A 72,089-nucleotide genomic window follows, 5' to 3' on the forward strand; every position below is an offset into this window, starting at 1 on the left:
GGATGTTCATCACAGTAGTACAAAAGTGAAAAATTAACACTATCAGAAATGCCCAGTGTTGATTGGTTAGATACATTAAATAACACTGCTATCATATAGCTTTGAAAATATTATATTGTAGAATAAAATTTTGACATGGTAATATAGTCATGCTGATGCTTACAGCTTACACTTCTACAGAGCTTTGCTCATGCTAGGAACTCTTAGAAATATTTAACAGATGTTAACTCATTTAATTTTCATAAAAGCTCTATGATGGGTATTACTATTATGTTCATTTTACAGATGGAAAACTGAGGCATATATATATATATATATATATATATATATATATATATATATATATATAATGACCGCGTTCACAAAACTATGAAGTAGAGGAGTTTGGTAGTCCAGTTCCAGATTTTGTATACTTGTATTTTAAGTATATAAGAGAGCATTTCAAAATAATAGTGAACAACATAATTCTAAATTTGTAAAGCAATTACATGGATACCCATTTTGTATATGTAGTGTATTTAGAAAAAAAAATGAGTTAATATGACCCAACATTTTAAGAGAGTTTATGAATTATTTTTATTTGTTTTTGGAATTTTTCTTGCTTACCAAATTCCCTATGGACCACTTATACTCTCTAGGAAAGTACCACTTTGAAATACTGAAACAGGAATGTGAATCTTGGTGTCTTAGTCTGCTCAGGCTACTATAACAAAATACCATAAAATGGGCAGCTGTTACATCAAACTCTTGTTTCTCAACGTTTTGGAGGCTGGGAAGGCCAAGATAAAGGTATCAGAAGATTCAGTGTCTGTTGAGAACTCTCTTCCTGGTCTGCAGTTGGTGCCTTCTTACAATATCTTCACATGGCAAAGAGATAGCTCTCATGCTTCTTTCTCTTTTTATAAGAACATTAATCCCATCATAAAGGCCCCAAACTCTTGATCAAATCTAACCCCTATTACATCTTACCACCAAATATCACCACATTGATGATTAGAGCTTCTTCAACATGTGAATGTTATGGGAATACAAACATTCATTTGGTAACACCTGGCATACAAAATAATATTCTAATAGAATAATGCTTGGTACATTGTAAACCAGTAAGTAACAGTTCATGCTAATGGAAAGCATCAGCAAATTGTTACGGACAACTGATTACATTTAGTGTAGTCTATGTATTTTTAAAATGTGTGGGGGAGAAGGAATGAAGGGCATTTTGTGAGAATTGCCAAATAATGGCATCCCTTACGTATAAAAATGGTATAATACAGATACAAAGAATTTAATGGTGAAAACATTTTTAAAAAGATTTTTGAGATGATTTGAAGTAACTTTAATTATTGGTTTAAAAACAAAAATTCATAGCAGCAATGCCCACAATAGCCAAAGTGTGGAAAGAGCCTCAGTGTTCACCAAAAGATGAATGGATAAAGAAGATATGGTCTATGTATACAAAGGAATATTACTCAGTCATTAGAAAAGACAAATACCCACCATTTGCTTCAACATGGATGGAACTGGAGGGTATTATGCTGAGTGAAGCAAGCCAATCGGAGAAGGAAAAACATTATATGGTCTCATTCATTTGGGGGATATAAAAAATAGTCAAAGGGAATAAAGGGGAAAGGAGAGAAAATGAGTGGGAAATATCAGAGAGGGTGACAGAACATGAGAGACTCCTAACTCTGGGAAACGAACAAGGGGTAGTGGAAGGGGAGGTGGGCAGGGGGTTGGAGTGACTGGGTGAGGGGCACTGAGGAGGGCACTTGACGGGATGAGCACTGGGTGTTATGCTATATGTTGTCAAATTGAACTGCAATAAAATAAACAAACAGATTAGGATATTAATAAAAACTGAATAAACTAAACTTTAGAATGAATTTTTGTCACTGTACATATTTACTTCAGAACTGGTGATTTTCATTTCAATATGCCACTTGCATTTTCACTTCTCCTTTAAAGTATGTTAAATGCTACATTTAATCATTTCTGTATTTGAGAAAAGTAGTACCCTTACCCTAAAATAAAATCAACAAAATAAAATTTGACAAGGATAATTAGAAAGTTCCATATCTTGTTTTAAAATGCCATCTGCTAATGTTGTTATAGAGGGAATTTTAAGCTACAAGGAATTGTATAAGTCCCATCCAAATTGGAAACACTGACTGTAATTATAAATAAGAAGAAATAATTCTAGTACTAATATTGAGAATGGTAATAATAATAATCGAAAGCCAGAACAAATATTATTATTAAATCAATTATCAATCCTAATTAATTCTATTATTAATATTAAGCAAGCAATCATTATGCCTTATGTTAAGATTTTTATATGCCTTTTCATTAAATCCTCACAACAACATTATAAGGAAGACACCATTATTTTTGCTTTTTAAGTAAAAAAAAAAAGGCTTCCATATTTAAATTCTCTGAAGTCTCATGGCTAGAAAATGATGGAATTAGGATTATATACTAAGTCTGCTTATTTCTAGAGAGTTGTGATTCTTCCTCACCCCAGATTCTTCCTACAATTTCCTAGTAGCAATTTGGAAAGGAGATAAACAAGTGAAAAGAAATTGACCCAAGTAACTCAAATAAATAATTTTGGGGGGCTCTAGGGAAATACTAAAAGTTAGTGTTCTACCAACACTGTAGCAGATACAATGAACTCTTATGTTCAGTAGCATGTCATTAATGTAGTTTTGTCTCTAGAGTTTCTGATTCTTCACTTGTAATTACTATTTTTTCTTTTTTTAAAAAAAGATTTTATCTACTTATTCATGAGAGACAAAGGGAGAGACAGAAGCATAGGCAGTGGGAGGAGCAGGCTCCTTGCAAGGACCCTGATGTGGGACTCGACTCTAGGACCCTGGGATCATGACCTGAGCCAAAGGCAGACGTCCAACCGCTAACCACCCAGGTGCCCCATAATTACAATTTTTCTTATTCCATAATTTTATTGTGCTATTTTTACTAAAGTGCTTCCTAGTGTTAATGCATTTGAAAATGCTACCATAAAATTTTATATAATCTTGGTACTCTGAAAAGAACATATTGATCGACTGGTCACTTATAATTAATTCAGTAAGTAATTCACCTGAGTATGTGTGCCTCTTATCAAATATCAGTTTCCTCTGCTCTTTAATTGCTTTTGAAAACTTATTTTGATTCTCCAAATGAAAAGGATCAACTTGTATAGCAAACAAGGCTCACACATCATCCTTTATGACTCTAACACAGCATTTATACATCACATGTTAAGTTTCTATTTTATGATGGGTTTATGAATAGATATTTTCTATCCGTGTTATGAACAATTGACATTTCTGAGATAACAATCAGTAAGAAAAAATTATATCCATTCTATGGACCTGAATGACACTAAATAGGACACATGATCTTGCTTGCTTGCTGACAGTTCCAACAATAACAGCTATTTGAGGACAGCTGTTCAGGGTTCTATGTGCAGATTTTGACCGTGGACAGAACACACCTAACTGTCCCATCGGGAGACTAAATAACTGAGCTAACTGGACACAAACTGAAAATAATTTTCAATTCCTTTTAAGGATAATATGCTTATATATGGTTCTTTATTTTATTTTTAGTTTTTTGTAATTTTTAAAAAATATTTTATTTTAAGTAATCTCTACAGCCAACATAGGCTTGAACTCATGACCCTGAGATCGAGTCACACACTTCAAGGACTGAGCCAACCAGGCGCCCCTATATATCCCTTTAAACCTTGCTGTTTATCTTTAATGTGAGACATGTATCCAAATACTTTCTCACATTCATAAATTACATCTCTTTTTTCATATTTTTTTAAATTGTTTTAAAATTTTTATTTATTTATGATAGTCACAGGGAGAGAGAGAGAGAGAGAGAGAGAGAGAGAGAGAGAGAGGCAGAGACATAGGCAGAGGGAGAAGCAGGCTCCATGCACCGGGAGCCCGACGTGGGATTCGATCCCGGGTCTCCAGGATCGTGCCGTGGGCCAAAGGCAGGCGCTAAACCGCTGCGCCACTCAGGGATCCCTCTTTTTTCATATTTTTAATTCATATTACATTCAAATTTAATTCAACATAAAAATAGTGACAATGAACACTGTATTTCTAATTTAATTATTGTTCTACGTTAAGGTAATTCAAGCTGAAGTTACATATTTCAAATGTTAAAATTTTGAATAACAAAAAAATAAATTCTGGAACCTTTCAGTTCCACAGACAATAAAAACTCTCTGACTTTTGTTTTTGAAAATCTCCTTTAAACAAAGGCTAACCTGGGATCCCTGGGTGGCACAGTGGTTTAACACCTGCCTTTGGCCTGGGGCGTGATCTGGAAGTCCTGGGATCGAGTCCCACGTCAGGCTCCCTGCATGGAGCCTGCTTCTCCCTCTGCCTGTGTCTCTGCCTCTCTCTCTCTCTCTCTCTCTGTGTGTGTGTGTCTCATGAATAAATAAATAAAACCTTTAAAAAAAAAACAGAAAAAAAAACAAAGGCTAACCTAGGGTCTAAAATAGTTAGCTTTCCTGACAGTCTCAAATGGCTTGCTGAGACTTTTTTTTATTATTATTTTTACATTTTTTCTCAAATTTTTATTTAAATTCCTGTTAGTTGGAATGCCTGGGTGGCTCAGCGGTTGAGCCTCTGCCTTTGGCTCACAGCGTGATCCCAGAGCCCCTGGATCGAGTCCGACTTTGGGCTCCCTGCATGGAGTCTACTTCTCCCTCTGCCGATGTCTCCGCCTCTCTCTCTGTCTGTGTCTCTCATGAATAAATAAATAAAATCTTTAAAAAATAAATTCCTGTTAGTTAACATACAATGTAACATTAGTTTCAGGAGTACATTCTAGTGATTCATCACTTACATACAACACCCAGTGCTTATCACAGCAAGTGCCCTCCTTAATACCTATCACCTATCTAGTCCACCCCAACTCCACTACCTCCTTTCCAGCAACTCTGTTTATTCTCTATAGTTTAGAGTGTGTTTTCTGGTTTGCCTTCCTTCTTCCCTCCATGTTCATTTGTTTTGTTTTTTAAAGTCCATATATGATTGAATTCACATGCTATTTGTCTTTCTCCAACTGACTTATTTGCTTAGCGTAATACTCTCTACCTCCATCCATGTTGTTGCAAATGGCAATATTTCATCATGATTCATATATATATATGTATGTAAGATATATAATTATTAAATAAATTTTATATATGTCATCTTTATCCATCAGTCAATGGACATTTGGGCTCATTCCATAGTTGGACAATTGTTGATAATGCTGCTATAAACATTGGGGTATACGTATCCCTTGTAATTAGTATTTTTGTATCCATTGAGTAAATATGCAGTAATGCAATTGCTGGATCACAAGGTAGTTGTATTTTTAACTTTTTGAGGAACCTCCATACTGTTTTCAAGAGTGGCTGCACCAGTGTGCATTCGTACCAACATTGCAAGAGGGTTCCCCTTTTCTCCATTCTCACCAACACCTGTTGTTTCTCGTGTTAATTTTAGCCATTCTAACAGGTGTGAGGTGATATCCCAGTGTAGTTTTAATTTGTATTTCCCTGATGATGAATGATGTTGAGCATGATTTCATGCGCTCTTTGCCATCCATATGTCTTTTTTTGAAAAATGTCTATTCATCTCTTCTGCACATTTTTAAACTGTATTATTTGATTTTGAGTTTGATAAATTCTTTATAGATTTTGGATATTAATCATTTATCAAATATGTAATTTGCATGTATCTTCTCCCATTCCATAGGTTGCCTTTTACTTCCATTGATTGTTTTCTTCCCTGTGCAGATCTTTTTTATCTTGATGAAGTCCCAACTGTTCATTTTTGCTTGTTTCCCTTGCCTCAGGAAATATATTAGCAATTTGTCATGACCAATGTTACAGAGGTTGCTGCCTACATTCTCCTCTAGGATTTTGATGGTTTCCTGTCCCACATTTAGGTATTTCATCCATTTGTAATTTATTTTTCTGTATGGTATAAGAAAGTCATCCAGTCTCATTCTTCTGAATGTTGCTGTCCTTTTATCCCAGCACCATTTGTGGAAAAGACTGTCTTTTTTTTCCATTGGATATCCTTTCCAGCTTTTTTGAAAATTAGTCAACCACACAATGTGACCATTTCTGGGTTTTCTATTATTTTCTATTGATCTATATGTCTATACCATATGTCTTGAACAGGATCATTTAATCCATTTACATTCAGAGTAATTATTGATATATATGAGTTCAGTGCCATTGTATTACACATTAAGCTGTTGTTTCTGGAGATTTTCTCTGTTCCCTTTTACTCTTTGTCACTTTTGATCTTTGTTTTCTCACTCAAAGATTTCCTTTTAATATTCTTGCAGGGGTAGTATAGTGGTCACAAACTCCTTTTGTTTTTCTTTGTCTGGGAAACTCTATTTTTCCTTCTATTCTGAATGATGTTTGCTGAGATTAAATAAACATCTCTCAGTCCAAGCCCCACTTTGAATCAGTCTGTGACCCTAGCAAGAAAATTCACCTCTCTGAGTTGCTATTTTATCATCTGTGAAATGGGGATAATAGTGATTTGGCACATGGAATTACTGTGAAGGATTACTGCAAAGCACTTGAAAAAATATGAAGTGTTATAAAGTTATTGTTAACTGTAATAATCATACTACATGTGGATATACTATGCAAAAGTTATATGTTCAGAAGTGCTATAAGTATATTGTTTAGAAGTCTAGTGAAAATTTGTGTTGGAGGCCTTTAACAGAACTAAGCTAACATTTTAGCCACAGGTGTGCATCAATAGCAATAACCATGCATTAAATGAAAGGGTTTCTTTAAAAATGGTAAAAATACAAAAAATAAAAATAGTAAAAATACAAGGGATGCTTGTGTGGCTCAACTGCTTAAACATCGAACTCTTGATCCCACCTCAGGCCTTAATCCTAGGGTAGTGAGTTCAAACCCCTTGTTGGGCTCCATACTGGGCATGGAGCCTACTAAAAAAATGGTAAAAATGTCAGATTGGGTCAAATGAGGGACAGAAACCTAAATTTTGCCACTGTGAATCAATGGACTCAATGTTTTCAAAAGGCTTTAAAAATAATACCAATTGCTACCAATGTACAGTCCGTGCATCACTGTGTCATGTACTGATTCTAGAACAAGAACAAAAATGGTCAGTGAAAAATGGAAGAATCCAAGATACTATCAATATTTCTGCCTTCTTTAACTCATAATTAATAGGTAAATTTTATCGTTAAATCAGGGTTAATAACTTTGCCACTATTTATTTTTTGGGCTAGATAATCCTTTGCTGTTGAGGACTGTCCTGTGCATTGTAGGCTGTTTAGCAATAATCCTTGGACTCTCTCCACTAGATATTATTATCACCTTTCACCTTTATTATCATAAACAAAAATGTCTCCAGACATTGCCAAGTGTCCTATGGGGATGGAGTAAGGGATCACTTTTAGTTGAGAACTACTGTCTTAAATCAATGATATTTAACCAGAATATCTTGGGAGATATTAAATAAATAATGTTTTTATATTGTTCAAGGGAATGAGACTGGGCCATAATAAGGAAGCATTGCTTAAATGGTAAACAAAATTCTGACCTGTCATTAGGTCTTTACTTCTGTGCCTCTCCCTTTTCTTTTGCAATATCTGTAGTGTGTCTTCTTCTCCTTTTCTTGTTTCCCAAATAAACCAAACTGCTGGAAGTTCTGTGAGTGCCTGAGTAACTGAGTTTTTGGATGGTGTCGATCACAGCACCATTCCCAAAGCAATATCCCTTCAAACTACATACTTTATTCTTATGGACATAACACAACTGATAACCTACTTCCTTTAATTATCAACAAGACAACCCTTCCTTTTTGTCCCTCAAAGTTTCAGAAAGGCTAAAAAAAATTTATTGAAACCATGTCACATGTCTCCTGTAGTTGGCTCTGAGTCTTGTAGCTCCCTGGGGAGACTTTGTAGGAGCGTATCATATAAGAAAAGATAATTTTTTAGACAGATGCATAGATCATGTCATATTGGCTGTTTCATTTTCAGTCTTAGCATGGTTGTAATCATGAAGCACTAGTGAATCAATTGAAGGGAAAGAATTTCATTGTCAACTGTAGTCTTTTTCTACTTTACTATTATAAGATTAGATTTCATAATGCTGAAATAAGCAAACAAAAAAGTGGAGTGGATCCATTTGTTTTTGTAAATTGAAATCAAAATGCCAATGTGCTTCAAGCACCATTGGGTTAATAATAAAAAGGTAGCAAGTATTGTTCTCCCTGTCACTAAATAAGGCCAAGGACCAGTTGACATTATCACTATATATGTTTCTGGTTTATTTTTCACAATTGTACTGAGAAAAAAGTCACATAACCATAAAACTCACTCTTTTAAATTATATAATTTAGGGATGCCTGGTTGGCTCAGCAGTTTGGCGCCTGCCTTTGGCCCAGGGCATGATCTTGGAGTTCCGGGTTGAAGTCCCACATCAGGCTCCCTGCATGGAGCCTGCTTCCCCCTCTGCCTACATCAGCCTCTTTCTCTCTCTGTGTCTCTGCCTCTTTCTCTCTCTGTGTCTCTCATGAATAAATAAATAAAATCTTAAAAATATACACATAATTTACCAGTTTTGGGGATATTCACAAATTTGTATGGCAATCATTATTATCTAATTCCAGATTATCATCAGTCCAAAATTAAACTTCACCTTTAAAGCAGTTATTTCAAATGTCCCTATCTTCTCTCTTAGAAACTAATATACTTTTATATTTATAAATTTGCCTATTCATGACGATTCATATTAATGGAATCATACAATACACATATATTGTCCTCTCATGCAGTGAGGTTCTACTATGTGCAACTATCAAACTGTTTTTCCGTAGTGGCTGTATAATTTTACATTCCCATTAGCAACATATGAAAGTTCCATTTTCCACACATCACCCAACAATTGTTATTTTGTTTCTCTTTTTTATTATAGCCATGCTAATAGGTATAAAGTGGTATCTCATTATGATTTTTTGAAAGATTTTATTTATTTATTCATGAGAGGCACAGAGAGAGAGAGAGACAGAGAGGCAGAGACACAGGAAGAGGGAGAAGCAGGCTTCATGCAGGGAGCCTGACGTGGAACTCGATCCTGGATCTCCAGGATCACACCCCGGGCTGAAGGCGGTGCTAAACCGCTGAGACACCAGGGCTGCCCTCATCATGATTTTGGTTCACATTGCCTAATATCTAAGGATACTGAGCATCTTTTCATGTACTTAATGGTCATTTCCATAGCTTCCTCATAGAAATACTTATTTAAATTTTTCACCTATTTTTAAATAGGGGTATAAGTCTTTTTACTATTAAGTTAAAAAAAATCCTTTATATATTCCAAGAGAACCTGGGTGGTGCAGTCAGTTAAGTGTCCGACTCTTAGTTTTGACTCAGGTCATGATCTCAGGATCATGAGATTGAGTCCCACATCAGGCTCTGTACTCAGTGCAGAGTCTGCTTAAGATTCTCTCTCCCTCTTCCTCTGCCCTTCCCACTCGTGCTCTCTTTCTATTTCAATCTCTATAATAAATAATTATGTATTTTTTAAAAAGTTATTTATATATTCTGTATAAATGCACTTATCAGATTATTGATTTGGAAATATCTTTTCCATTATGTGTGTTGCTTTTTCACTTCCTTGATAGTGTCCTTTGGAGTACTTTTTTTTTAAATTTTTGATGACATCCAATTAATTTTATTGTGTGTTGCTTGTGGTTTTGGTGTTATATTTAAAACAAAAACATTTTCTTATCCAATGCCACAAATACTTACTCTTATGTTTTCTTATAATAGTTTTATAATTTGATTTCCTACATTTAGATCTTTGATCCATTTTGAGTTAATTTTTGAATATGGTAGGAGTTAAGTTCCAACCTCATTATTTTGCAAATGACTATCTAGTTGTTTCAGCATCATTAGCTAAAAAGACTATTATTTTTATTTGATTATCTTGGTCAAAATATCATTAATCATAAATTACTGTCATAAATATAAGAACTTACTTGGAGACTCTCAGTTTTGTTCCATCGATCTATGCATCTATCATTATGCCAGTACCACACTATCTTGATTTCTCTAGCTTTATAGTGTAATAAATGAGGAAAGGTGAATCTTCCACCTTCATTCTTTTACAAGATAGTTTTGTATAATTGTAAACTTTTGAATTTTAATATGAATTTAAAGATCTTCTTGTTACTTTCTTTCCTTTTTTAAAAGATTTTATTTATTTACTTATTCATGAGAAATAGAGAGAGGCAGAGACATAGGCAGAGAGAGGAATAAGGTGGGCTCCCTGCAAGGAACTTGATGGGGACTCAATCCCAGGGCCCCAGGATCATGCCCTGAGCTTATGGCAGACATCCAACCACTAAGCCACCCAGGCATCCCTGCTTGTTACTGTCTAATAAAAATCTACTTGATATTTTGTTAGGAATTTTATTTAATCTATACATCAATATGGTAAGTATTGCCATCTTGATAATTTTGAATCTTCTGATCTATGAGCATAGACAATTTCTCCATTTCTTAGTTCTTTCATTTATTTTAGCAATGTTTGGTAATTATCTTTGTAAAAGTCTCATACTCCTGCTAGCATTTCACCTAAGTGTTTTAATTTTTGATAATGTTGTCAATGGAATTGTTTATTAATTTCACTTTAGATTGTTAAATTAAATTATAACAAATACAGCTGAATTTTTATATTGATCTTATATCCTGTGATTTCTTGAATTTGCTTACTACTTAGTGGCTTTTTTCAGTCTTTAAGGTTTTTACATACAGGAATATGCTGTGTTATTTTTATAAAAGGAAATCTTGCATTTCTCTATCAAAAGATGAAGAGAAAGCTGGAACTCTGTATTTCACAAAATATTGGAGAAGCCTATTACTTTTTGGAAGTGAAGTATGTTCTTAAATGTTTTGTACATAAAAGTTATATTTATATATATTTTAAAATTAAGTTAATACTGACTAATCCTCTCATATTACCTGTCTCTCCCTTTAATTTCTCTTGTGATTACTATGTAAATTTAGAGCCAGATAACTTTTTTAAATTTAAATTTTAGTTAACATACAGTGCAATATTGGTTTCTGGAGTAGAATTCAGTGATTCATCACTTACATACAACATGCCTTGCTCATCACAAATGCCCTTTTTAATACCCATCATCCATTTAGCCCATCCCTGCCTCACCTCCCTCCATCAACTCTATTTGTTCTCTAGTATTAAGTGTCATATGACTTGTTCCCCTCTCTCCCTTTTCCTTTCTCCCTACCCCATATGTTCTTCTGTTTTCTTTTTGAATTTCACATATGAGTGAGATCATATGGTATTTGTCTTTCTCGGATTTACTTCAGTTAGCATAATGTACTTTAGCTCTATCCATGTCATTGCAAATGGTAAAATTTTGTTTATTGATGGCTGAGTAATATTCCATTATATGTATATGTAATATTCCATTATATATTTAATATATAATATATATACACATATGTGTAAACACATATACACATATCCATATATCCATATATTTATATCTTCTTTATCCATTCATAAGCTGATGGATACCACTTGGGCTGTTCCCCCAATTTGGCTATTATTGGTAATGCTGCTATAAGCTTCAGAGTGCATATACCCCTTCAAATCTGTATTTTTCTCTCTGCATTTTTCTCTCCTTTGGGTAAATACCTACTAGTGTGATTGCTGGAAAATGGGGTAGTTTTATTTTTAAATTTTTGAGAACCTTCCATACTGTTTTCCAGAGTGGCTGCTCCAGTATGCATTCCTAATGCAAAAGGGTTCTCCTTTATCCCCATCCTTGCCAACACCTGTTGAATTTTGTATTGCTAATTTTAGCCATTCTGACTGGTGTGATGTGGTATCTCATCATGGTTTTGTATTGCAGTTCCCTGATGAATGATGTTGAGACTATTTTCATGTGTCTGTTAGCCATCTGGGTATCTTCTTTAAAAAAGTGTCTGATCATGTCTTCCACCCATTTCTTAACTGGATTATTTGCTTTGGGGGTGCTGAGTTTAATAAATTCTTTATACATTTTGGATACTAATCCTTTATCAGATATGTCATTTGCAAATATTATCTTTTATTCTGTAGGTTTTCTTTTAGTTTTGCTGTTTCCTTCACTGTGCAGAAGCTTTTCATTTTGATGAAGTCCCAATAGTTTATTTTTGCTTTTATTTCCCTTGTCTACAGTGACGTGTCTAGTAAGAAGTTGCTATGGCCACATTCAAAGAGGTTGCTGCCTGTGTTCTTCTCTAGGATTTTCATAATTTCTTATCTCACATTTGGTGTTTCATGCATTTGGAATTTATTTTTGTATATGGTGTAAGAAAATGGCAGTTTCATTCTACTGCATGTCGATGTCCAGTTTTCTCAACACCATCTGTTGAAGAGATAGTCTTTTTTCCATTGGATATTCTTTCCTACTTTGTCAAAGATTAGTTGACCATATAGTTGTGTGTCCAATTCTGGGTTCTATATTCTGTGGGTCTTTCACATATTACCTTTTTGTTATTTTTTTTTATTTATGATAGGCACACAGTGAGAGAGAGAGAGGCAGAGACACAGGCAGAGGGAGAAGCAGGCAGAGGGAGAAGCAGGCTCCATGCACCGGGAGCCTGATGCGGGACTCGATCCCGGGTCTCCAGGATTGCGCCCTGGGCCAAAGGCAGGCGCTAAACCACTGCGCCACCCAGGGATCCCCACATATTACCTTTTTGATGTTGAGGTATGTTCTGTCTATGTTGAAGGTTTTTGTCAAGAAAGGATGCTTTATTTTGTCAAATGCTTTTTATGCATCTATTTTAGAGTCCAGTAACTTGAGATCATTTTTTGGTTCTATTATATAATAGTTATGCATCTTTAATAAAATATTTTTTAAGATCTTATTTATTTATTTGTGAGAGACAGAGAGAAAGAGGCAGAGACATAGGCAGGGGGAGAAGCAGGCTCCCTGCAGGGAGACTGATGTGGGACTCCATCCCCACACCCAGGATCACACCCTGAGCCAAAGGCAGACACTCAACCACTGACCTACCCAGGTGTCCCATTAATAAAATATTTATATGATTTTTGGACTTCAAGATGTGTCTGAGCTTGAGCTCCAATAACAAAATAACAGTCTAAATGGCTTAAAAACATTTATTTTTCATAGTGCTATAGGCTGGGAAATCGAAGATTAAGTGTATTGTGAGAACCTGTTTCCTAGGTTGTAAACAACCACCTTTTCTTTGTGTGCTCATATACTCTGTCTTCAGTGACTGTGCATGGAGAGGAATATGTCCTTGTTTTCTTCCTTATGTATGGATACTAATCCCATGTGAAGGTTATACCCTCATGATCTCATCTAATCTTAATTACCTCCTATAGGTGCCACCTGCAAGTATCCTCATATTGGGGATTAGGGCTTCAACATGAATGGGGATAGTAGCGCACAACACGAACGTTCAGTTCATAACTGTATCCTTGTCTATAAAATGGGACTAATACCATATCACATAGAGTTATTGTGAGAATAAGATTAATCATATATTAAAGTTCTTTAATTTTCAAGCATTATAGAAAACTTGGTTGTTATTCTTTAAATTGATAGCAAAAGGAACAGTCAACAAAACTAAAAGACAACCTACAGAATGGGAGAAGATATTTGCAAATGACCTATCAGATAATGGGCTAGTATCCAAGATCTATAAAAAACCCATTAAACTCAACAGCAAAGAAACAAACAATCCAATCATGAAATGGGCAAAAGACATGAACAAAACTTTCACAGAGGAAGACATAGACATGGCCAACATGCACATGAGAAAATGCTCTGCATCACTGGCCATCAGGGAAATACAAATCAAAACCACAATGAGATATACCACCTCACACCAATGAGAATGGTGAGAATTAACAAGACAGGAAACAACAAATGTTGGAAAGGCTGTGGAGAAAGGGGAACCCTCTTGCACTGTGGGTGGGAATGTAAACTGGTGAAGCCACTCTGGAAAACTGTGTGGAGGTTCCTCAAAGAGTTAAGAATAGATCTGCCCTATGACCCAGCAATTGCACTGCTGGGGATTTACCCCAAAGATACAGATTCAGTGAAACACCGGAACACCTGCACCCCAATGTTTATAGCAGCAATGTCCACAATAGCCAAACTGTGGAAGGAGCCTCGGTGTCCATCGAAAGATGAATGGGTAAAGAAGATGTGGCATATGTATACAATGGGATATTATTCCGCCATTAGAAACGATGAATACCCACCATTTGCTTCAACGTGGATGTAACTGGAGGGTATTATGCGGAGTGAAATAAGTCAATCAGAGAAGGACAAACAGTGTATGTTCTCATTACTTTGGGGAATATTAATAATAATGAAAGGGAATATAAGGGAAGGGAGAAGAAATGTGTGGGAAATATCAGAAAGGGAGACAGAACCTGAAGTCTCCTAACTCTGGGAAACAAACTAGGGGTGGTGGAAGGGGAGGAGGGCGGGGGGGTTAGGGTGAATGGGTGATGGGCACTGAGGGGGGCACTTGACAGGATGAGTACTGGGTGTTATTCTATATGTTGGTAAATTGAACACCAATAAATGAATTTATTATAAAAAAATAAAAATAAACTGCAATAGATTTCTGTGCACTTTATCATCCTGTGACTTTGTCGAATTCTTGTATCAGTTCCAGCAATTTTTTTGCGAAGTCTTTCAGATTTTCTATAGAGAGTATCATGTCATATGAGAATAGTGAAAGTTTTACCTCTTCCTTGACAATTTGTATGCTTTTTATTTCTTTTTAGTTTCTGATTTCTGATGCTAGGCCTTCCGGTACTCTCTTAAATAACGACGGTGAGAGTGTATGTCCCTGTCTTGCTCCTGACCTGAGAAGGAAAGCTCTTGGTTTTTCCCCATTGAGAATGATATTAGCAGTGGACCTTTCATATATGGTCTTTACAATGTTGAGGAATGTTCCCTCTATCTCTAGTTTATTGAGGGTTTTTATCAAGAATGGATTTTGTACTCTGTCAAATGCTTTCTTAGCATCTATTGGGAGTATCATATGCTTCTTATCTTTTCTTTTATTAAAGTGATGTATTATGTTAATTGATTTGTGAATATTGAACCACCCATACAGCCCAAGAATAAATACCACCTAATCTTGGTGAATCATTCTTTTAATGTCCTGTTGTATTTGATTTGCTAGTATTGCTAGTATCTTGTTGAGAATTTTTGCATACATGTTCATCAGGGATATTGGCCTGTAATTCTCCTTTATAGTGGGGTATTTCTTTTGTTTTGGAATCAAGGTAATCCTTGCTTTGTATAATGTGTTTTGAAGTTTTCCTTCCATTTCTATTTTTTTGGAAGAGTTTGAGAAGAATAGGCATTAACTCATCTTTAAATATCTGGTAGAATTCCCTTGGGAATCCATCTGGCCCTGGGCTTTTTTTTTTTTTTTTTTTGAGATTTTTGATTACTGATTCAATTTATTTGCTGGTTGTGGATATGTTCAAGTTTTCTATTTCTTCTGATTTCAATTTTGGTAGCTTGTATGTTTCTCGGAATTTATGCATTTCTTTCAGATTGCCCAATTTGTTAACATATATTTTCCATAATATTCTCTATAATTGTTTATATTTCTGCAGACTTGAATGTGATCTCTCCTCTTTCATTTGTGATTTTATGTGGCTGTCTTCTCTTTTCTTTTTGATAAGCCTGGCTAAGGGTTTATCAATTTTGTTAATTCTTTCAAATAACCAGCTCTTAGTTTCATTGATCTGTTCTACTGGGGTTTTCTGCTGTTATTGTTTCTATATCATTTACCTCTGCTCTAATATTTATTATGTCCCTTCTTCTGCTGGCTTTAGGCTTATTTGATGTTCCTTTTCTAGCTCCTTTAGGTGTAAAGTGTATTTTAGGCTTTTCTTGTTTTTTAGAGCTAGACATGAGCTAGTATGTGTTTCCCTCCTGTAACCACTTTTTCTGCATCCCAAAGTTTATGGACTGTTGTGTTTTCATTTTTATTTGCTTCCATGTATTTTAAAATTTCTTTCTTAATTTCCTGGTTAGCCCATTCATTGTTTAATAAGACATTCTTTAACCTCCATGAATTTGTGATCATTCCAAATTTTTTCTTGTGGTTGATTTCAAGTTTCATAGTGTTGTGGTCTGAAAATATGCATGATATGATCTCAATCTTTTTGTACTTCTTGAGACCTATTTTGTGATCTTGTGTTTGCACCTTGTTCAGCATTTGGTGAGTTTTAACTAAGTGTGTTTTGGTCTGCTTGTTAAAAGGGGCTAGATCCTCTTTCCTCTAGAGCTTAAGCATTGCAGCACTCTATGGATAGTAGACTTGGTTGGTGTGGGGACTTTGCGCTGGTCTTCTAGGGGAGGGGCCTGCTGCTGCTCTGACCCTCAAGTACACTTGTTTTAGTTCAGAATTATCTACAGAACGCATTGTGGTGGACTCTGTGTAAGTAGGCTCAAGCCTACACTGTGGGGCACTCTGCTGCTTTATGAAGTCAGCTCTGGCTGATGGGTGAAGGGGAATGGTGTCAGCTGGCTCTCTTATCTCCAGAGAGGGGAGATTATTCCTGCCACAGATCAGGAATCCCTCACAGAAGAGCATAAAATCTCTCCTCATTTGTCCGTGGCATCCCTCAGATCTTTTCCTTCACCCTATCTGTGCCTGAGCTATCTTCCTCCTGACTGAAGGAGTGTTCCTGTGTTTTATCTCAGGTGCACTGACTGGGCTTCAAAACTCCAAATTTTAGGGACCAGGTACAGCAAGGGCCCATACAGATCCTCAGGTGGATGGTTTCATAGCACTATGGCTGGTGCCAGTTTGTCACAGAAGAGTAGTTGCTGGAATGCACAGGGGCTTGGAGTTTATGGTAAAGTACAGCAAAAAGCCAGAGTCCAGGTTAGCTGCCATCAGCAGATAGCTTTGCACACATGCTAATGAATGAGGCAGCTCAATGGTGCCTGATGGCTCTTTTTTCCCTTGAGAGGCAATGCCACTTCTCCCAATGCACTCCAAGAAGAAGAACTGCCTCTCCCAGGTGATTCTGCAAACCACTCTGTCCATTCCTGGGCCTCTGCCCTCCTTTCCCACAGGAGCACCTCTTTACCTACCAGGCTCCACCTGAATTGCACTGCTTGTAAAAACTTGCAATAATTGGCCTCTCTCATTTTCCCCATCAATGATTTTGGGAAAGTGTTTGTCTTGTTCATATGCCCTGTCTCTGTTCTCTTTCTCAAACTCTCTCTCTCTCCCTTCTCTCCTTTCTTCCTGATCAAGACTCCCTTCCCTCTACAGCACCAGGATTCTTTTCTCCCCCAGATCATGTCTTTGCATCTCCTGCCTCCCATAATGTGGCCACTTTTCTCCCCCCAGTTGTATAGTTTGTTTTTCAATCTTCAGATCAATTTCCTGGGTTTTCAAAATGATTTGACATTTATCTAGCTGAGTTCAAAGAATGAGGACAGCATAGGGTCCTTCTACTACTTTACCATCCCAACTCCTTTCCCGAATTTTTCTTAGTGATGTGTAGTTTTCATATGTTCTGTGTATGCACATTTGTTGCTTATATTTTCCCCTACATTGGCTTTCTTTTTCACTCTGCCAATGATGCCTTTTGATGAAGGGAAATTGTTATTTTAACATAATTAACATTATCAGTTTATCCTTTCGTGGTTATTTTTTGTCTTGTTTGAGAGATTTTATAGAGTATTATGAAGGTATAAAGCTATATTATCTTCTAGAACTTTTATTGGTTAGTCTTTCATATTTAGATCTAAAATTCATCTGGAATTCATTTTTGTGTATAATATGAAGTAGTTTTTTTTCCTTTTTACATATCATATTTTTATTTAAAATGCCTTTATTTTACTCTCAATTGTTTTTAAGGTAGTTAAGGGAGAAAAAATAATTCATATTATGTATTTATCATCTGCAATGTTGCCTTATCTCCTACTCTGTATTCTTCTTTAAACATCTGAATGACATTGTTTCTTTTCAGCTTGAAAAACTTCCTCTAGGATTTATTCTAACATAAGTTTGTAGGCACCAAATTATCTCATATTTATTGATAAAATGTCCTATTTCATCCTTATTTACAACAGATATTTTTAATGAATATAGAATTCATAAGAATAATTATAATATAAAAACAATATAAGAAGTAAAAAAATAATTGATACCCAAAAGAAAATAAGAATAGAGTAATAAAGAGAAAAGGAAACAGATGAGACAAATAAACAAATAGAAAAAAAATGGTAGACCTAAAGTCACTATGTCAGCTATTACATCAAAGAAAAATGGATCAAACACACTAATTAAGGCAGATATCTTTAGATTGAATTAAAAAACAAGACCTAACTATGTTGCTAAAAGACAAGTACCCTAGATATAAAAACAAGATGGATTAAAAGTAGAAATAAAGAGAGACAGAAAAGAGTATTACTGGATATAAATAGAAATATTTATACTGATGGAAAAAAGGTCAACTCAACAGGAGTACATAAACATACTAAATGTGTTTTCTGCCCTCAAAGATCTTTAAAACACATTAAACATAAATCAACAAAATTAAGGGAAAAAATTAAATCTATAATCATAATAGTAGGTTATATCATCTTCCCTTCTCAGTTATTGATAGAACGAGTAAGTAAAACTTAACAAATGTGTAGAAGACTTTAATAACACTGACAAATTGACTTAATTGATATGTATAGAAATCTGGAAAACTCACAAATTTGGAAATTAAACAACATGCTTCTAAACAACCAATGAGACAAAGAAGAAATCAAAATGGAAATTAAAAAAAAAATCTTAAAACAAGCAAAAATTGAAAGACAGCATACCAACACTTATTTGATACAGCAAATGCAGTTCTAAGAGGGATATTTATAAAAAATCTACATGAAGAAAAAGTCATGAATAAGCTAATTTTACACCTCAAGGTAGTGGAAGAAGAACAAACCGCAAAATTAGCAGAAGGAAAGAAATACGTAATATCAATCAGAAAAAATGAAGTAGAAACTGTAAATCAATTGAAAATATTGATGAAACTAAGACCTTGCTTTTTAAAAATAAGCAAAATTGCCAAAATTTTAGCTATATTAACTCAGAGAAAAGAGAGTATCCAATAACATTGGGACACCTGCACCCCAATGTTTATAGAAGCAATGTCCACAATAGCCAAACTGTGGAAGGAGCCTTGATATCCATTAACAGATGAATGGATAAAGAAGACGTGGTCTATATATACAATGGAATATTACTCAGCCATCAGAAATGACGAATACCCACCATTTGCTTCAACATAGATGGAACTGGAGGGTATTATGCTGAGGAAGTAAGTCAATCAGAAGGACAAACATTATATGTTTCATTCATATGGGGAATATAAAAATAGTGAAAGGGATTTAAGGGAAAAGTAGAGAAACTGAGTGGAAAATATCAGAGAGGGTGACAGAACATGAGAGACTCCTAACGCTGGGAAACAAACAAGGGATGGTGGAAGGGGAGTTGGGAAGGGGGGAGAGGGTGACTGGGTGACAGGCACTGAGTGGGGCACTTGATGAGCACTGGGTGTTATGCTATATGTTGGCAAATTGAACTCCAATAAAAAAATACACACACACACACACACACACACACACACACACAAGAAAGGATGTATACCACCATTTGCTTCAACGTGGATGGAACTTGAGGTATTATCCTGAATGAAGTAAGTCAATTAGAGAAAGACAATCATCATATGGTTTCACTCATACAGGGAATATAAGAAATAGTGAAAGGGATTATAAGGGAAAGGAGGGGAAATGAGTGGGAAAAATTAGAGAGGGTGACAAAACATGAGAGACTCCTAACTCTGGGAAATGAAGAAAAGGTAGTGGAAGGGAAGGCGGGTGGGGGGATGGGGTAACTGAGTGATGGGCACTGAGGAGGGCACTTGATAGGATGAATACTGGGTGTTATACTATATGTTGGCAAATCGAACTTCAATTAATTTTTTTTAAATAAATAAAAGAGGAAACACTATCCTGACATCACAGAAATACAAAGGATAACTAATAACTATTATGGACAATTGATACATCAACAAACTGTGTAACCTAGAAGAAAGGCATAATTCTTAGAAACGTATAAGCTATCAAGGCTGAATTATGAAGAAACACAAAGTTTAAGTAGGCCAAAGCTGAGTAAGGAGATTGGATCAGTAACCAAAGACTTCTCTTAAATACAGAGAAGTCCAGAATCTGATGGCTCGCTGATGAATTCTATCAAACATTTAAAAGGAATAATGTTAACCATTCTAACAGACTTCCAGAAAATTGAGGAAGGAACACTCCCAAACTCATTTTACAAGGCCAGCATTACCCTGATACCAAGGAGAGATAAAAACACTACAAAATAAAAATGAAAATTACAGACCAATGCCCCCTGACGAATATAGATGCAAATATTCTCAGTAAAATGAAAATCAACAGCAAATGAAAATCAACAGCACATTAAAAAGATAATTCACCACAATCAAGTAGGATTTATCCCAAAAAATGCAAGTATGGTTCAACATGTACCAATTGATAGTTGTGATATACCGCATTAATAGAATGAAAGATACAAAGCATGATCACATTAATAGGTGCAGGAAAAGCATTTGACAAAATACAATATCCTTTTATGATTAAAATGTTCTACAAATTGAGTATAGAAGGGACATACCTCAAAACAATAAGGCCATATACAACAACCCACAGCCAAATGTCATATGCAACGGTGAAAGATGAAAGTTTTTTCTCTAAGATTAGTAACAAGACTTGGGTGCCTATTCTCACCAATCTTACTTAATATAGTGTTAGATATCATAACGAGAGCAATTAGGAAAGACAAAGAAATAAAGGTCACATAAACTGAAAGGAAAGAAGTAAAATTGTCTTTTTATGCAGATGTTATTACCTTTTATGTAGAAAATCCTAAAATTCCTTCAGTAAACTGCCAGAACTAATAAAAAAATTAAGTGAATTTGCAGGATGCAAAATTAACACTAAAAAAAGTTATGTTCCTATACACTAATTGGGGGGGGAGGTGTTTTTTAAAAGATTTATTTATTTATTTCAGTCAGAGAGAGACAGTATGGGGGGAGGGACAGAGGATGACAGAGAGAGAAACTCAAGCAGACTCTCCACTGAGTGTGGAGCTCAATGTGGGGCCTGATCTCACAACACTGAAATCAGACATGACCTGAAACGAAGAGTGAGACACTTAACCAAGTGTACCAACCAGGTGCTGCTGGGAAAAAAAAATCTGATTCAAATAACATCAAAAATTTAAAATAATGACAAATTTAACTAAGAAGGTGAAAGATCTTACACTAGAAACTGCAAAATTTCAATGAAAAAATTTGAAGACAAACAAATGGAAAGATATCCTGTGTTCATGAATTAGAAGAATTAGTATTGTCAAAATGTCCATATTACCCAAAATTGTTTATAGATTCAATGCAATACCTCTCAAAATTCCAATAACATTTTTCTTATATATAGAAAAATGGACCCTAAAATTTATAAGAATCCAAAAAAGACCCAAATGCCAAATCAATGTCAAGAAAGATAAGCAAAGCTATAGGGGTCACTTTTCACTTATTTATCTTATTTTATTTTATTTATTTTATTTGATTAGTTTTTTAATTTTTCATTTGTTAAACTATTTTAAAAAGCAATTGTAATCAACACATTATGTTATCAACATTTTAAAAAAAGACACATAGACTAATGAACAGAATAAAGCACCCAGTAGTAAACCTCTCATCATCTATTATCAAGTAATATTTGATAAAGGATCCACAAATACAGAATGGGGCAAGGATAGTCTCTTCAATAAATGGTGTTGGGAAAACCGAATAACCACAAGGAAAAGACTGAATTTAAACCTCTATCTTACATAACTCACAGAAATGAAATGGATTAAAGACTTATATTTGGATGGGGCAGGGCACGATGGCAGAAGACTAGGGTCCCCAAGTCACCTGTACCCACCAACTTACCTAGATAACTTTCAAATCATCCTGAAAACCTTTGAATTCAGCCTGAGAATTAAAGAAAGAACAGCTAGAACACTACAGAGAGAAGAGTTTGCGCTTCTAACAAGGTAGGAAGATGGAAAAAAAAAGTAAATAAAAAATAATCCAATGGGGGAGCGCCGCCCCCCCCCCCTCGTGAGGAGCCAGGCTAAGGTCAGGCAGCAAGAGCCTCCAGGACAGGAAAGCCCAGCCCCAGCGAAACAGGAACTTTAACTTCTACCTGGGCAGAAAGGCACTTGCAGGGAACTCGGGCAGGATCCCAGGAGGGGCAATGGAGCCTCCAGGTTCTCGGGGTCACTAAGAGAGGAAGTGCTCCCCGGGGGAGAGCCACACACCATGCACCGAGCGCCATAAACAGCTGGAGTGCACACCATGCAGGGCCTCAGGGTAAGCTCAGGCAGCAGCGCTGGGCAGAGGGGGCTGTGCGGCCCATGAGTGTGATTTCAGGGGCAGAGGCCCCGGATCCCAGGGCGATGTAGGACACAGCCCAGGATCCTGTGCTACTCTTGGGACAGGCGGAGCCCAGGAGGGCCAGGACAGTGAGGATGCTCCTGCTGCCGGGTGCCCCTGAGCTGTGCAGGTCAGTACTCCCCGACCCCGGGAGCTTCCAGCCAGTGCAGACTGAGACTACAGTAGTTGCTGTGGGAGCTAACTCCAGGGCTAGAGAGCTGGCCGCTGCCAGTGTGATTGTTACTCCAGGTGCCACCCTGTGCCTGGGAGGGTCTGGGATGCCAGAGAACAGAGGCCTCACGGAGTAAACAGCTCCCACTAACCCATGCACCTGGCAGGGGACAGGCAAGCTTCCCGAGATGCACACACCTTAAGAATCAGCACAGTAGGCCCCTCCCCCAGAAGAATAGCTGGAAAGACAAGGGAAGAGGAAGTTATGGACCAAGCAACTCTGGAAAGCTCCAGGGGAAGTCGAGGGATTTACAATATATAGAACCAGAGGATACACCTCCATGTTTTTTTTGTTTTTGTTTTTGTTTTTTTATTTGTTGTTGATATTTTTTCTTCTTTTTTTTTGATTGTTTCTTTGATTGTTGTTTTTACCTTTTTTTCTTTTTTTTGTCTTCCTTTTTCCAGTACATGTTTTTAGCCACTCTGCACTGAGCAAAATGACTAGAAAGATGAACTCACCACAAAAGAAAGAATCAGAAACAGTGTTCTCTGCCACAGAGTTACAGAATTTGGATTACAATTTGATGTCAGAAAGCCAATTCAGAAGCACAATTATAACGCTAATGGTGGCTCTGGAACAAAGCATATAGGATTCAAGAGACTTCATGACTGCAGAATTTAGATCAGGTCGAAATTAAAAATCAATTAAATGAGGTGCAATCCAAACTGGAGGTCCAAACGATGAGGGTTAATGAGGTAGAAGAATGAGTCAATGACATAGAAAACAAGTTGATGGCAAGGAAGGAAGCTGAGGAAAAAAGAGAAAAACAATTAAAAGATCATGAGGAAAGGTTAAAGGAAATAAATGACAGCCTCAGATGGAAAAATATACACTTAATTGGGGTTCCAGAGGGTAACGAAAGGGACAGAATACCGGAAAGTGTATTTGAAAAAATCATAGCTGAGAACTTCCCTAACTTGGGGAGGGAAACAAACAGGCATCAAGATACAGGAGATAGAGATCCCCCTAATCAATAAAAACCACTCAACACCCCAACATTTAAAAGTGAAACCTGCAAATTCCAAAGGTAAAGAGAAAATGGGTAAAGCAGCAAGAGACAAGAGATCCCTAACTTATGGGGAGAAGTATTAGATTAACAGCAGAACTCTCTACAGAGACCTGGTAGGCCAGAAAGGACTGGCAGGATATATTCAAGGTCCTAAATGAGAAGAACATGCAGCCAAGAACACTCTACCCAGCAAAGCTCTCATTCAGAATAGAAGGAGAGATGAAGAGCTAACAAGATAGGCAGAAACTGAAAGAATATGTGACCACCAAACTGGCTCTACAAGAAATATTAAGGGGGACCCAGTAAAAGAAAGAGGAAATAAAAAAAAATCTACAAAACAGGGACTGAATAGGTATTATGATGACACAAAATTCCTATCTTTCAATAGTAACTCTGAATGTGAAAGGGCTTAATGATCCCATCAAAAACCCCAGGGTTTCAGACTGGATAAAAAAGCAAGACCCATCTATTTGCTGTCTACAGGAGACTCATTTTAGACCTAAAGACACCTATAGCCTGAAAATGAAAGTTTGGAGAACACTTTACCATTCAAGTGGTCCTCCAAAGAAACCCAGGGTAGCAATCCTCATAGCACACAAACTCAAGTTTATCCCAAAGACTGTAGTAAGAGATGAAGAGGGACACTATATCATACATAAGGGATCTATCCAACAAGAGGACCTAACAGTCATGAATATGTGTGTCCCTAATGTGGGAGCTACGAAGTAAATCAATCAAAAAGAACCAAAGTTAAGACATACTTAGATAATAATACACTTACACTGGGAGACTTAGACACGGCATTTTCTGCAAATGACAGATCATCTAAGCACAACATCTCCAAAGAAACAAGACCTTTAAATGATACACTGGATCAGATGGATTTCACAGATATTTACAGATTTTACACCCAAACGCAACTGAATACACAGCTCCTCAAGTGCATGTGGAGCTTTCTCCATAATGGACCACATACTGGGTCACAACCCAGGTTTTAACCGATAACAAAAGATTGGGAATGCCCCCTGCATATTTTCAGACCATAATGTCTTGAAACTAGAACTAAGTCACAAGAAGAAACTTGGAAGAACTTCAAACACGTGGAGTTTAAAGACCATCCTGCTAAAAGATGAAAGGGTCTACCAGGAAATTAGAAAAGAATCAAAAAGATTCATGAAAATTAATGAGAATGAAGATACAACCATTCAAAACTGTTGGGATACAGCAAAAGCTGTCCTGAGAGGGAAATACATCACAATACAAACACCCCTCAAAAAACTGGAAAAACTCAAATACAGAAGCTAACTTCACACCTAAAGCAACTGGAGAAAGACAGCAAATAAGACCTACACCACACCAAGCAGAAGAGAGTTAACAAAGATTCAAGCAGAACTCAGTTAATTAGACACCAGAAAAACTGTAGAACAGATCAACATAACCAGGAGTTGGTTCTTTGAAAGAATTATTAAGATAGATACACCATTAGCCAGCCTTATTAAAAGCAAAAAAAAAAGACTCAAATTCATAAAGTCATGAATAAAAAAGGAGAGATCACCACTAATACCAAGGAAATACAAACGATTTAAAAACCATATTATGAGCACCTATACGCAAATAAATTAGGCAATCTAGAAGAAATGGACACATTCCTGGAAAACCACAAACTACCAAAACTCGAACAGGAAGAAATAACCTAAACAGGTCAATAACCAGAGAGGAAATTGAAGTGTTCATCAAAAATCTCCCAAGACACAGAAGTCCAGGGCCAGATGGCTTCCCAGGGGAATTCTATCAAACGTTTAAAGAAGAAACCATACCTATTCTACTAAAACTGTTCCAAAAGATTGAAAGGGACTAAATACTTCCAAACTCATTCTATGAGGCCAGCATCACCTTAATTCTAAAACCAGACAAATACTCCACCAAAAAGGAGAACTATAGACCAATATCCCTGATGAACATAGATGCAAAATTTCTCAAGAAGATACTAGCCAATAGGGTCCAATAGAACTTCAAGAAGATTATTCTCCATGACCAAGTGGGATTTATCCCCAGGATGCAAGGTTGGTTCAACACTCGTGAAACAATCAAAATGATAGTCACATCAACAAGAGAAAAAACAGGAACCATATGATCTTCTCAATAGATGCAGAGAAAGCATTTGACAAAACACAGCATCTGTTCCTGATCAAAACTCTTCAGAGTGTTAGGATAGAGGGAATATTCCTCAGCATCTTAAAAGCCATCTATGAAAAGACCACAGCAAATATCATTCTCAATGGGGAAACACTGGGAGCCTTTCCCCTAAGATCAGGAACAAGACAGGGATAGCCTCTCTCACCACTGCTACTCAACATAGTACTAGAAGACCTAGCCTCAGCAATCAGGCAACAAAAAGAAATAAAAGGCATTCAAATGGCAAAGAAGAAGTCAAACTCTCCCTCTTCCTAGATGACATGATTCTGTATGTAGAAAACCCAAAAGCCTCCACCCCAAAATTGCTGGAACTCATACAGCAATTCGGCAGTGTGGCAGGATCCAAAATCAATGCCCCGAAATCAGTAGCATTTCTATACACGAACAATGAGGCTGAAGAAAGAGAAATTAAAGAGTCAATCCCATTTACAATTGCACAGAAAAACATAAGATACTGAGGAATAAACCTAACCAAAGAGGTAAAGTACGTATACCTTAAAAACTACAGAACACTTCTCAAAGAAATTGAGGAATACACAAAGTGGTGGAAAGACATTCCATCATCATCATGGGTTGGCATAATTAATATCATGAAAATGTCAATGTTACCCAGGAAATTTACTCATTTCATGCAAATCCTATCAAAATACTGTGGACTTTCATCAGAGAATTGGATCAAATCATCTTGAGATTTGTGTGGAATCAGAAAAGACCCCGAATAGCCAGGGGAATATTAAAAATAAAACCATACCCAATGCACCACAACGCCAGATTTCAGGTTGTACTACAAAGCTGTTATCATCAAAACAGGGCGGTCCTGGCCCAAAAAACAGACCATAGATCAATGGAGCAGAATAGAGAAGCCAGAAATGGGCCCTCAACTCTCTGGTCAACTAATATTTGACAAAGCAGGAAAGACTATCCACTGGAAAAAAGACAGTCTCTTCAATAAATGGTGATGGGAAAGTTGGACAGCCACATGCAGAAGAATGAAACTAGATCATTCTCTTACACCAGACACAAAGATAAACTCAAAATAGATGAAAGATCTAAATGTGAGACAAGATTCCATCAAAATCCTAGAGGAGAACACAGGCAACACCCTTTTTGAACTTGGCCACAGCAACTTCTTGCAAGATACGTCTATGAAGGCAAGGGAAACAAAAGCAAACATGAATTATTGTGACTTCATCAAGAGAAAAAGCTTCTGCACAGCAAAGGAAACAGTCAACAAAGCTAAAAGACAACCTACAGAATGGGAGAAGATATTTGCAAATGACCTATCAGATAAAGGGCTAGTATCCAAGATCTATAAGCAACGTATTAAAATCAACAGCAAAAAAAACAAAGAATCTTATTACAAAATGGGAAAAAGACATCAACAGTAATTTCACACAGGAAGACATAGGCACAGCCAACAAGCATATGAGAAAATGGTCTGCATCACTTGCCATCAGGGAAATACAAATGAAAACCACCCTACACCGAATGGTGAAAATTAACAAGGCAGGAAACAACAATTGTTGGAGAGAATGTGGAGAAAGGGGAGCCCTCTTGCACTGTTGATGGGAATGTGAACTGGTACAGCATCTCTAGAAAATTGTGTGGAGGTTCCTCAAAGAGTTAAAAATAGAACTGCCCTACGACCCAGCAATTGCACTGCTGGGGATTTACCCCCAAGATACAGATGCAGTGAAACGGCAGGACACCTGCACCCCAATGTTTATAGCAGCAGTGTCCACAATAGCCAAACTGTGGAAGGAGCCTCGGTGTCTATCGAAAGATGAATGGATAAAGAAGATGTGGTCTATATATACAATGGGATATCACTCAGCCATTAGAAATGACAAATACCCACCATTTGCTTTGATGTGGATGGAACTGGAGGGTATTATGCTTAGTTAAGTAACTCAATCAGAGAAGGACAAACATTATATGGTCTCATTCATTTGGGGAATATAAAAAATAGTGAAAGGGAATAAAGGGGAAAGGAGAGAAAATGAGTGGGAAATATCAGTGAGGGTGACAGAACATGAGAGACACCTAACTCTGGGATATGAACAAGGGGTAATGGAAGGGGAAGTGGGCGGGGGTTGTGGTGACTGGTGATGGGCACTGAGGGAGGCACTTGATGGGATGAGCACTGGGTGATATGCTATATGTTGGCATATTGAACTCCAATAAAAAATAATTTAAAAAAGACATATTTAAGATGTGAGTCCTTAAAACCCGTAGAAGAAAACACTGAGGAAGATCTCTCTGACAGTGGTCTTGGCAGTCATTTTCTGGATATGACACCAACAGCACATGTAATAAAAACAAAGTAAATAAATGAGACTAGGTTATACTAAAATGCTTTGTCACAGGAGAAGAAACAATAAACAAAATGAAAAGGCAACCAAAGGGATGGCAGAAGATATTTGCAAATTATATATTTGATAAGGAGTTAATATCCAAAATATATAAATAATTCATAGAGCTTGATAGCATGAAAACAAACATATTAGAAGATAAAGCAGAGAGGGGTGCCTAGGTGATTCAGTTGGCTAAGGGTCAAACTCTTGGTTTCAGCTCAAGTCATGATCTCAGGTTAGTGGGATTGAGCCTTGTGTCTGGCTCCATGTTTAGCATGGAGTCTGCTTATCCCTCTCCCCTTGCCTCTCTCCTTACTCATACTCTCTCTTTCCCAAATGAATAAAATCCTTTAAAAAAAAAAAAAGATAACCAGAGGAACTTAACAGATATCTTTTTTCCCAAGAATACATACAAATGGATAATAGTTCCATAACAGTTGCTCAGTATCACTAATCATCAGGTGAGTGTAAATCAAAACCACAATGAAATATCACATCACACTTGTCAGAATAGTTATTATCAAAAAGACAAGAAATATAAAGTATTGATGATGCTATGGATATAAGGGAATCCTTCTGCACCGTTGATTAAAATGGAAAGTAATACAGCTAATATGAATGCTATATGTAGCTTGCTCAAATAATTAAAAGAAAAGAGAAAGGTCCCAAATAAATAAATCACAAAGGAGAGAGGAGAAGTAACAACCAATACGACAGAAATACAAACAATTATAAGGGATTATGAAAAATATATGGCAACAAATTGGATGACATGAAAGAAATGAATAAGTTCCTAGAAAGATATAAATTACCAAAACTTAAGCAGGAAGAAAGAAAAAAAATTGAACAGATTGATAACTAGCAAATAAATCGAATTAGAAAAAAAAAAAAAAAAAACAAGAAATGAATGTCCACAGTCAGATGGCTTCACAGGCAAATTTTTCCAAACATTTAAAAAAGTTAATACCTATTCTTCTCAAAATACTACAAAAAATAGAAAATGAAGGAAAAATTCCAAATCCATTCTATGAGGCCAGCATTACCCTGATACTGAAACCAGATAAAGAATTCACTAAAAAAGATAAATACAGGGATCCCTGGATGGGTCAGTGGTTTAGTGCCTGCCTTTGGCCCAGGGCGTGATCCTAGAGTCCTGGGATTGAGTCCCACGTCAGGCTTCTGCATGGAGCCTGCTTCTCCCTCTGCCTGTGCCTCTGCCTCTGTGTGTGTGTGTGTGTCTCATGAATAAATAAATAAGATCTTAAAAAAAAGATAAATACAGGCCAATATCCCTGTTGAACATGGATGAAAAAATTCTTAACAAACTACTAGCAAACTGAATCCAACAATGTAAAAAATCATTCACTACAACCAAGTGGGATTTATTCCTGGGCTGCAAGAGTGGTTCAATATTGGCAAATCAATCAATATGATACACCACATTAATAAAGAAAGGTTAAGAACCATATAATCCTTTCAATAGATGCAGAAAAAAGAATTTGACAAAGTAAAATATTCATGCATGATAAAAAATCCTCAACAAAATAGACTTCAAAGGAACATACCTCAACATTATAAGGGCCATATAAGAAAAACCCACAGCTCATCAAGACAGTGTGGTACTGGCACAAAAACAGACACATAGATCAATGGAACAGAATAGAGAACCCAGAAGTGGACCCTGAACTTTATGGTCAACTAATATTCGATAAAGGAGGAAAGACTATCCATTGGAAGAAAGACAGTCTCTTCAACAAATGGTGCTCGGAAAATTGGACATCCACATGGAGAAGAATGAAACTGGACCACTCTCTTTCACCATACACAAAGATAAACTCAAAATTGATGAAAGATCTAAACGTGAGACAAGATTCCATCAAAATCCTAGAGGAGAACACAGGCAACACCCTTTTTGAACTCAGCCACAGTAACTTCTTGCAAGATACATCCACAAAGGCAAAAGAAACAAAAGCACAAATGAACTATTGGGACTTCATCAAGATAAGAAGCTTTTAGCAGCAATGGCCACAATAGCCAAACGATAAAGTGCATTGATCTAATAAACATTGTATTTAGTGAAAATGACCCAATATAAAAGAATACCTAAAGTATTTATTTTTTACATAAGATAATATAATTTATGGTTATATATATCAATCATGGTTTGCCTCAGGTTTGGCTGGGGCTGGAGGGAGAGACTTACAGTACAGAGCATGAGGGAAGTTTCTCTGGTTATGAGAATGTTCTATATTTTGTTTTGGGTGATTATAGTAGTGTATTCAGTAGGCAAAATTTGCCAAAAGTTGCAGTAAACATATTTGCATTTTTATGGTTCATATTACAATAAAATATATTTATTAGAAAAGAGATTTCATAGTGCTCCAGGAGACACTTCTGCAAGAAAATGTCTTTAGATTGGGGACAAAATGGCGGAGGAGTAGGGTCCTCAAGTCACTTGGCCCCAGCAAATACCTAGATAACTTTCAAACCAACTTGAACACCTATGAATATGACCTGAGATTTAAAGAGAGAACAGCTGGAATACTATAGAGAAGGGTTTTTGCTTCTAACAAGGTAGGAAAGTGGAAAAAAAAATTAAAAATAATTCAGTGGGGGAGGGGCCCCGCAAGGAGCCCAGGACAGGAAAGCCCAGCCCTGGAGAAGCGGTAACTTTAAGAATCTGCACTGGATTCTTCCCAGACAGAAAAGTGCTTAGCAGGGAAATCGGGCAGAATCGCGGGAGGGGCAGTGGAGCCTCCATTCTCCCAGAGTCACTAATAGAGGAAGTGTGCCTGGAGGAAAGCATGCCACAGACTGTGGGCCAATCTCAGTAAAGGGCTGGAGCACGCGCCCAGCGGGGCCTCTGGAGAAGCTGGTCAGTCAGGATGGAGAGGTCTGTGCTCTGCTGCCTCCAGGAACTGCGGCCCCAGGAGCGTGATTCCAGCAGCCCAGGACCTGGATCCCAGGGCACTGGGCGGACAAAGCAGGCAATCCTGCACTCCCCCCGGGACAGGTGGAGGCGGGGAGGGCACAGGACAGCAAGGACTCTCCTGCCACCAGGCGCCCCCGAGCTATGCAGATCAGTGCACCCGCGCTGCCCTGGGAGCCCATAGGCCAGTGTGGACTGGGAGACTGCGGTAGTTACTGTGGGGAGCTGACTCCAGAGCTGGAGATCTGGCAGTCGCCATTATTGTTGTTCCTCCTGGTGTCACCTTAGGCCTGGGAGGGGGGCCCACCAGGGAACAAAGGCCTCACAGGATAAACAGCTCCCACTGGGCCCAGCACCCAGTGTGGGGGTGGGCATCTCACCCAGGTGCACATACCTGAGACTCAGCATAGCAGGCCCCTCCCCCAGAAGACCATCTGGAAGGACAGGGGAAGAGCAAGTTATTGACAAAGCAGTGCTGGAAAGCTCCAGGGACTTACGGTATCTAGAACTAATGGTATCCTCTCTTTTTTTTTTCCTTTTCCTATTACAACTTGTTTTAATATAAGACTATAAATTTCTAATTTTCTATGTCTTTTCTCACCTTAACTACAATATTTTACCACCTCTTCATTTTTAAGTTTCTTCCTTTTTGATTTCATATTTCTACATTAGAGGTCTTAGATATATTTTCAACTTCTAGATTCTCTTCAAGATACTCAATTTTGGGAGATATACAAGATATGTTTTTTGTTTTGTTTTGTTTTCTGCTTTTTGTTTTCTCTGCCTCATTTTGTTCTACAATGGTGGAAGTTAATACCTTCTAAAACATGACCAGTATGCACCCAGAACCAAGTGGTATACAGTGCTGATTCATTCTGTGAGATTATATTCACTCTTCATTCCCATTCTGCCCCCCTCTTTTATTCCATTTATGTTTTGGTGGTCAATGGTGGGGTTCTCTACAAGTATTTCTGGTTTATATAAATTTGTGACTCAGCATCTTCTTACATATAGAACTTAATATACCCAGAACCAAGAGGATCACCTTCAAGGACCCCTCAGGTAGACTACATTCTCCCTCCTTACAACTTCTTCACCATCACCATCTCCCAGTACCCCCCTTTTTTCTTCTCCTTTTTTTCCTATTTTTTTCCTCTTTACTTTTGCTTTTTTCCTCTTCTTTTTTTTATTTTATTTTTTTCTCAGGATTATTGGCCTTTTATATTTTAATACTTTCTTTTAAAATTTGTTTTTCACTTTAGTGGTCCTTTGGTTTTATTTCCTTCTGATCTTTCTTTTCAATTTCTGGTCTCTGACCATGTCAAAATGATCTACGGTGAGATTTACTTAAGTTGTGGTTGATATTGATGACTCAGCCTGCTCATTCAGCCACTCTGCACTGAGCAAAAATGACTAGAAGGAAGAACTCTCCACAAAAAAAAAGAATAAACAAGTACTCTCTGCCACAGGGTTACAGAATTTGGATTACAATTCGATGTCTGAAAGCCAATTCAGAAGCACAATTATAAAGCTACTGGTAGCTCTGGAAAAAAGCATAAAGGATTCCATTGACTTCATGACTGGAGAAATTAGATCTCTTCAGGCAAAAATTAAAAATCAATTAAAGAAGATGCAATCCAAACTGAAGGTCCTAACAACAAGGTTAATGAGGTGGAAGAAAGTGTGAGTGACATACAAAACAAGTTGATCACAAGGAAGGAAGCTGAGGAAAAAAAAGAAAAACAAGTAAAAGACCATGAGGAAGGTTAAGGGAAATAAATGATAGCCTTAGAAGGAAAAATCTACATATAACTGGGGTTGCAGAGAGTGCCTAGAGGGCCAGACGGCCAGAAAGCATATATGAACAAATCATTACTGAGAACTTCCCTAATTTGGAAAGGGAAACAGACATTCAGATCCAGGAGATAGAGAGGTCTGCCCCCAAAATAAAAAAAAAAAAGACTGTTCAACATCTCAACATTTAATAGTGAAAGTTGCAAATTCCAAAGATAAAGAGAAAATCCTTTAAGCAGTGAGAGACAACAAATTCTTAATTATATGGGGAGAAATATTAAATTAACAGCAGACCTCTCCACTGAGACCTGACAGGCCAGAAAAGGTTGGCAGGATATATTCATCATACTAAACGAGGAGAACATGCAGCCAAAAATACTCTATCCAGCAAGGCTGTCATTCAGAATAGAAGGAGAGATAAACAGCTTCCAAGATAGGCAGAAACTGAAAAAATATGTGGCCACCAAACCAACTCTACAAGAAATATTAAGGGGAACCCTGTAAAAGAAAGAGGAAGCCCAAAGAAATATCCTACAAAAACAGTGACAGAATAGGTATTATGATGACACTAAATTCCTATCTTTCAGTAGTTACTATGAATGTGAATGGGCTAAATGATCCCATCAGAAGACACAGGGTTTCAGAATGGATAAAAAAGCAAGACCCATCTATTTGCTGCCTACAGGAGACACATTTTAGACATAAGGACACTTCCATCCTGAAAATTAAAGGTTTGAGAACCATTTACTATTCAAAAGGTCGTCAAAAGAAAGCTGAGGTAGCAATCCTCATATAAGTTAAATTAAAGTGTATCTGAAGGACAGTAGTAAGAGATGAAGAGGGACATTATATCATACTTAAAGGGTTAATCCTACAAGAAGACCTAACAATCATGAATATTTATGCCCCTAATGTGGGAGCTGCCAAGCATATCAATCAATTAATAACCAAACTAAAGACATGCTTAGATAATAATACACTAATAGTAGGAGATTTCAACACGGCATTTTCTGCAAACGACAGATATTCAAAGTGTAACATCACCAAAGAATAAAAGAGCTTTAAATGATACTCTGGACCAGATGTATTTCACAGATGTATATAGAACTTTACATCCGAACGCCGATGAATACACATTCTTCTCAAGTGCACAAAGAACATTCTCCAGAATACACCACATATTGGGTCACAAATCAGGTCTCAACCAATACCAAAAGATTGGAACTATCCCCTGCGTATTTTCAGAACACAATGCTTTGAAACTAGAACTCAATCACAAGAAGAAGTTTGGAAGAAATTCAAACACATGGAGGTTAAGGAGCATCTAGCTAAAAGATAAATGGGTCAAGTAGGAAATTAGTGAAAATTTTTTAAAAGATTCATGGAAACTAATGAAAATGAAAATGCAACCCTTCAAAATATTTGGGATACAGCAAAAGCAGTCATAAGAGGGAAATACATCACAATATAAGCATCCTTCAAAAAATTGGAAAAAACACAAATACACAGCCTAACCTCATACCTAAAGGAACTGGAGAAAGAACAGCAAATAAAACCTACACCAAGCAGAAGAAGAGAGTTAATAAAGATTGGAGCAGAACTTAATAAAATAGAGACCAGAAGACCTGTAGAACAGGTCAACAAAACCAGGAGTTGGTTTTTGAAAGAATTATAAGATATATAAACCAATAGCCAGCCTTATTAAAATGAAAAGAGAAAAGACTCAAAGTAATAAAATCATGAATGAAAAAGGAGAGATCACTACCAATAGGAAGCAAATATCAATGATTTTAAAAATGTATTATGAGCAGCTATATGCCAATAAATTAGGCAATCTAGAAAAAATGGATGCATTTCTGGAAAACCGGAAATTGCTAAAACTAGAACAGGAATAAATATAAAACCGAAACAGGCTGATAACCAGGGAGGAAATTGAAGCAGTCATCAAAAACCTCCCAAGACAAAAGTCCAGGGACAGATGGCTTCCCAGGGGAATTGTATCAAATGTTTAATGAAGAAACCATACCTATTCTATTAGAGCTGTTCCACAAGTTAGAAAGAGATGGAATTCTTCCAAACTTTGAGAGAGGTAGATAAGAAACTAGGGGCACAAGAAATTAACTGCCTAGGAAAGGAAAAATAAAATCCATTCCACCATTCAGCTATTAGTAGAATTTACAAAGTTATAAAATGTAAACATTATTCAACCAGTGAGAACAATAAAACTATATTCAAGTGGTGGGAGAAAGAGAAACATGTATATGGGTGTCAGGGAAGAATAACTGTGTGTGAAAGAATAACTGTGTTTTAGTTTAGTCCATTGCTAACCTAAAGAAAAATTTACTACAAATTCAGCAATGTACAATAAATTAAAAAAAATAACAGTATGTAGGTTAGAAATCTTATATGGATCTCACAGGTCCAAAATCTACATGCCGACAGGACTAAACTCCCATCTAGAGGCTCTAAGGGAGAATCTGTTTTCATGATTATTCAAATTTTTCTTGGTTCATTATATGACTAATGTTTCTTTTTCCTTACTGCCCATCAATTTATGGGTGTTTCCATTTTCTAAGGGCTATCTTCATTCCTTGATTCATGTCCCCCTTCCTTCATCTTCAAAGATGACAATGACATGTTTCTCAGTCACATCTCCCTGTGACACACAGGTTCCCAGGACTGGGGGACCATTATTGTGCCTACCACAAACTAAATTCTTATTGTCCCTTTTCATACATTAATATATAATGCCTAAAACTGGGAAACTCTGATTATTCCCTTAAATTCTCCTTTGCCACAAAGGAGAGATGACATTTAGAAGTGACTAGTAAAGCTTAGTCTTCCACATTTCTGCAGGAATTGCAGGACTGGGACATTCTCTACCACCTCACCATTCCTTCTAGTGCATCATGGTAGACTGGAAAAAGTTTGAGATTTATCGTCAGACCAAACTATCAGAATCCTAAGCCCACCAATTACTAACTGAAACTAGAGCTTAGAAGTTACTTGACCTCTCTGAGTTTTAGCTTTCTCCTTTATAAAATGAGGATATATGAAGATTAAATGTGATATCTGTATATTTATAAAGAAAAGAGGTCTGAATTAATTGGAAGTTAAACATTCTTTTTCCTGTATGATGTACCTATTTTTGTTTTAGGGGTTATAAATAAGGAAGACATAACTGTATACTTTAGCAAAGAGTAGTCTTTCACACTTCTGTTGAATAGCCCGAATATTAACATTCCCATAAGCTTTCAGAAATTGTCACAGCACAGTTGTTTTTTTAGATGGAACCCCCAGTGACTAATTCTTATTAGACCTTACCTATCAAGTATTATCTTCTTTTTTTTTTTTTTTTTGCCTTCTTGAGAAATTTTATTATCTTAACTGCTTGGTTTTTGAAAGTATTTGACCGTTTTTACAATTGAAAGGTTACAGTCAGGTGAATGCTGTTGACAAAATAGGCTTTCACATTATTCCAGGCATGTGATTACCTAATGACAATCACTTTTTTTAAAACAACTTTATTAACCATTTACCCCGTTTCATTCCAGAGTGTTCTCTTTTTTTTTTAATTTCACTCCAACTTTTATTTTTTATATAATAAATTTATTTTTTATTGTTCAATTTACCAACATACAGAATAACACCCAGTGCTCATCCTGTCAAGTGCCCCCCTCAGTGCCCGTCACCCATTCACCCCCACCCCCCGCCCTCCTCCCCTTCCACCACCCCTAATTCGTTTCCCAGAGTTAGTAGTCTTTATCTTCTGAGCTCTGCAGGATTGATCCAACTGTTTTGATGGTTAGATTTCCTGTGACTCAGTGGTACTTAACTTTCAGTCACATGACTTCTTTAATATGGATCAGCTCACATTTTACACCCAAAATTAAAGGTAACTCTCTGGAAATTCTAATCCAATTCACCTTAGGTGGTGTGAATAGACCTTGCTGCATGAGATTTACAAGAAAATAATATGGTACCTATTAATACGCGGATTCCTTTTCTCAAGTGCCTTCATGTTATGATGTACTGTAGCAAAGGGAATTGCATTTGGTGAGTATGTCTTGGGAGGAGGTTGTGACTTAACCAGAGACCATAACAATGGTTTTGAGTCCTACAGTACACCATTTGTTAGTATTGCTTGATCACTAGTACTTCTACTCCATCATTAAGTGGTTTTAGGAACAGTTAGATATCAGAGAGCTCCTTATGATCAGAGACCATATCTTAATTGTTTTACTATCCTTGACAAGTAAACAATGCCATGTACATGAATAGAACTTAAAGCATGTTTGTTAAAAGGTGAAAAGATCACAATTGCAGAAAAATAATCATTGACATTGAGAGAGGAAGGCAGACATTCCATGGTTTTTATATTCAGACTGACTATAACAATTTATATCAATACCTAGAAATAATGAGGGAAGGTACAGAGTCTCAGTTCCTTCATGGTAGATTTTCTTATAGCTAACACAACTGTGTGAATGACTGAGGCTGCCACATGGGCAAAAAAAAAAAAAAAAAAAAAAAAAAAAAAAGCATTGAAACTAAATGCCATATACATGAAAATAATGAGTTGATTTAAAACTTGGTTCCTTTTGCCCTGTCTCCCATTTTTTTGTATCAGCCCGGCATTATAGCCTATCTATTTCTGTTCATATTGTATAGGATGCTTCAGTTTGGAAACATTGTGGATTTTTCAGAGAATCTTTGTCTTATGAAAGGAGGCACCTCATAATGTATGTTGATGTTTTTTTTTTTTTAAAGACCAACCTTCTGGAAGGAAGCAAAAAGAAAAGTTTATTTTCTAAAAATAAACAACATGGCATATTTAAATCATGTACACAATGTAGATTTCTTGGCGAGTGATTCCTGATTTCAGCATGTATGCATAACCTGCTTTTAGTGTCATTGAAATTGCAAACTAAATTTAATAGAAAATGAAGACAAAAAAGGAAATCCTCCCTCTCTGCAGCACCACATGATTCATTATATTAGTCCTTTAATAGCAGAGTAAACACTGCAAAGATGAAACTTTAAGTTTTTGATTGCTTTAAACATATGGCTAAGAATAAGCTTGTATGGATCATTTTATTGCTTTAGCATAATTTAGTTTTCTAAAGACCAATATATCTTTGAACTGGAGGGGATACTTTAGAAAAAAACAGCAAATGTGATACCTGTCAACAAGGATAAACATGGTATTAATGAAAGTGTATGTTAATGCATTAAACTAGTAGGATATCAGCGGGATATCAGTTTCATTGCCAACTGACTTTTAGAAATGATCCACCATTTGAATTAGTGTTAGTGATAAATTATTTCCAAGTAGTATTAATCATACTCACTGGGAAATTAAAATGTCATAAAATGATAAAGTGTTAAAGAAACAGTATCTCACATCTACACCTGCATATGCATAACAATATCACCACAGTGTTTCCTCATAAACATTCACGACTCTATTTTTAACATGGTATTCAATGATGTAAGTTATTTAACATTCTAGTCATTCTTTTATCAATCTTCAATAAAATTAAGCATCTATAATTTTTAAAAAAGGTATATACCATATTGTGATCACTGTTTTTCAAAAATAGCTAAAATGAAAAAAAGCCCCTTATTTTTTTCCACTGATTTATTCTGGTAGGTATTCTTTTAGTGGACACACGAGTTTAAAAAAAATATGATTGCAAAGATTCTAATTGAATAGGGCTTACACATCATTCTGCAAATGAATTAATCTTTCCCTTGTTTCTTTTCAAGAGAATTGTAGATTATGTGTACTCTTTAGAACTTAACAAGGAAAGTCAGTAGAATAGAGCCTTTAATCTCAGGAGTATTCTTTATTCCTTATTTCTTTCCCCGTATGATTGCATTTTGGAATATTAGTACATTATAAACACAATTTTGTGCACATATAGTGTATATTAAGACTCCAGGTTTAACTGTATAGTTATCTGATTCATAATTGGAAGTAAAGTCAAACTTTAAAGAAAAAGGAAATATTATAAAATATTACATAGCTCTCCTAACTCAGTAACTTATTAGGAAGGTCAACATTTTAAAATGTTTAAAATGTATTATATTTAACGAATGAAAAACATTCATTATCAAAATTTTTAGGATGAATTAGAAGTACAAGTACAGATAGGTGAATTATGCAGACTGTAAACTATGTTAGGGGAAGAAATTTATGACTATTAAAATATTTTTAAAAAACTAGAAAGAATGGTGGCTTTGATTACTAGTCTTCCTTTCCCAACATAATCTAGTTTACAAGAAGGGATGTCATTGAAGCATAATGGATCCTAGTTAATAGTTCAAAAGTAATGGCTACGTTCAAATTAACTAGCTGCATGTTTTCCAAACAAACCTAGTCAGGAAATGAATAGTTTCTACCTTAGTTTAATCTTTTCAAGCAGTCATTTCTAGATCCAGGCAGTCTTAATTTCATTATAACATGACTAAATAACTTTTGCCACGATGTACTATTCAGATCAGGGAACTAATGGCCACTGATAAGAGCATTCCCTGAGGAATGTGAAGTTTAATATTTATAATCATGAGGCTTTTGTTTCTATAATATATTTTTTCATAAAAGTATACAACATGTTAACCATTGGGTTTTTTCAACCAAAAATTGAATGCAATCTATTTAAAAGTAGATCTTTAAAATGATCAGGTCTTTTTTAGCTAGGAAAACAACAACAAACAATAACTTTACCTAGCCTACTCACCCATTCTAGAAGTGTCTCTTTTTCTGTTTACCAAACTTCTCTAATATTTAGTCTCTAACTCTTGTCCTCCATTTTCTTACCACCCACACTCTTTATTCTCTGAATCTGGTTCAGGATCTCATAACTCTGCTGAAAGCCTTTGTCTAGAAGGTCATCCAATCCAACAGACTTTTTTCTGTTCCCAATATATAATCAGCATTTTACAGTTTGATGTGTTTGATATTCTATCGTCCTTGGGTTTATTGATGCTGCTTTATCTTTATGAGTAGATTTAACCACTTTATATTTTGGTATATAATTGTTTCCTATTTTCAATGTGTTAGAATATAAATATTTTATGAAGCTATTGAGTCTTTCAGAAAAGTGTTTTTGCAATAAAATTCAGCTTTAGTAACAATGAAGATTAGCCCCTATGTTCTGGATGCTCATATACCTTTTAATCTCTTTTGATTGCAGCTGCACTCAAGTTTTTGTACTTCCCTGTGTCCATATGAAGAAGTGTCCTCTATCTGCCTGGCTGGGTATTTCTTTAAGATCTCTGCCTAGCCTGCCTTGTTTACTATTATGTCCTCAGAGAGTAGCATAACACTTAACATATAGCTTGTTTTCAATGAATACATACTAGATGAACTAATCTGTTACATAAAAAGTGTATAACATTAACTAGGAAGTTATCTGTTTCATCAAATCTCGAAGGCCAATATTCTAGATGATAGGAATTTTGTAAAAACTTGACAGTTTTAGGATACAGTGAAGAGTTAAAAAAATATTGAAGGTAAGCTGTTCCAAAAGAGGCCATTTTAGTATTGCTAAGAAAATTATTATACTTTATTTAAAATAATAGCTACCTTGGCTAGCAGTAAGAATGTATTTTACAAGGAAATTTTGGCTCATTGTCAAATATGTAGTCATTTTTTTTTTTCTGTTCTCAAAATCAAGATACTTGGGTTTCACACTGAAATGGAGACATAGCCAGGTACTTTACCTTCTTCTCTAGCCATGATAAAAATCCATCTCATGCATTTGAATAAAAAAAATCAAAACAAAAGATCCTCCAAAATTATTGGAGGCAGGAGAACTAAAACATCTTTTTGATTATCTGAATCAGGTGGATAAAGAGCCCTTGGATGAGACAGAATTAAAGCCCCTTACAGCTGCAAAAAACTGGAAAGGTCTCTGATACTAAGAGGCTTGGTGTTGTATAGTTGACATAATCGAGGCACACTCCCAGGTAATGATTTACGATTAAGTTTGAATGAAGGGTTCTAAATGAAACCTGGAAATAAAGACTAGAGTCCAGACAGGAGAAATTTAATAATAGAAAAGCAAGCAGGAAATGCATCAAATAGTAAATATTTACATATTTTTTCTAAAAATGTGTCTAATGATTAAGTTTCAATGTTAGTTCTTTTAACAGAATATTCTGTTTTTTCACAAATGCATAAAAACTTGCATATCTCAATCTTCTGCAAAGCAGCATTACCTTTAGTGTATTCTTCAACCTATGTTACCATGACTATTGCACCTGGTGATATACTCTAAATGAAAGTTTAAATATTTTGAAGAGTATGTAAATGTCTTGGAAGTTTATCATACAAAACAAAATATGTAAACTTTCACCAGATAATATTTTAGCCTTGTAGTCCATTACTAATTCCTCTTCATTCTTCCTTCAAGTTAACAATTGAATGCTTATATCAGGCTATTTGGTGATATTCCTGCATCCAGTCTCCCAAATAACACATCCAGTAGATTTCTAGCAAGTGATACCATTATATTGTTTCAGATGACAAGTCCAAATATCTCTGTCTTTCATGATTTAAACTTGACTTATTCTAACTCTACAGCCTTCATCCTCACTAAAATGTGTCCCCTGGATCCTTTCCCACTGGTCACTCACTATTCAATTATTTTGCTTCTTCAATTATTGTAGTCTGATTTGTAGATGCCACTTCCACCTGTGTAAATTTCATTGACATTCAGGTCAAGCTCTACCATCCTGCTTAAAGGCATCTTAAGTTTCTCTTGAGACAAATCACCTTTCTTTTCATAATCTATACAATATTTAAGAGTTAATAATATATAGCTTACTTATGAATTACATCCTATCGGGTTTTTAAGCTGTTGATTCATGCATGTTAGTTTTATCTCTCTAATAAGAGAGATAATTAGATTTTAAACTTCTTAAGGATAGGGATTGTTATGGTATATCCCTGAATTCTTCCTTCCATATCTTCAGTATTACATAGTAGGTAAATTGTTAATGTGTTATATTAAAGGCTTCCATACATAAGAAAATTATTTTGGTTACAGTTATTTAAAACACTATTTTAGCTTTGTGTATGGTGCAAGAAAATGGTTCAGTTTCATTTTTCTACATAAGGCTGTCCAATTTTCCCAGCGTCATTTATTGAAGAGACTGTCCTTTTTCCAGTGGGTATTCTTTCTTGCTTTGTCGAATATTAGTTAACCATACAGTTGAGGATCCATTTCTGGGCTCTCTATTTTATTCCATTGATCTATGTGTCTGTTTTTGTGCCTATGATAATGGTGATGATGATCACAGCTTTGTAATATAGCTTGAAGTCTGGCATCATGATGCTCCTAGCTTTGGTTTTCATTTTCAACTTTTCTCTGGCTATTCAGGGTCTTTTCTGGTTCCATAAAAGTTTTAGCATTATTTTTTCCAGCTATGTGAAAAATGCCAATGGTATTTTGATAGGGATTGCATTGAATGTGCAAATTGCCCTGGGTAGCATTGACATTTTAACAATATTTATTCTTCCAATCAATGACATGGAATATTTTTTCCATATCTTCATGTTCTCCTCAATTTCTTTTATAAGTGTTCTGTAGTTTCTAGAGTACAGATCTTTTTCCTCTTAGGCAAGGTTTATTCCTAGATATCTTATTGGTTTGGTGCAATTGTAAATGGGATCAATTCCTTAATTTCTCTTTCTTCTGTTTCAGTGTATGGAAATGCAACTGATTTCTGTGCATTGATTTTATATCCTGCCATGTTGCTAAATTCCACAATGTTCAACATATATAAATGATCGTTGTAGACTCTAAGAATTGTGTTTTGTATGATCATAATAATGGTTTCCACCCTCTGCTGATAAACTTCTGACAATATGAACCCTTTGTTATGAAAAATTCATTATGTGTTCATCTTGAAGAATTTCTAAAAACTAATTTAATTATTTGGAAAGGCTTTACAAGTTACTGAATCATTTTTAAATTAATAGCAACACTAATACTTTAGGAAGCTTTTTTATTAGACTCTAAAATGCTAATATGTTTCTAGTAAGCAGGGATTATTACTGCTTCTGAAACTAGAGAAACCAGGGTATCTAATGTTTAAGTGACTTTTCCTAGTTTTTATGTTTCTACAAGCCCCCTAGTAAGGATTTTTTTTTCCTAGTAAGGATTTGAATCAGATACTTAATCATTGCTCTCCAAGCCATATATCAACATCATCTTGGCTTTGATCCTTGTAGCATATCTTAACATTTCACTGTAAATAAGAGATACATTTATATTTGAGGCTCCAGTGGTGGCATGACTTTGCACTAAAGCATTTATATTTTTTGCCCAGAATAAAAGATATATATTTTCAAGATGACTCCCTAAAGTTAAGGAAACCGTGTGACCATGAAACAGTGTGACCATGAGCTAAAACAAAATGGAACCTATTTGTACAGCAGATTTTGTACATATCAGATGGATAAAAGAGAACTAACATTTTTTTGTATACCTAATACATCCCAGGAACTGTACTTGGTGTTTTAATGCTTAAAAACTAAAATAATACTGCTAAATGGAAATTATTATCTCCTTTTTATAGACACAGAAACTGTGACTTAAAGAAGATAAATGACTCATCCAAGGCACTTAACTAGTAGATAACAGAAGTCAGATTTCAACTGGATATATTTGATTTTCAATGTTATTAAAGATACATATTCAATCAGTCACAGAGGAAATTTATCATCTACCATCATCTAGAATCTGTGATACAAACAGAATATTGGTCTGGAAAGATTACCCAATCTCTCTGAAAGACAGCCAACTTGATCTTATTTTATCTGTTTATAGGATGTTCAGCCTGAAATATGGAATAGTGGTCATCAAAAGAGAATAAAAAGGAAAACTTTTCACTGAAGAAATAACTTGATCCATAACTTCTTAAACTAAAACTTTAGTTACGGAAAATAACCTCATCATCTCTTCCTAAAAAAATTGCGGTCGTGCATTCTATTCATATGCAAAGTAAGTTAGTAAATTAGACTGTGTACCAAAAATTAATAAAGAAGACTAATCCCAAATTATCCATTGTATTTATAACTTATTAACTCTTTGTTTCTGTATTTTATGCTAAGAAAATATTAGGTTATAAAAATTTAGTTTTTCTTTTTAAGAAGTTGGCTTACCTGGTTAATGATGAAAAAGAGGAAAGGGGGAGACAATATTCTTTGTACAAATAGCATAATTTTAATATAGCACATGAACAGATATTTAGCATATTATAGCCATTTGATTTACAGCAATTAAATAAGACAAACATGCTTATTTATAAATATGGCATCTTTTTCCTCCATTAGATGGCACAGCTTCTGAAGACAGGGATCATGCTTTCCTCATTCCTTTATCTCCTGAAATACTAACCTGAGCTTGGGTACTTTCACATTGGAAGTATGCAAAAGTTTCATTGTATTTAAACATGAAAAGTAAAAATAGCACCTAGGTGGCTCAGTGGTTGAGCATCTGCCTTTGGCTCAGGTCGTGATCCCAGGAATTGAGTTCCTCATCAGGCTCCCCACAGGGAGCCCGCTTCTCCCTCTGCCAATGTCTCTACCTCTCTCTCTGTCTCTCTCATGAATAAATAAATAAAATCTTTTTCAAAAAAGAAATATTACAAACTGCTATTGGAGAGTAGAAAAGGAAGTGACTAAGTTTAGCTAGCAGATTAGAAAAGATCTCAGAGAAAATGTTGTATTTGAAGAAAGTCTTCAGGGATAATAGACACTTACTTAGCAAAGAAAAACATAAACTGGCATTCCTGGCAGGGGGAATAGTGTGTACATGGCTTCAGATATTTGGAAAAACAACAAATTTTGGAGAATTGAAAAGTAGCTTGACCTAGAGCATATGAACTGAACGACAGGAGTTGATGTGTAAGAGACAGGCTCAAATCAGGTTACAAGGGTCTGTGAAATCACATCTAAGGAGATTGTGTTTATCAGTGGACAGTGAAGGATAATTATAAGGCACTATTTAAGTGTCATGCTCAACTCTGTGGTGAGATAGAATTGGTAGAGTTTTCATAAAGTGAACTAACACCTTCAGCATGGTTCCATAACTCATACAGAAATTCTTCCTCCTCTATTCAGGTCAAATGTGCATGCATCCAGAAGTTTTCAAAGAGGTAAATACTGTGATGAAAATCCTATGCATTAAAGCAAGCTAGATGAGAAGGTATTTGACTGGAGATGTTTGCCCAATAACAGTCTGAAAGGGATAAAGGTGAGTATCCCAATAGCAATTGCAAGGACTCAACTCTCTGAAGGCCCCTGCTTTTGTTTGTTTTTCCTGGTTGTTCTTAACGTAGAAAAATCAGAGATCCTCTAGATTGAAAGGGTATATTAGAGATCATCTGGTCTAGTCTTCTCTCCACACATGAATTCTTATACATCTGCCTACCATGAAGAAATTAAGTCTCTGGTTAAACAGATTCAACAATGAACAGTCAATCACTTGTGAGGAAGGTCAGTTTAATGTTTGGCAATTTTTGCCACTGAAAATATTTCCCTTAAAAAATCAACATTTTTCTGCCTCATCTGTAACCTAATGCTTCTAATTCTGCCACTGGGAGAAAATAGTTAAATTATTTTCTTCTTTTTTAAGGTTTTATTTATTTATTCATGAGAGACAGAGAGAGGCAGAGACACAGGCAGAGGGAGAAGCAGGCTCCATGCAGGGAGCCCGGCTTGGGGCCTTATCAGGCCCTGGGCTGAAGGCGGCACTAAACTGCTGAGCCACCCAGGCCCAGAAATTCTTTCCTACATAACATTTTTTAAATACTTGAGGATAGCTACCATATCTCTTTAATTACTGTATTTAATCACATACACCCTAACCAAACTGTTAGAATTGATAAAACTGGGTCGGATTATTTGATGGATTTTTCTGGGCCCAGGAGACAGCATTTCCTTGATAATGGTTTATTTATCTACACAGTACAGAAATAAATTTGGATGAGCATTTTTCTTACTACTTTTAAATATAACTATCACCTATTTTTCTAGAAAAATCCAAGAAACAGAGCATTTGATGTTCTTGAGTTCCCTATCCTCCTAGAGTAAATAATTAAGGAACAATTGTGTAAGATGAGCCATTTATGCACAAATCTGAAACCTAACATCATCAGGGGAAAAGGAAAGTAAATTTTTCAGTTGCTCATGTTTGATGTCCCATGCAGAGCAGGATATATGAATGATACATATATCTGCAGGGGTTTGATTATTCTTCTGTGTAAATTAACTTCCATTTAAATTTTGTAAAAATAAGATTTGAGGCATGTTTTGTTCATGCTTTCAAGACAATTACACTAAGCCACTTAACCAAGATGACATCATGTGATGTTTCTAAATATTTAAATTGGTAATCTACAGATGAAAAAAAAAAAAACCTAGTAAATAGAATTAAACTCTTGTAGAGGAAATGATCCAGATGGACCATTAAGCCATTAGGAAGCTATATAAGGATGAAAGCGAGGGGGGAAATGCAGTAGAACAACCCTTCTCCATAATGCAACAAATTAAAATACTAATAACTGTTCAGGCATCATTTAACTGGTCAAATTCTCTTAAATTGCTTTCAATTTCATACATTTGTGCTAGGATACAAATGTAGACTCATGTCAAAAGGAATCATAGAAACGGCAACAGAAGATCTAGTTGAAACAAACTAAACTACATTAATTATAACTCCAAAGCTGAATAATGAAGTAATTGCATTGTAAATGTTAGAAAATATTAGTCTGACCAGTGCTCCTTATTATATCAGCAACTCAACTTCTATTACCATGAATATGATCTACTTTTCACATACCATCAAGGAAGGAGGATGGAGAACGCTGTGAGAACTTAAATATAAATCAAACAAATGCTAACTTCATTATTAACTGGATTATTTCTCCTGTCTCGCACTAAAAATATTGGGCTGAAATTTCTCTCAGACTCTTGTATTTATCCCTTTGGGTTATTACAACAGCCAAACCACTATTAATTCCTGTATCTATAATGAGACACTGACAGAGTTTAAAGAAGCATTTAAAGCCACACCTACCAACCACTGGGTTGGTTGTTCTTCTGAAAAAGTTGCTATCATTGATCCATGGCCCCATCAATTGGATCCATTCTGGCAATCAAAGTTGTTAATGAAAGTTATATGAATAATAATCTTTACACAATTCAGAGAATATCATTCATGTGTATCCCAATAACTTCCTTGAAACATATATGAAATAGAAGTAAAGAAAGAGACAGAGAGGTATAGAGAGGACAAATCTATGCAAAATCTTTAAGTGTACAAAAAGAATTATATTCACCCAATATTTTGTATATACAAGGTGCTCAATAAACATTTGCTAAATTATTCAATTATAATTAGGCAGATTTTGAATAATGAAAATTTAATAATGTTTTCAGTTTTACAATCCAGTGATTTGGTCAAGACAATCAGGGCAGTGTCAAAGCTTCTGTCCAAGGTGTTTACCATGGAGGTAGGAGTCTAGCTATGTAAGCATTCAGAGTATCCTAAAGAGGTCAGGGATGATCAAAAAGAAGACAATTATTTAGCAGGGTAAATGACACTATGAATGGTTATTCAAGAGTATTCTCTTTTATTTTTATGTATTTATTTTTTGTGTTCCAGTTCACCTCCATTTTTTAAATTTATTTTTTATTTTTTAATTGGAGTTCAATTTGCTAACATATAGCATATCATCCAATGCTCATCCCATCAAGTGCCCCCCTACGTGCCTGTCACCCAGTCACCCCAACCACCCACCCAGCTCCCCTTCCACCACCTCTAGTTCATTTCCCAGAGTTAGGAGTCTTTCATGTTCTGTCTCCCTTTCTGATATTTCCCACTCATTTTCTCTCCGTTCCCCTCTATTCCCTTTCAATATTTTTTATATTCCCCAAATGAATGAGACCATATAATGTTTGTCCTTTTCCGATTGACTTACTTCACTCAGCATAATACCCTCCAGGTCCATCCATGTCAAAGCAAATGGTGGGTATTTGTCGTTTCTCATGCCTGAGTAATATTCCGTTGTATACAAATACGAATTCTCGTTTATCCATTCATCTTTTGATGGAACACTGAGGCTCCTTCCACAGTTTGGCTATTGTGGACATTGCTGCTATAAACACTGGGGGGCAGGTGTTCAGGCGTTTCACTGCATCTGTATCTTTGGGGTAAATCCGCAGCAGTGCAATTGATCTATTTTTAACTATTGAGGAATCTCCACACAGTTTTCCAGAGAGGCTGCACCAGTTCACATTCCCACCAACAATGCAAGAGGGGTCCCCTTTTGCCACATGCTCTCCAACATTTGTTGTTTCCTGCCTTGTTAATTTTCCCCATTCTCACTGGTGTGAGGGGGTAACCTCATGGTGGTTTTGATTTGTATTTCCCTGATGGAAAGTGATGCGGACCATTTTCTCATGAGCTTGTTGGCCATGTCTATGTCTTCCTCTGTGAGATTTCTGTTCATGTCTGTTGCCCATTTCAATGATTGGATTGTTTGTTTCTTTGGTGTTGAGTTTCAGAAGTTCTTATAGATCTTGGATACTATCCCTTTATCTGATAGGTCATTTGCAAATATCTTCTCCCATTCTGTAGGTTGTCTTGTAGTTTTATTGACTGTTTCCTTTGCTGTGCAGAAGCTTTTAATCTTGATGAAGTCCCAATAATTCATTTTTGCTTTTGTTTCCCTTGCCTTCATAGAGGTATCTTGCAAGAAGTTACTGTGGCCGAGTTCAAAAAGGGTATTGCCTGTGTTCTCCTCTAGGATTTTAATGGATTCTTCTATTATATTTAGATATTTCATCCATTGTGAGTTTATCTTTGTGTATGGTGTAAGAGAATGGTCTAGTTTCATTCTTCTGCACGTGGCTGTCCAATTATATCAGCACCATTTATTGAAGACACTGTCCTTTTTCCAGTGGATAGTGTTTCCTGCTTTGTTGAATATTAGTTGACCAGAGAATTGAGGGGCCATTTTCACATTGTCTATTCTGTTGCACTGATCTATGTGTCTGTTTTTGTGCCAGTACCACACTATCTTGATGATCACAGCTTTGTAGTACAACCTGAAATCTGGCATTGTGTGATGCCTCCAGCTTTGGCTTTCTTTTTAATATTCCCCTGGCTATTCTGGGTCTTTTCTGGTTCCACAAAAATCTTAAGATGATTTGTTCCAACTCTATGAAGAAAGTCCATGGTATTTTGATAGGGATTGCATTGACTGTGTAATTTCCCTGGGTAACATTGACATTTTCACAATATTCATTCTTCCAATCCATGAGCTTGGAGTATTTTCCATCTCTTTGTGTCTTCCTCCATTTCTTTCAGAAGTTTTCTGTAGTTTTTAGGGTATAGATCTTTTACCCTAAAGATGTTAGGTTAGGTTTATTCCTAGGTATCTTATGCTTTTGGGTCCAATTGTAAATGGGATTGACTCCTTAATTTCTCTTTCTTCAGTCTCATTGTTAGTGTAGAGAAATGCCACTGATTTCTGGGCATTGATTTTGTATCCTGCCACACTGCCGAATTGCTGTATGAGTTCTAGCAATCTTGGGGTGAAGTGTTTTGGTTTTTCTATGTGCACTATCATGTCATCTGCAAAGAGGAAGAGTTGACTTCTTATTGCCAATCTGAATGCCTTTTATTTCTTTTTGTTGCCTGATTGCTGAGGCTAGGACTTCTAGTACTATGTTGAATAGCAGTGGTGACAGTGGACATCCCTGTCGTGCTCCTGATTTTAGGGGAAAGCCCCCCAGTGTCTCCCCATTGAGAATGATATTTGCTGTGGCTTTTCGTAGATGGCTTTTAAGATGCTGAGGAATATTCCATCTATCCCTGAACTCAGAAGATTTTTAAAAAGATTTTAGTTATTTATTAATGACACACACACACACGCACACACACACACACACACACACAGGCAGAGGGAGAACAGGCACCATACAGGGAGCCCAACATGGGACTCGATCTGGCACCTCCAGGATCACGTGCTGGGCAGAATGTGGCGCTAAACCGCTGAGCCACCTGGACTGCAGGCTTTGAAGAGTTTTATCAGGAATGGATGCTGTGTTTTGTCAAATGTTTTCTCTGCATCTATTGAGAGGATCATATGGTTCTTGTTTTCTCTCTTGTTGATATGATCTATTACATTGATTGTTTTACGAGTGTTGAAGCAGCCTTGTGTCCCTGGGATAAATCCTACTTTGTCATGGTGAATAATTTTCTTTTCTTTAGTTTTTTTTTAAGATTTTATTTATTTATTCATGAGAGAGAGAGAGAGAGGTGGAGACAAAGGTAGAGGGAGAAGCAGGCTCCATGCAGGGAGCCCGACGTGGGACTTGATCCCGGAACTCCAGGATCAGGCCCTGGGCCGAAGGCAGGCGCTAAACTGCTGAGGCACCCAGGCGTCCTGTGAATAATTTTCTTAATGGACTGTTGGATCCTATTGGCTAGTATGTTGTTGAGATTTTTTGCATCCGTGTTCATCAGGGATATTGGTCTATAATTCTCCTTTTTGGTGGGGTCCCTTTGGTTTTGGAATTAAGGTGATGCTGGTCTCATAGAACGAGTTTGGAAGTACTCCATCTCCTCTATCTTTTGGAACAGCTTTAGTAGAATATGTATGGTTTCTTCTTTAAACGTTTGATACAATTAATTACCCTGGGAAGCCTTCTGGTCCTGGACTTTAGTGTCATGGGAGGTTTTTGATGACTGCTTCAATTTCCTCCCTGGTTACTGGCCTGTTCAGGTTTTCTATTTCTTCCTGTTCCGATTTTGGTAGTTTGTGGTTTTCCAGAAATGCGTCCATTTCTTCTAGATTGCCTAATTTATTGGCTTATAGCTGCTCATAATATGTTTTTAAAATCATTTGTATTTTTTGATATTGTTTTTTTCTTATTTTTATTTTTTAATAAAAAATTTACTTTTATTGGTGTTCAATTTGCCAACATACAGAATAACACCCAGTGCTCATCCTGTCAAGTGCCCCCCTCAGTGCCCATCACCCATTCACCCCCACCCCCCCGCCCTCCTCCCCTTCCACCACCCCTAGTTCGTTTCCCAAGGTTAGGACTCTTTATGTTCTGTCTCCCTTTCTGATATTTCCTACCCATTTCTTCTCCCTTCCCTTCTATTCCCTTTCATTATTATTTATATTCCCCAAATGAATGAGAACATATAATATTTGTCCTTCTCTGATTGACTTATTTTACTCAGCATAATCCCCTCCAGTTCCATCCACATTGAAGCAAATGGTGGGTATTTGTCATTTCTAATGACTGAGTAATATTCCATTGTATACATAAACCACATCTTCTTTATTCATTCATCTTTCAGTGGACACCGAGGCTCCTTCCACAGTTTGTCTATTGTGGACATTGCTGCTATAAATATTGGGGTGCAGGTGTCCTGGCGTTTCATTGCATCTGTATCTTTGGGGTAAATCCCCAGGAGTGCAATTGCTGGGTCGTAGGGCAGGTCTATTTTTAACTTTTTGAGGAACCTCCACAGAGTTTTCCAGAGTGGCTGCACCATTTCACATTCCAACGAACAGTGTAAGAGGGTTCGCTTTTCTCCACATCCTCTCCAACATTTGTGGTTTCCTGCCTTGTTAATTTTCCCCATTCTCACTGGTGTGAGATGGTATGTTATTGAGGTTTTGATTTGTATTTCCCTGATGGCAAGTGATGCAGAGCATTTTCTCATGTGCTTGTTGACCATGTCTCTGTCTTCTTCTGTGAGATTTCTGTTCATGTCTTTTGCCCATTTCATGATTGGATTGTTTGTTTCTTTGCTGTTGAGTTTATTAAGTTCTTTATAGATCTTGGAAACTAACCTATTATCTGATATGTCATTTGCAAATATCTTCTCCCATCTGTAGGTTGTCTTTTAGTTTTGTTGACTGTATCCTTTGCTGTGCAAAAGCTTCTTATCTTGATGAAGTCCCAATAGTTCACTTTTGCTTTTGTTTCTTTTGCCTTCATGGATGTATCTTGCAAGAAGTTACTGTGGCCAAGTTCAAAAAGGGTGTTGCCTATGTTCTCCTGTAGGATTTTGATGGAATCTTGTCTCCCATTTAGATCTTTCATCCATTTTGAGTTTAACTTTGTGTATGGTGAAAGAGAGTGGTCTAGTTTCATTCTTCTGCATGTGGATGTCCAATTTTCCCAGCATGCTTTCTAGAAATGCGTCCATTTCTTCTAGATTGCCTAATTTATTGGCGTAGAGCTGTTCATAGTATGTTTTTAAAATTGGTTGTATTTCCTGGTGTTGGTGTTGGTAGTGATCTCTCCTTTTTCATTCATGATTTTATTAATTTGAGTCTTCTCTCTCTTCTTTTTAATAAGGCCGGCTAATGGTTTATCTATCTTATTAATTCTTTCAAAGAACCAACTCCTGGTTTTGTTGATCTGTTCCACAGTTCTTCTGGTCTCTATTTCATGGAGTTCTGCTTGAATCTTTATTAACTCTTTCTTCTGCTTGGTGTAGGTTTATTTCCTGTTCTTTCTCCACTTCCTTTAGGTGTGAGGTTAGCTTCTGTATTTGAGGTTTTTTTCCAGTTTTTTGAAGGATTCTTGTATTGTGATTTATTTCCCTCTCAGGACTGCTTTTGCTGTATCCCAAAGATTTTGAACCCTTGTATCTTCATTCTCACTCTTTTCCATGAATCTCTTTAATTCTTCTCTAATTTCTTGGTTGACCCTTTCATCTTTTAGCAGGATGCTCTTTAACCTCCACGTGTTTGAATTTCTTTCAAATTTGTTCATGTGATTTACTTCTATTTTCAAAGCATTATGGCCTGAAAATATGCAGGGAACAATCCCAATCTTTTGTTATTGGTTAAGACCTGATTTGTGACCCAATATGTGGTCTATTCTGGAGAGAGTTCCATGTGCACTTGAGTAGAATGTGTATTCAGTTGCATTTGGATGTAAAATTCTGTAAATATCTGTGAAATCCATCTGGTCCAGTGTATCACTTAAAGTTCTTGTTTCTTTGGAGATGTTGTGCTTAGAAGGTCTGTCATTTGCAGAAAGCACCGCGTCTAAGTCTCCCAGTATAAGTGTATTATTATCTAAGTATGCCTTAAGTTTGGTTATTAATTGATTAATATACTTAGCAGCTTCCACATTAGGGGCATAAATACTCATGATTATTAGGTTCTCTTGTTGGATAGATCCTTAAAGCATGATGTAGTGTCCCTCTTCAATGCTTACTACAGCCTTTCGTGTAAACATTATCTTATATGAGGAATGCTACTCCAGATTTCTTTTGAGGACCATTTGAATGGTAAATGGTTCTCCAACCTTTCATTTTCAGGCCCTTAGGTCCAAAATGTGTCTCTTAGATGGGTCTTGCTTTTTATCCAGTTTGATACCCTGTGTCTTTGATGGTATCATTTAGCCCATTCACGTTTAGAGTAACTATTGAAAGATATAAATTTAGTGTCATTATAATACCTATTCAGTCCCTGTTTTTATGGATTGTTTCTTTGGGCTTCCTCTTTCTTTTATCAGGTCGCCCTTAATATTTCTTGCAGGGTCACATATTCTTTCAGTTTCTGCTCCTTCTCTCCTTGTATTCTGAATGAGAGCCTTGCTAGATAAAGTATTCTTAGCTGCATGTTCTTCTCATTTAGTTCACTGAATATATCCTGCCAGCCCTTTCTGGCCTGCCAGGTGTCTGTGGAAAGTTTTGCTCTTAATCTGATATGTCTCCCCATATAATTTAAGAATCTCGTGTGTCACTGCTTTAAGGATTTTCTCTTTATCTTTGGAATTTGCAAGTTTCACTATTAAATGTTGAGACGTTGAATGGTTTTTATCGATTTTGAGGAGTTCTCTCTATCTCCTGGATCTGATTGCCTATTTCCTTCCTCTGATGAGAGAAATTCTCAACTATGATTTGTTCAAATATATTTTGTGGTCCTCTACCTCTCAGCCTCTTCTGGAACCCCAGTTATAGGTAAATTCTTCCTTATCAGGCTATGATTTTCTTCCCTAAGCCTCTCTTCATGGTCTCTTAATTGTTTTTTCCCTTTTTTCCTCAGTTTCCTTCCTTACCATCAACTTGTCTTATAAGTCACTCACTCTCTCTTCCACCTCATTTACCCTAGCAGTTAGGACACCCAGTTTGGGTTGCATCTCAGTTAATCTATTTTTAATATAGACCTGATTAGATCTCAATTATGCAGTAAAAAAGATTTTAGAGTCATTTATGCTTTTTTCCAGAGCCACTATTAGCTTTATAATTGTGCTTCTGAATTGACTTTCTGACATTGTATTGAAATCCATATTCTGTTTACTCTGTGGCAGAGAATATTGTTTCCTGTTCTTTCTATTATGGTAAATTCTTCCTTCTAGTCATTTTGTCCAGTGCAGAGTTGCTGTATGGTCCAGCTGATTCAAAAGTATCAACTATGACCTAAGTATAATATACATTAGTTCATTTTGAAGAGGCCAGAGACCAGAAAATGAAAAAGAATAACAAAACCAAATAAAAGGACCACTAACAGGTAAAACCAATTTTAAAACAAATTAGTAAAAATAAAAAGGCCCAAACTCCCAAAGACATAGAAAAAAAAGAGGAAAAAGATAAGAAAAGGGATGGGGTACCCAGGGATGGTGGTGGTGAAGAAGTGGTAGTAGGAGAGAGAATGTAGTCTACCTGAGGGGTCCTATAGGGTGATCCCCTTGGTTTTGAGTGTATTTTGTTTTGTATGTTAAAAGATTCTCAATTCCAAATGTATATAAACCAGCAATACTTATATAAAGCCCAACACTGACCACAAAAGCATAGGATAAAAGAGGGGGGCAGAATGGGAATGAAGAGAGAATATAATTTAACAGAACGAACCAGCACAGTATTCCACTTGGTTCTGGGTGTATGCTGGTCATGTTTTAGAGGTATTAACTTCTGTCATTGTACAAAAAAATGAGGCAGAGAAAGCAAAAAACACAAAATGAGAACCCATATCTCGTATATCTCCCAAAATTAAATTGAATACGTTGAAGGGAATCCAGAAGTGAAAAATATATCTAAGACATGTAATTGTAGAAATATGAAAGTCAAAATGAAAAAAAAAACTTAAAAATGAAGATCTGGTAAAATATTGTATATACAGTGGGAAAAGAGAAAAAATATTGGAAATTTTTAATCTGATATAAAAATGAGTTGTAATGGAAAAAGGAAAAATAATTTTTTTTAAAAAAAGTATCCTCTCTATATACTATTTTCCCTCTATTTACCCTTGGTCCTGGAGCTTTTCAGTGCTGCTTGGTTAAGAACTTGTTCTTCCCACCCTTCTTCCAGCTGGTCTTCTTGGGGAGGGGCCTGCTGTTCTGATTCTCAAGTGTCTCTGCCTGGGCAGAGATTCCCCATCCCTTGTCGGGTGCTGGGCTCAGTGTGAGTTGTTTATCCTGTGAGGCCTTTGTACCCTTGAGGCCCTCCCTCTCCCAGGCAAAAGATGAAACAAAGAGGAAAAACAATTGCAGTGGACATATTTCCATCTCTGGAGTTGAACTCCCCATGAGTAACTAATGCAGTCTCCCAGTCTGCACCGCCTAGATGCTCCTGGGGCCGGTGTGAGTGCACTGACCAGCACAGCTTGGGGACACCCAATGACAGGAGATTTATTGCTGTCCTGTGCCCTCCCTACTTCCATCTGTCCCAGGGGGAATGCAAGATTGCAGGCTTTGTCCACTTGGGGGCCCTGGGGTCCGGGGCCCTGTGCCACTGGACCTGCACTCCTGGGGGCCACCTCTCCTGAAGGGATCTTTCCCTTCACAACCTCCATCCGGAGCTGGCCAGCCTAACCTACTGGCTTCTCCCAAATGTCCCGGAGGGCTGGAACGCTCCAGCCCTTTACTGATATTGGACTTCAGTTTGCGGTTTGTGGGGAGCTTTCCTCTGGGTGCACTTCCTCTAATAGTGTCTCTGGGATTCTTGAAGCTTCACTGCCCCTCCTGAGATTTTGCCGGATTTCCCTCCTAAGCACTTTTCCGTCTGGGGAAAATTCCTGTGTGGATTTTTAAAGTTCCCGCTTCTCCAGGGCTAGGCTTTCCTGTCCTGGAGGCTTTTGGCACTCCGTTTTAGCCCTGCTATAGCAATTATAATTGCTAATTGCAATTATAATATTGAGTAAACTAGGCTTTAATATATTGATATTATTACAACTTGAAACAATGTTGAGTGGAAAAAATTGCAATATATTGCAAAAGATATGATTTATGTTAATTTCAAGAAGTGACCCAAAGCAGTATAGTATACACTGTTTGTGTGTGTATATAAATACATGTGTGTATATGTTAGTATATTGTGTGTATAAAAATACATTATACTATATATTCTATATATCTAGATATATACATATACATAATCAGCTTGATCTACATTTTTTATCTACATTTATAATCAAAAGTGTCTTAGTCAAAATGACAAATACTAGCATTCATTAATTTTGGCAGGCAAATGAGATTTTGCTATTTTATCCTGTGTGCTTCTTTAATTTTTAAATCTTGCAAAAATTAAAATTAAATTTCAATTCAGACGTTCTTTTCCCAACTTCAGAGTATGTAATTAGATCACCAAGTTGAGTCCCACAACCTCAATTAATTAGCATCTTCACTAGCATGTTAGACACATTATATCAAGCCAAGATGATATATTATATAAAATAGAGCCAAAAACCTTCAAAAAGAATGTGTTGCTCTCAGTCAACATCAATCTTATGTCACATCTCCATTTTTGTATCTCAACAAATTTTGTAATAAGGGCTACTGCCTTATAGATTTAAATAATTTAAAAAATTACCTGTTTAACAAAAAAATGAATTCAATTTGCAACATTTTCAAAGTTAGGATGAATGAAAAAAGGAAGTTTAGGATTTTTCCCAGCTCATTAGAAATTTCAGTTAACTGGAATATCCCATAACCTAAATATTATTATCTTGAATGTGGGTTTTAGATGGAAATAAATCTGCAGGGGGGGTGCATATTTGAGCTGGTGCAAGCATTCCAAAGGCATTCATTTCCATATGAATAATTAATATGGTAATTATAAATGGGTCATTTATTCATAGAAATCAGATCCACAGTTCTACTTTGTAACAATTTGCTAGTCATGAGTTTATAGTTTTTAATGTACTGGAAAGTAATAAAACTCTATTTCATTAAGAATTGTATTTAATTCAGAATTTGCACAAATCCAGCTTTTCATTTAACTCACTTTATTTGTATGCATGTTTTCCTGAATTCAGATGCAGGTATTGATATAGACCATATTTTCAATTACTGAGGTTCCAGAGATATCTAGATAACATATTATGAAATGGGAGGAGATATTTTATTATCAGCTTTGGTTCTCTAGACCAGTGGTTTCTGGAATATTGCATTTAATATAAGAGTTATTTTATTTTATTTTATTTTATTTTATTTTATTTTATTTTATTATGTTTTATTTTTATTTTATTATTATATTTATCTTTTCTTAAAGTAAATTGTGGTATACATAACTGTGAAATATTTTTCAGACTCTGACACCTTATTTTTTAGAGCAGTTTTAGGTTTACAGTAATACTGAGAGGTTGGTACAGAGATTCCCCATACACTCCCTGCGTCCACACGTATGCATAGCCTTCCCCAACATCACTCACTACAATGATACAATTTTTATCAAGGATGAGTCTACATTTATACATCACAATCGCTCAAAGTCCATCATCTATTTTAGGATTCACTCTTGTATATTCTATGGTTTAAATAAATGTATAATGACATAAGTCTATTATTAAAATATCATACAGAATATTTTCACTGTTTCCTAAATCCACCATGCTCTGCCTATTTATGTTTACCTCCTCACTCCAAGTACCACTAATATTTTTTATTGTCTTTATAGTTTTGCCTTTTCCAGAATGTCATATAGTTGGAATCATACAATATACAGCCTTTTCAGATTGGCCTTTTTCACTTAGTGATATGCATTTAACTTTCTTCCATATCTTTTCATGATTTAACAGTTCATTTAATTATTGCACTGAAAAGTAATATGTTATCCAGATGTACCAAAGTTTATTCATCCATTTACCTTCTGAAAGACAACTTGGTTGCTTCTGTGATTTGGAAGTTATGACTAAACTGCTATACTTACCTGGGTTCAGGTTGTTGTGGGAACATAAATTTTCACCTCTTTTAAGTAAATACCAAAGAGCATGATTGCTAAATTTATGGTAAAAGTATATTTAGTTTTGTAAGAAATCAACAAACTGTCTTCCAAAGTATCTATTCATTCCCACTGGCAACAAATGTATTTCTGTTGCATCATATCCTCCTCAGCATTTGGTGTTGTCAATGTTCTAAAAGATATGTAGTGATTCCTATTTGTTGTTTTAATTTACATCACCCTGAAGGCAAATGATGTGGAGCATCTTTTCATTTGTGTACTGTCATCTGTATATCATCTTTGGTAAGGTTCTATGAAGGTCTTTGGTTCATTTTTTAATTAGATTGTTTATTTCCTTATTGTTGACTTTTAAGTGTTATTAGTATATTTTGGATAACAGTCTTTAATCAGATCTGTCCTTTGCAAATATTTAAGTCTCTCATTTGTCTTTTCTTTTTCTTGGCATTGTCTTTTTCAGGGCAGTAGTTTTTTTTTTTATTTTAATGAAGTCTGATTTATCCATTATTTCTTTCACATATTGTGCCTTTGGTGTTGTATCTAAAAAAGACACCACCAAACCCAAAGTCATCTAGGTTTTCTCTTATGCTATCTTCTAGGAGTTTTATAGTTTAATATTTTGTGTTTAGGTCGGTGTCCCATTTTGAATTTTTTTGTGTGGAATGTGTAAGGTTTGTGTCTACATTCACTTTTTTTTGCCTGTGAATATTCCATTGTTTCAACATCAGTTTCTGAAAACACTGTCTTTGCTCCATTGTATTTTCTTAACTTGTTTGTCAAAGATCAGTTGACTATATTTTTCAGGATCTATTTCTAGGCTCTCTAATCTGAATTTATTTTTAAGAAAAAAAAATAAGAAGGGCCTAAATTGGGTTTTCAATCTTTTCATGTTGTAAAAATATTAAAGAAACAGCTACTATCACATATTATCACAAAAGAAATGTTATTTTAACATCCAAAGAATAGTAAAGACATAATCTCAGAAACAAAACAAAACTCCTTTCAAGTGAATGATTTTAATTTTTTTAAAAACATCTTATATTATCCTTACGTTTCTGATTTTGCTTTCAGCCAGTGAAACTTCATTTTCACGCAGTATGCTATATGGTTTGAGTTTTTCTTGGTTTCTAAGGTAGTCTGCAGAAATTAAGTCCTATGTTGGTTAACAACTCAAATGTGTGGGTTCCCCTTTTAATCCTCTCACTTGTTGCTATCTCTGACACATTTTTAGAAAGTGCAAAGGCTAAAAGCAAATGAGGGTCCACGATAAAATTTCAGTGGAAGTACTTGCAAGGAGATATGATGTAGCTCATCTACAAATGATCTGCTCATTATAAAATGTATAGAGGTCAATATTTATATTATCCTCATTATTCCTTCTTAAGAAAACAAAAGCTACCTTTATTAAATGGATTCCCAGATTTATGCAAACTGATAGTAAAGACCTGAAAAATTTAAGCACCTACCTGGTAGGAATACTCAAGAAGTTCATATAGCCACAAAAATTTGCTACCCATACACTATGAATGGCAAAATTACAAAATACACAACATTGTTCTGTACATAGTTAACAAATATTATTGATTCCATACTGAATTTTAAATTCCATGCTGAACAAGGAGATTCAATTATCCAAGTGTTTTCAGAGTTTTCTTTGCACTTAAGAAATCTTTGTTAAACTTAACCATTGGATGTCTTTTTTTATTCCTCTAGACAAAGAAAAAAAACATGATAAGAATCACACATCTATAACTGTGGAATTTTGTGAAACATTTTGGAAGCTCATGACTCCTAATTTATTTGTCCCTGGGACCGAAAATTACCAATTAGCTTTTGAAATCAACCCATAAGAGAGTGGAACAGATCAACAGAACCAGGAGTTGGTTCTTTGAAAGAATTAATAAGATAGATAAACCATTAGCCAACCTTATTAAAAAGAGGAGAGAGAAGACTCAAATTAATAAAATCATGAATGAGACAGGAGAGATCACTACCAACACCAAGGAAATACAAACAATTTTAAAAACATATTATGAACAGCTCTACGCCAATAAATTAGGCAATCAAGAAGAAATGGAGGCATTCCTGGAAAGCCACAAACTACCAAAACTGGAACTGGAAGAAATAGAAGACCTGAACAGGCCAATAACCAGGGAGGAAATTGAAGCAGTCATCAAAAACCTCCCAAGACACAAGAGTCCAGGACCAGATGGCTTCCCAGGGGAATTCTATCAAACGTTTAAAGAAGAAACCATACCTATTCTACGAAAGCTGTTTGGAAAGATAGAAAGAGATTGAGTACTTCCAAATTTGTTCTATGAGGCCAGCATCGCCTGAATTCCAAAACCAGACAAAGACTCCACCAAAAAGGAGAATTACAGACCAATATCCCTGATGAACATGGATGCAAAAATTCTCAACAAGATACTAGCCAATAGGATCCAACAACACATTAAGAAAATTATTCACCATGACCAAGTAGGATTTATCCCTGGGACACAAGGCTGGTTCAACACTCGTAAAACAATCAATGTGATTCATCATATCACCTAGAGAAAAACCAAGAACCATATGATCCTCTCATTAGATGCAGAGAAAGCATTTGACAAAATACGGCATCCATTCCTGATCAAAACTCTTCAGAGTGTAGGGATAGAGGGAACTTTCCTCGACATCTTAAAAGCCATCTACGAAAAGCCCACAACAAATCATTCTCGATGCAGAAGCACTGGGAGCCTTTCCCCCTAAGATCAGGAATAAGACAGGGATGTCCACTCTCACCACTGCTATTCAACATAGTACTGGAAGTCCTAGCCTAAGCAATCAGACAACAAAAAGACATTAAAGGCATTCAAATTGGCAAAGAAGGGGATCCCTGGGTGGCGCAGCGGTTTGGCGCCTGCCTTTGACCCAGGGCGCGATCCTGGAGACCTAGGATCGAATCCCACATCGGGCTCCCGGTGCATGGAGCCTACTTCTCCCTCTGCCTGTGTCTCTGCCTCTCTCTCTCTCTCTCTGTGACTATAATAAATAAATAAAAATTTAAAAAAAAAAGAAAAATAAAACCTCTCCCATCTGAGGTGATCTGAGCTCCTCCTGTTGCCTGAAGATAATGGGTGGGATCAGATCACTTCTCAGTGTCTCCCTGGCCATCTGATTAAAAAAAATAAAATTAAATTAAATTAAAAAATAAAAAAATAAAAAACAAATTGGCAAAGAAGAAGTCAAACTCTCCCTCTTTGCCAATGACATGATACTCTACATAGAAAACCCAAAAGACTCCACCCCAAGATTGCTAGAACTCATACAGCAATTTGATAGTGTGGCAAGACACAAAATCAATGCCCAGAAATCAATGGAATTTCTATACACTAACAATGAGACTAAAGAATGATAAATTAAGGAGTCAAACCCATTTACAATTGCACCCAAAAGCATAAGATACCTAGGAATAAACCTAACCAAAGAGGTAAAGGAACTATACCCTATAAACTATAGAACACTTCTGAAAGAAATTGAGGAAGACACAAAGAGATGGAAAAATATTCCATGCTCATGGATTGGCAGAATTAATATTGTGAAAATGTCAATGTTACCCTGGGCAATTTACACGTTTAATGCAATCCCTATCAAAATACCATGGACTTTCTTCAGACAGTTAGAACAAATTATTTTAAGATTTGTGTGTAATCAGAAAAGACCCTGAATAGCCAGGGGAATTTTAAAAAAGAAAACCATATCTGGGGACATCACAATGCCAGATTTCAGGTTGTACTACAAAGCTGTGGTCATCAAGACAGTGTGGTACTGGCACAAAAACAGACACATAGATCAATGGAACAGAATAGAGAACCCAGAAGTGGACCCTGAACTTTATGGTCAACTAATAAAGGAGGAAAGACTATCCATTGGAAGAAAGACAGTCTCTTCAATAAATGGTGCTGGGAAAATTGGACATCCACATGCAGAATAATGAAACTGGACCACTCTCTTTCACCATACACAAAGATAAACTCAAAATGGATGAAAGATCTAAATGGGAGACAAGATTCCATCAAAATCCTAGAGGAGAACACAGGCAACACCCTTTTTGAACTTGGCCACAGTAACTTCTTGCAAGATACATCCACGAAGGCAAAAGAATCAAAAGCAAAAGTGAACTATTGGGACTTCATCAAGATCAGAAGCTTTTGCACAGCAAAGGATACAGTCAACAAATCTAAAAGACAACCTACAGAATGGGAGAAGATAGTTGCAAATGACATATCAGATAAAGAGCTAGTTTCCAAAATCTATAAAGAACTTAAACTCAACAGCAAAGAAACAAACAATCCAATCATGAAATGAAGAGAAATCTCACAGAGGAAGACATGGACATGGCCAACATGGACATGAGAAAATATTGGAGAGGATGCGGAGAAAAGGGAACCCTCTTACACTGTTGGTGGGAAGGTGAACTGGTGCAGCCACTCTGGAAAACTGTGTGGAGGTTCCTCAAAGAGTTAAAAATAGACCTGCCCTATGACCCAGCAATTGCACTGTTGGGGATTTACCCCAAAGATTCAGATGCAATGAAACGCCAGGACACCTGCACCCCGATGTTTCTAGCAGCAATGTCCACAATAGCCAAACTGTGGAAGGAGCCTCGTTTTCCATCAAAAGATGAATGGATAAATAAGATGTGGTTTATGTATACAATGGAATATTCTCAGCCATTAGAAACGACAAATACCCACCATTTGCTTCAACGTGGATGGAACTGGAGGGTATTATGCTGAGTAAAGTAAGTCAATCGGAGAAGGACAAACAGTGTACGTTCTCATTCATTTGGGGAATATAAATAATAGTGAAAGGGAATAGAAGGGAAGGGAGAAGAAATGTGTGGGTAATATCAGGAAGGGAGGCAGAACATAAAGACTCCTAACTCTGGGAAATGAACTAGGGGTGGTGGAAGGGGAGGAGAGCGGAGACTGGGGGTGAATGGGTGACGGGCACTGAGGGGGACACTTGACGGGATGAGCACTGGGTGTTATTCTGTATGTTGGTAAATTGAACACCAATAAAAATTAATTTAAAAAAAAGTCATGAGGAAGAAGAAATGCATTTACAGTACTATAGCTATTAAAAAAAATCTGCACGTAAGTGGATTCACACAGTTAAACCCTGTGAGATTCATGAGTTAACTGTACTATATTTGATTTGCTTCAAATTTAGATTTTTAAGCATGAAAAGGCTTATCTTAGTGTTATTAATATCTGTTGTGAACTTCTTTTCCACTCACCTAGTTTCCAACCACTGCATTTAATACTTTACATCTGCTGTCTTTAGTCCACACAGTGATCATGATAATAACGAGGGATTTATTAAATACCTATAAGTACTTTATATGAGTCTTATTTAGTACACTTATCAGTACTTTGATGTGACTACTGTAATTATCACTGTGACTACTATTACAAGAAGATTGAATCTCAGAGAGGTCAAGTAACTTGCTCAGCATCACACAGCTATTAAGTAAAGAATTCAAGATTAGAGCTCAGGTTTGTCTCAACCCAAAGTCTACTACTTTAAAATCATATGTTAACCTGGGGGATAGGGGGAGGTGCCTTGGAAACTCAATGTCATATTTTATGTTCCATCGTCCCACTTAAGAGCTGTGCAATCTTGGGCTTGCCATTTAACTTCTCTGAGCTTCAGTTGCTTCTTTTTTTTTAAATGGAGTAAGATATTGAATCACATGAGATCACACATGTGAAGCACAAAATTCTAAAATACTATACAACTCTAAAGGAAATAAATGATGCTGAATAAAGAGACTATGTCTAATATGTGCAACACATACTGGGTGCTCAATATATGTCGGGAAGAATAAGGAAAAGGCATGAGGGAGAAAGTGAGAAAAGATAGATATTATGTTAAATGACTTGGACTTTGATATGAGACAGCCATATCATTTTCTCATATGCAAGATCACCTAAGGCCTTATGATGATTAAGAAGAGTATATACAAAGTACAGAGCATGGTATTTGGCATGAATTATTATAACCAAACCAATGCGAGTTGACTCCTTGGTGAGTCTGAAACTGCACCAGGTTGAGTTATCACACAAAGAATGCTTTTATTTACAACAAATAAGGAAATCACTTGGAATGGACTCTGAAGCTGTGAATTCTTGAAAGAGGTTGAAGAAAAAAAAAAGGATTCTTTTTCTTTAGGGTTTGGATAAATATTTAGATAGAGAAGTCTTGTCATTGTATGTAGAAGTGGGTATAAGGGCACACATGTGCCTTAAAAAACATGCTTACACATACATTGTATACTGTGTAAATGAGACTTTTCTCTGGGCAGAGATTTTAGTATTTTATTGAGGTAAAAATTATTGTAGGTCATTCTAGAAGTCAATTCAGGGCCCATCCTCAAAGGTGCAAGCTAGGTTTAGGTCAAACTGTCTGACTGATCTGAGCAGGTAGGAGATTTTGTTAAGACAGTAACCATCATCTGGAGTATGGTTTCAGGTTTCATTTGCCCTAGATAACAGGAAAGCCTGAAAGAAGAGCTTATGGAAAAATGTAAGATAAAGGTCAGTGAGTACAAACATGGGCAGTAAATGCCAGGTCTTGGGTTCTAGCTGGTGACTTTATGAGTTTACTAAGTACTTAATGAAAATAAACTAATTTGTTAATTATGACTAACTGATATAAAAATGTTTTTAGTATTATGAATATGACATGATTTGGCATAGACAATATTAGTATTAGCATTAGCATTTATCCATCCAGCATTCATTAAACCCCTACTCCGTGTGAGCACTGTGCTAGGTTTTGGTGATTCAAAGACAGAAAGACAAGATCACTGAGGATCAAACACTTAGAGATGATATTCCTAGAAGAATTAGAACCTGGAAACAAGCAAGCCAGAAAGCTAAATTTATAGTCTTAATTTCTGTGAAGTTAAAGATCTTATTGTCAGTATTTCCTCTCTCTCTCTTGCTTCTGCTCCTATGATTCAAAGGTAAATCCATCATTTCTTACCACAAATTTTGTCATTCTATCCTTACTTTTAATCTTTCTGAGTAGGATAATTAAATATTATTCTTCTCTTTGCCATTGGTAATGTTTGATTGCAAAAATTAAAAAAAAAAGGTAAGAGAGAAAGATGAAGGAAGGAAGGAAGGAAGGAAGGAAGGAAGGAAGGAAGGAAGGAAGGAAGGAAAAAGTAATTAATTTCATGCCTGGGATGAATTTTGAAGTGTGCCCTGGACTTGGGTGTTCTTATAGGCCTACACATGATATTTTACAAGGCTGGGTATCAAAGTTTTAGAATTCTAAGACATAACTAGAACACAATTTTGAGCAATGTGATTATGCAGATAATTGACTAGGTGACCTTACTGAAGCCCAGTAATGCTCTATTTTCCTTTTATTATATTACAGGAACTATGATAAGTGCATTACTTTTGTTATTACACTTATTCTTCAAAATAACCCTACGAGTAGGTACAATTACTGTTCTTATTCTACAGATACAGTAAATTGGGCCCAGAGTAATATCAGGAATCAGGAAAAAATATTAAAATGAATGTACTAAAACATAAGCTTAAATCTTAATTCCTTTTTTAAAATATTTTATTTATTTATTAATGAAAGTCACACACAGAGAGAGGCAGAGACACAGGCAGAGAGAGAGGCAGGTTCCATGCAGGGAGCCTGATGTGGGACTCAATCCCAGGACCCTGGGATCACACCCTGGGCCCAAGGCAGGAGCTCAACCACTGAGCCACCCGGGCATCCCTCAAGTCTTAATTCCTAACTTAATATTTGAACTTGGACAAGATTTATTCCTATAATTCCCATTTTTCTCATTTATAAATTTATAAAATGAAAGTGTTGAACCAGGTTGCCTCCATCTTTCTTTTTTTCATTTTTTTAAAAAAAATTTTATTGGAGTTTAATTTGCCAACATGTAGCATAACACCCAGTGCTCATCCCGTCAAGTATCCCCCTCAGTGCCCATCACCCAGTCACCCTAACCCCCCGCCCACTTCCCCTTCCACTACCCCTTGTTCATTTCCCAGAGTTAGGTGTCTCTCATGTTTTGTCTCCCTCACTGATATTTTAACTCATTTTCTCTCCTTTACCTTTATTCCCTTTCACTAATTTTTATATTCCCCAAATGAATGAGACCATATAATGTTTGTCCTTTTCCGATTGACTTATTTCATTCAGCATAATATCCTCCAGGTCCATTCATGTCGAAGTAAATGGTGGGTATTTGTTGTTTCTAATGGCTGAGTAATATTCCATTGTATACATATACCATATCTTCTTTATCCATTCATCGCCTCCACCTTTCTTTCCAGCCCTAAAATTATAATTAATTGATCTATTTTCATAGAAAACAATAAATTAAATAATTTGCATGGTAGTTTTGGCAAATTAACTCCCTCCTATTTCCACTTTAAATTGGTATGTAAAGCAATTTCTATAAAATTTCAATAAAATAAGAAATGAGTATAGACACAGTTTCTATGAAAACTTATAAACCACAAAATTCATTGAATATTTACATTTATTAGTCTGAAGTTATATTTGCCATTTTTATAATTTTTCTTCTTGATGTGATGCGTCACGTTGAATGATTTGTAAATATTGAATCAGCTTTGTATCTCTGGAATAAACTCCACTTGATTGTGGTGAATTATTTTTTTCAATGTATTGTTAGATTTCTTTTGCTAATATTCTCTTAAGGATTTTTGCATCTATGTTCATCTGAGGTATTCGCCTTTATTTTTCTTTTTTGTAGTGTTTTTATATGGTTTTGATATTAGGGTAATACATCATAGAATGAGCTTGAAATTTTCTTCTATTTTTGGAAATAGTTTGAGAATAATTGGTATTAACTCTAAATATTTGGTAGAATTCATCTGTAAAGCCATCTGGTCCTGTTTTTTGTGTTTTTTGGTTTCGTTTTGTTTTTTTAAACATATTTGATTACTGATTCAATTTCATTCCTAAGAATCTGTTCAAATTTTCTATTTCTTCCCTACAAGTTTTGAAAGGTTATATGTTTCTTGGAATTTATTCATTTCCTCTAGATTGTCCAATTTGTTAGCATATAATTTTTTATTATATTCTCTTACAATCCTTTGTATTTCTGTGGTGTCATTTGTTATTTTTCCTCTTCCATTTCTGATTTTATTTATTTGAATCTTCTCCCTCCCTCTGTCTCTCTCTGTCTCTCTTTAATGAATCTGACTAATGATTTATCAATTTTGTTTATCAGTCTCTTCAAAGAGTTAGCTCCTGGTTTCATGAGTCTGTTCTATTATTTTTGTAAAGTTCCTATTTAATTATGTCTGCTCTAATCTTTATTACTTCCTTTCTTTCCAGGAGTTGGGCTTTGTTCTTTTTATAGCTCTTTTAGGTGTAACGTTAGGTTGTTTATTTGAGATTTTTCTTACTTCTTGAACTAAGTCTGTATTGCTATAATCATTCTTCTTAGAACAGCTTTTGTTGTATCTCAAAGATTTTGGAACATTCTGTTTTTATTTTCATTTGTCTCCATGTGTCTTATTAAGATTTTTAAAATTTATTTGAGAGAGAGAGAGCACAAGTGGGCAAAAGGGCAGAGAGAGAGAGAGCAAGAGAGGGAGAAACAGACTCTCCACTGAGCAGGGAGTAGACATGGATTTCTATACCAGGACCCTGGGATCATGACCTTAATTGAAGGCAGATGCTTAATTTACTGAGCCACCCAGGTTCCTCTCCATGTATTTTTGGTCTCCTCTTTGATTTCTTGACTGACTTATTCATTGTTTAGTAGCATATTATGTAAACTTCATGTATTTGTGTTATTTCCAGATTTTTCTTTTGACTGATTTGCACCATTGTATTTGGAAAACATGCATGATATGGTTTCAATATTTTTGAATTTGTTGAGACTCATTTTGTTGCCTAACGTGATATTCTGAAGAACGTTCCATGTGCACTTGAAAGAACATGTATTCCACTGTTTTGAGATAGAATGTTCTGAATAATCTGTTAGCTTTATCTGGTCCAATGTGTTATTTAAAGCCACTATTTCCTTGATTTTTCTCTCTAGATGATCTATCCACTGATACAAGTGGTTAATTACTGTATTACTATTACTACTATTACTGTATTACTATTGATTTCTTTATATATGTTAATAGTTGCTTTATAAATTTAAGTGCTCACAATTTGGGTGCATAAATATTTTCAACGAGGTCTTGCTTTTTTTATCCATTCAGTGATCTCATGTCTTCTGATTGGAGCATTTAGTCTAGTTACATTTAAAGCAATTATTGATAGGTATGACCTTATTGCTATTTTGTTATTTGTTTTATGGGTATTTTTGTAGTTCTCTTTTCCTGTCTTCTCTTGCTCTCCTCCTTTGTGGTTTGATGACTTTCTTTAGCGATATACTTGGATTCCTTTCTTTTTATGTTTTGCATATCTTCTACTGGTTTTTAATTATGTATTTACCGTTAGGTTTATACATAACGTCCTATGCATATAAAAATCTATATTAAGTTGATGATCACTTAAGTTTGAACCCATTTTAAAAGCAGTAAATTTTTACTCCCCTCATTTTATCTATATGTTATCATACTTTACATCCTTTGATTTTGTGCATCCCTTGCCTGATTTTTATAGATATAATTTATTTTACTGCTTTTGTGCTTTAATCTCTGTACTGGTTTTATAAGTGATTAATCTGCTACTTTTATTATGTTTGTATTTATCTATGAATTTTTTTCCTTTTAAAATTTTCTGACTCCTGATTATGATCTCTTCTTTCTATTCAATATTTCTTATAAGGCTAGTTTAGTGGTGATGAATTCTTTTAATTCTTTCTTGTTTCTTTTCTATCATTTTCTCAACACTCTTTTTTTAATTTTTATTTTTTTAATTTTATTTATTTATGATAGTCACAGAGAGAGAGAGAGAGGCAGAGACACAGGCGGAGGGAGAAGCAGGCTCCATGCACCGGGAGCCTGATGTGGGATTCGATCCCGGGTCTCCAGGATCGCGCCCCGGGCCAAAGGCAGGCGCCAAACCGCTGCGCCACCCAGGGATCCCTCTCAACACTCTTATACTCTAAAGTATCTGAAGTTTGCTTATCAAGATCTCTAAGACTGCATTTCTCTGCAGCACTAATTTTGGCTCAAGTCACCCTATGCCCACACCTATCTTCTCCTTTTATAAATATGTATACAGTAGTAATGTTTACTTTTGAACATATCCAGAGATTACCAAAATAATTCCACTTTAATATTTTATTTAAAAAATTCTGTTTACTTTTTTTTAGTGCCTCTCCATGGACTTCTTTAATTGTCTTTTTTTTCCTGTTTTGAAATCTTTTTATTTATTTTTTTGTATTTTTTATTGGAGTTCGATTTGCCAACATATAGCATAACACCCAGTGCTTATCCCGTAAAGTGCCCCCCTCCATGCCTGTGACCCAGTCACCCCATCCCCCCACCCACCTCCCCTTCCACTACCCCTTGTTCATTCCCAGAGTTAGCAGTCTCTCATGCTCTGTCACCCTCTCTGATATTTCCCACTCATTTTCTCTCCTTTCCCCTTTATTCCCTTTCACTATTTTTTATATTCCCCGAATGAATGAGACCATATAATCTTTGTCCTTCTCTGATTGACTTACTTCTTGTAAAGCAATAAGGCATCTACAGTTTTTTTTAAAGATTATACTAAAAATTGCTCTTCTATGAAAGTACTTTTCCCCGTCTCATGATAGATTCTATTGTCTACTGTTGTTGCATTAATCCATTTATTTTTAAAATATTTTATGTATTTATGAGAGAGAGAGAGAGAGAGAGAGAGAGAGGCAGAGACACAGGCAGAGGGAAAAGCAGGCTTTGTGCAGGGAGCCTGACGTGGGACTCTATCCCGGGTCTCCAGGATTAGGCCCTGGGCCGAAGGCAGGTGCTAAACCACTGAACCACCTGGGCTGCCACAAATTAATCTATTTAAATACAAATAAAGTATATATAAACCCCAAATTCCAAATTCTGTGTTCATCTATACTAAGTATGATTTGAAAGGATAATTAAGTTGTGCTTAAGTTCACTAACCGAATATTACCTAATTGTTTAACCATAATTGCCTTCAAATCTACATTTAAGTTTCATGGTCTAACATTAGTTAAAAGTTACTGTAAAGACAAAGACTTTATCCCAGATTTCATACAAATTGTCTGACATTAAGGTTATCTATAACATCGAAACCCCAAATAGCAGTATTTACTTCAGGTTAATAACTTTGCTGTAAGCAGACCCTAATACGCATTTTTGAGAAAACTTAAAGATATTTAATTAGTCACTGTGCTTTCTCAAAGTGATAGAACCCTAAACCATCATGTCAGAAGGTTCTTATTTAGTTCAGTGACCTTGAATAATATGTTAGTTGAAGAAAACAATGAGCACTTGAAGTGTACTGAACAAAGATGGAATAAAATGAAATTGCGCAAAAAAAAAAAAAATGGTAACAAAGGCATACAGGGAAAGATGGCAGCCATGAGGACTAAGTCACAGTTTTATTCAGGATAGGTAAATTACTGTACAATTCCGATCTTGATTATTAGTGTGCATATAAGCTTATAATTGCACATAGTTTACTGCTTTTGCAAATGTGATTATACACAAAGGATGCTAAGTTTAATGGTTTTTTGTTAAAGAGATGTAATGATCTATTTTGATTATTTTCCTCAAAAGCTTCCAATGTAATGTCACTTCTGGTAATGTGTGTGTTTTGAGCTATTCATTGCTCCATATTTAAAGTAACAATAGATGATTATCCCTACAGAGCTTTGAGAGTGTAAAAACAAATACAATAAGCTGATATAAAACTCAATATCCCCAAAATGAATAGTACAATTAAAAAAAATAGGCAGAAAACATGAATAGATTTTTTTCCCCAAAGAAGACATACAGATAGCTAACAGACACATGAAAAGATGCTCAACATCACTCACCACCAGCAAAACACAAATCAAATGTAAAATGAGATATCACCTCACGCCTGTCAGAATGGCTAAAACCAACAACACACGAAACAACAGATGGCAGGGAGAATTTGGAGAAAAAGGAATCCTCTTGCACTATTGGTGGAAATGCAAAGTGGCACAGCCACTCTGGAAAACTGTATGGAAATTAAAATTAGAACTTCCCTATGATTCAGCAATTGCACTACTAGGTCTTTGCACAAAGTATACAAAAACTGATTCGAATGGTACATGCATCCTGATCTTCGTAGTGACATTATTGATAGCCAAATTATGGAAAGAGCCTAAACCATTAACTGATGAATGGATAAAGAAGATATTGGGGATCCCTGGGTGGCTCAGTGGTTCAGTGTCTGCCTTTGGCCCAGGGTGTGATCCTGGAGACCTGGGATCGAGTCCCACATCAGGCTCCCTGCATGGAGCCTGCTTCTCCCTCTGCCTGTGTCTCTGCTTCTCTCTCTCTCTCTCTCTCTCTCTCTATGTATATATATATATATATATATATATATATATATATATATATATATATATAAAATGAATAAATAAATAAAATCTTTTAAAAAAGATATTACATGTGTATATGGAATACACACACATGCACACACTCATGTACACATCCGAATATTACTCAGTCATCCAAAGGAATGAAATCTTACCATTTGCAATGATGTGGATGGGGC

This window comes from Vulpes lagopus, chromosome X (genome assembly GCF_018345385.1).
Source record: "Vulpes lagopus strain Blue_001 chromosome X, ASM1834538v1, whole genome shotgun sequence".
Lineage (NCBI taxonomy): Eukaryota > Metazoa > Chordata > Mammalia > Carnivora > Canidae > Vulpes > Vulpes lagopus.